This window comes from Gymnodraco acuticeps, unplaced genomic scaffold (genome assembly GCF_902827175.1).
Source record: "Gymnodraco acuticeps unplaced genomic scaffold, fGymAcu1.1, whole genome shotgun sequence".
Taxonomy (NCBI): Eukaryota; Metazoa; Chordata; class Actinopteri; order Perciformes; family Bathydraconidae; genus Gymnodraco; species Gymnodraco acuticeps.
The window spans coordinates 126746-198834 of NW_022990055.1; the positions used below are offsets into that span (position 1 = coordinate 126746).

Consider the following 72089-nt stretch of genomic DNA (forward strand, 5'->3'; position numbering starts at 1 on the left):
GTGGAAATGCGCCATAACTGTACGGAGGCTCAGTCACTGGTACATGTTCATCTACAAAGCCATGTTAGGTAAACTACCATGTTGCATCTGCTCTCTGATCACACGGCAAATTGAAAGTAGCTATTGCCTGAGATCTCATGCTGTGGTTTTGTTAAATGTGCCAAGTGCTAAGACTGTTTTAGGGGTGAAAGCTTTTAGGTATATATATATTGTAGATAGGTACTTTATGGATGTTTGCGTTGCAGCAGCATAACAAACACAAGGTAATGTACATAAGAGAAACTAAGACACAGCAATAAACAGTCCAATATATTTCAGAAATAGAATAAAATGGCATCAACAAGTAAAAAAGATAACAAATATATGGAGCAGACAGTTATCTTCCATTGATTGTGCTGTATCGTTAGTCCTCACCTACTCTATGTTAAAAAACACTATACAATAGTTTGATCCTTTAGGTAAAACAACAACTGAAAGCAGCGTGATATAAATAGAAGACAGTGGTTAATCTCACCTGAAATGGAATAGGAAAAATGGCATGCAATGAATTGTAAATGTAGTGTAGTGACACGCCTCATCGACAGGGGGCAGGCTGCCGGAAAGATGCACCAAAACCTGCAGGAGGTAGTGTAGAACCGGAACTAAGATTAATATCAACAACCTGAGTTACCACAATTTAGGCAAAACTTTTCTCCAGGTAAAACTGACACACTTTTAAGTTATTATATTCGATACGATTCCGTATTATGGGGGAAGTATTTTCCTGCGCGTTAGATAAATGTTTTGTTTGTCAGTTTAGCATGTGTAGCAACTAAATTAGCTAACTTTGTGTCACCTGTCTAGCATACATTAATGTTAACAGTCTCGGTTAGCAGACAGTACTTTATTATGCCCAGGTGTCGCTCTGTTCTCAGCTTTAACAAGGTTGCGGGTGTAGCTGAATTGTGTGCGAGCTGTCGTTGACACGTCCTGGTAGTTTTATGTGGCGCTGACAGAACCCGGGTCGTTCGCAATGCTCCTGCAGCTGCTCCCACCTATCAACTAGCCGCCCGGCTGCTCTCCTGTCCGCCGCCTGCCCATGGCTCACTGCGGCCCCGCAGAGCCCAGCGCAAAGGCGCACGCACCGCGTCCCGACAGCAACAAGCCCGCGCAGGGCAGTTTCGACCAGGGTATGAAGCCGGTGCTTTTCGAGATCTTTGGGGAGTTGTGGACCGTCCAGTCCCGGCTCGGCCAAGGAGTCTCGGCCTCGGTATACCAGGTCAGCTCGGGCAGAGCCAGCACAACCGCCGCTGTCAAGGAGTTTCAGGCCGACACTCGGGGAGGAGACTACGGGTATCACAAGGAGAGGTCCGTGCTGGAAGATATCCAGGGACATAAAACATAGGTAACACCATTATTTTTACTAGAATATCGCAGGGGTTAGAATACTGCTACTGTTTTTAACCCTTATGTGTCTTTTACATAGAGCAAAAAGGCCACATTCTATTAAAACATCTATCAATTTAATAGAAACGTGCTTGTCATCTGTGGAATACACCTGGTAGAACATACAGCAAGACCATTCACTAATAGTTATGGTCTGGCTTTTTAATTCGGCACATGATATCACATGACAGGATCTGAACTCAGTGTAACATCAGGCTATTACATGTGTCACACTGTTGTTCTGCTTTGGCTGACAGTTGTAAGGTCTAAACTCTAAAGACCTATTGTTGAAACATTGAACTATCATTATCCTGTTGTAAATGGTCCTGTCCAGTAAGAGGGTTGTTTTACATGAAAACATGCATCAGGTCTATCTGTTTGCACTGACGGCTCTGTTCTCCTCTCAGTCACACTTTACGGGGTGTTCACCAACCACAGCTGTATGGGTGTTGCCACCCGCTGTCTGCTGCTGGAGCTCCTGGATGTCAGTGTGTCTGATCTGCTGACCAGTGGTACCCAGGGTGGAAGGTAAGTGAAGTCATGACTCTGCTTCTCATACAGTATTCATCTGACTGCAGCAGGTTGCCAGTTCATCAGATTGGCTCCACAATTTTGAGATCTGAGGGTTATAATTTGCACACTTATCTGTATTGATTAAAATGGATACATTCTGATTTGTTGAAGTGGAGTTGTTTGAGGTACTTCATAGTCAGTGTAGCACGTTGGCACACCCCCCAGTATGGAGATACAGACAGGAGTACTGCAGAAAGATAAGCAATGAACTGATTGGGGCAGTAGCAAAACGTATTTCAGACACACTTAAAAAACAATATCAGTCAAGTGTACGCTATATTTAGAAAACCTTTGCGGTCAGACGGCTCTTTCCGACAGGGAACTTAAGTACTTTTCAATGCTCTCTTCAAAGCCACCTGACTCCATTGACAAAAACAATAATTTTACCTGGCAGTACATGTATCAGCAGCTCTTAGTCAGTTGCAACTGAGTTAACACGAATACAAAAGTAAAATGAGTAACTTGATATAGTGTAGATTATATTTCTAGTTGCAATGACTATTAACTTATGACTGAGTTACTGCTGACATTGAACTCAGTTTTTTAAATGTGACAAGGGCATTCAGGTAATTGTAAAATGGCAATCACAAACAAAAAAAAGGTTCAGAAAGATTATGCTGGTGAGTGCAGTCACTGTGAAGCTTTCTTTAATTTAGCATGCTCTCTCGGTTTAACTTGATTTTTGATGTTTTTGTCAGACCCCAGCAGGGCCACTCCATGTGGCTGGTGCAGCACTGTGCCAGAGACATCCTGGAGGCTCTCGCCTTCCTCCACAGGGAAGGCTACGTCCACGCCGACCTCAAGCCACGCAACATCCTCTGGAGCGCCGATGACGAGTGCTTTAAGCTCATCGACTTCGGACTCAGCTTCAAAGAGGGAAACCAGGTGGGTGCCTGGGAGTCTGAGGCCAGTTTAAGGAGCAGCTAGGGTAATAAATGTTGGATTTCTTTTTTTGTCTTCTTTTTTTTATTAATAATAATAACTTGAATTGATATAGCGCCTTTCATAACCTCAAGGTCGCTTTACAAAGAAACATATAAGGACAAGACATCAAAACATAAACATAAAACAGGGCAGAAATGGAGGCAAGTTTATTTATATAGCACCTTTCAACACAAGGCAATTCAAAGTGCTGAGGTGTAACATTGCAGTAGGGGGGGGAGAGAGTGAGTTATTGTTGGAAGGCTTTGTTGAACAGATTAGTTTTCAAGGTTGATTTGAACTTTGGCTTAGTTTCTTCATACATGTACTTTGTTTTACAAATCAACACATGTTTTTACATGCAATATGAATAAAACAAGAAACATTCCTTAATGTATGCCCTAAAGCCAAAAGCATGATGAAAAAAACAAATAATAAAAAAATATTTAGAGCTAGATTAAAGATGATTGAAAGATAGTGATATATATGAATTTCTAACTCACCTCTTGCTTCACTTCTTCCTTCAGGATGTCAAGTACATCCAGACAGACGGGTACCGGGCCCCGGAGGCGGAGCTTCAGAACAGCCTCGCTCAGGCAGGGGTGGAGGTGGAGGGGGACTCGGGCTGCACCTCCGCTGTGGACATGTGGGGCCTGGGCATCATCCTGTTGGAGATGTTCTCAGGAATGAAACTCAAAGAGACCGTCCGCTCACAGAAGTGGAAGGTACTGTATGACAAAACTCTTCTCCATACAAATCTTTGTGTTATTAAAGGAAGTTTGCCAAAGCTCCATATGTTTTGAATTGAAGTCAGAGCATATAAATAACTAAATACAAATATGAACCTGAAAATGAATATAATAGGGCCCCTTTAAATCCTCTTTAAATGTATACATATTATTTGTTATGTTGAACCTTTGATCATTGGGGTTAAGTGACCCCCCCCATCCCCAACCAGCACTTACTCTCTGCCATTATCTGAGCAAGCAGAAGCCTTGGTTCCTTCAACCTGTTTTCCTCTTCTTCAGGAAAACAGTGCTTCCATTGTCGACCATCTTTTTGCCAGCAACAGTGTGGTGTGCCCCGCCATCCCTGTCTATCACCTCAGAGACCTTATCAAAAGGTACGCTCTACACATACAGCCGTGAATTCACACTGCTTTCACATGTGAACTGTGCTGTTAACTATACTGTGTATTGACCTGCTTTCCTGTGTAAGCAGTCTAATAGACGCTTTCACACCAAGTACTTTTCCCAGGAATAGTTCCCCGGAAATCTTTAGTTCCGGAACTATCTAGTAGATCGCGTTCACACCGGAATAAGTTCCTGAGGGAGGATTAGGCAAATGAAGCCGCTGACGTCACCTCTTCTTCTTCTGCTTTGGGTTTACTGGCAGGCCGCAAACAACTTCACAGCGTATACTGCCGCCCGAAGTCTCCGGCCGGAAGTCCCCGGAGTTGGGGACTGGCTTCAGTAGAAGCTGCTGGGACTCCCAGTAGCTTCTACTGAAGCCATCCAAGTAAATCGCCAGAACGCCGACACCTCCTTATCTCCACCGCTCCCATGTTTTCTTTTGTGTTGCCATAAGTTAGTCTCTCTCCTTTGGTGCGCAGGGCTAATGCTAATGCTAATGCCAGCAAATAGAATGGCGGCTTCACAAAACTTTTCAGAGTTTTACGGGGCGTGGTTTGCAATTCGCCCAGCCAATCAGAAATTGGAACCTTTTTCTCCCCAGGAAAGTCCCTGCTCTCTATGAACTATCGGAACTATTTCTGGGAAAAGTACTCCGGTGTGAAAGCGCCTTTTGTCTATATTAATTTTGTAACAATTTTAGAAAACTACCACAGACTTCCCCTTGAACTAAGGACTTAACCAAAAGAAAAAGGGGAATAAAAGAAAGGCGGATAAAAAACAGACATCATTTAGAATACAAGAACAGAAAAGAGCACAAAAATAAGCAGAAAACTCAACAAGACACTCAAAATTAATATTTAATAAACACTACAGGGGAAACAAGCTCTTGACAACATTTACATTGGCATTTCTTTCAGGCATATTTAGTTTTGTAAAAGAAACAAGGTAAAAAGGATCATCCTGTCTTATATGAACACATTTGGAAATCACAATTGAAGAAGGTGCTAAACAATGATCATATGTAAAACCTAGCATATCTGACAAATATAAAAGTCACAAAGAATGTACAGTTACCTGAAAAGAGTTAAAGTTTGAAGAGTTGATAATGTTTGTTTCTGTCCGCAGCATGCTGCTCAACAACCCAAAACAAAGATGCTCTGCTGAAACTGCCCTGCTGAGCCCGCTCTTCAGTATTCCCTTCGGTATGTTGAAATATATAAACATCCTCCAAGAGTAACATGTGATATTTACCTGTGTGAATGTGTGTGTCAGCTCCTCACATTGAGGACCTGGTCCTGCTGCCCACTCCTGTCCTGCGCCTCCTCAACCTGATTGATGACAGCCATCTGCACAATGAAGAAGAGTATGAAGGTACACCATTTCTTTCCTAAACTTAATCTAACTAAATTCATTTTGACGTTGATTTCCCGATTCTTCCAGGTGAGCACGAGTGAAAGTATGTCCAATTATCTGTCATTGTTTCTCCCAGAAATCCTGGAGGACATGAAAGAGGAGTGCCAGAAGTACGGCTCCGTGGTGTCTCTGCTCATCCCCAAAGAGAACCCAGGAAAAGGACAGGTGAGACCGATCTGCCAACCCATAATCTTCAAAGATCATTAAATCAAACTGAAAATGGAGTTTGCTAAGAGGGAGAAAGAAAAAACATTTACTACAGCCTTATTTGTATCATCCATTTTTTCCATATCTACAGACTTCATGAGGTCCTAGTATACCAACTTTTATGAAAACCTTTTTTTAGGTCAAGTATGAGGAAAGGGGTGCAATATACCCCTTATTAGTAGTTGAGTATGATAAAGATGACTTTTAGCAGTTTACTTCTGTTTATTGACTTCAGTATTTGCAGTACCCTTACTACACTGACACAGTAGGTTCATCTCAATGTCCCTCCTCAACTCCTCTCTTCCCCTCCTCCGGGACTTGACCCGGAAATCGATCAAGACACGCCATGTTGAAGGACGTCCCAATAGCTGAAATGCAAACGGAGGAGTCGAGGAGGGGTGAGGGAGGAGGCTTCCAGAGGAGACGAAAGGGAGGATACACGAGAGCAGACTACGCGGAAGTGTTTTCACTACTCGCGCATCAGAGCTCCGCCCCCAGATGCACAGCCTCTGCTCACTGCAGCTGTTCTTACCGTTAAAGGAGGATCTTTCATTAAATGTTTAAAGTGCTTCATTAAGAGTAAAATATATGAAATCTCTTAAACGAATGAGGAGATCATACTCTATAAAAACATTAAAGTTTGTAATAATTGGAATAATGTTTTGATTATAAAATAATAACTTAGCCTACAGTTCTTACTTGTGGTTTTTGATGCATGTGTGGTAGACCCACAGAACGTCAGACATTTAGGATATATACAAATACGGGTAGCATAACTAATACATATTTGAGTGATTTGTGTCTCTCTTCTGTAGGACAAATGAAATAACATTCAATACAAAAGTTGATCTGAAACAAGCTCAAATACCATAATGAAATGAATCCATCAATTATTATTATGATTATAATTATAACTTAAATGAAATATTATACCTGGAAAAACCAATACAGGACCGAAAATAATACATAGAAAACTATAATAAAAGAAATGAATGGAAGAGATGGAAGAGATGGACGAAATCATTTCAATGTGAAACTAAACCAACCCCAGGTTTGAAGGGATTGATGTGGAGTGAGTCCAGTGACGGGGGATAAAACTGCGCGCACCAGAAGTAAAGGGCGTTGTTTATGGTGACGCTGGAGGACATCCCAATTAATACCTGAGGACTCCTCTGTTTTCCTTGTGTCTCTCGCTCGCGTCTTACGGAGGCGGAGCTAAGACAAAAGGAAGGGAAAGGAGGAGGTGAAATATTCAATTGAGACGAGCCTAGTGTTCTCTCCTGTGATCACTTAACTCTGTCCACTGGGTGCAACTGCATGTCACTGCACTTTGGTGCTGGAAATGATTTTCTCCAATTCACTGCTGATTGTTAAGAAATGCTTGCAGTTATGGATGCTTTACTTGAAAGTGATACTTAATGACACAATTTGTTAGTCGTTTTCTCAAAATACAGGGAAACAAATGATTCTTGTTTGTGTGAAGAGAGAAAGATAAAGACGAATATATTCAGTTGTATGGGGTTATTTTCTATAGCCAAATGGATGTATTTTAGACACGTACAAACATTAATATTAGTTTAGCTGTACGTTTTATTTAGAATATAAAAACTTCTCTTCCAAGCCTCTAGATTTCTTTAAACAAAAGATTACACATTTTCACCTAAAAGAACAAGCAAGTTAACGATCTACCACAATAACACAAACAAAGTAACAAATCAAAGGTGTCTAAAATACATTTGCTGATGCCTACATCAGTACATTGATGTCCTTCTAATATTCCTGTCTGTTTCTCCAAACGGTACGTACATCTACTGTATGTAATACAGTAACTAAGAACAAGTACACGATACAACCCAAGAACAAAAATCCAAACTATACATTGTATAACAAATAACACCATATAAAATGCAGCTTTGGCTCGAAATGACTCTGCCTCTGATACTCTTCCAGTGGACTTTAATGTGAAACAAAGCCAGGACAGCGGTCAGAAAGTGATTCAGTCTCATCACCTAGTCATTCACCTACTATTCTGTGTCTCTCTATCAGGTGTTCGTGGAATACGCCAACTCATCTGACTCCAAGGAGGCTCAGAGGCTGCTGACGGGCCGCACCTTTGATGGGAAGCTGGTGGTGGCCACCTTCTACCCTCTCAGCGCCTATAAAAGAGGTTACTTATACCAGACTGTGCAGTGAAGCCCTAAAGCTCATTCCCCACCTCTGCACTCTTAGCATGAAAACACAGGGGAGTCTTTGAAAACATCTACAGCCTACACAAAGTCCTGAGGGTTTAACCTGCAGTTTGACTTTATATTATTCAGTTATTAATGAGTGTAGTTCAAAGTTCTGCATGTCATTCATGTGGTTTGAATCTGTGTTACATGCAGAGGGTTGATTGAACTGAGCTGATACTTATTATTTGAGCTTCCTCCAGTCTGCACATTGCACATCCATCTTCAAGGTGAGCTGCAGCTACATCTTTAACTGACTCACTGAGTACAGCACTTCCTGTTCTAGCTTCCGTTTCACTCTCATGTGTAGTGAGAGACACATTAAATCTTCTCTGATGTGGGTGGACAAAGCAAAAGCCTTTATCAAATGAAATGTAACGTTTGAGAATATGTACTCTACATTATATCTGAAAGTGAACACTTATCTCATCAGTTGAGTCAGGGATGTGTTAAGAAATATGTAGCAGGATAACATGATCTCCAAGTGGTCTAGAGCTTTATGTCAGACAAACCTTAGAGAGGCCCTATAATGCATTTGGGGGTTTTCCTCTCCTGTAGTGTGTTCTATAGGTATGTGTGCGTGTAAATGGTCTGCAAAGGCTAAAAACCATGTGTTCTCTCCCACACCCCCCCCCCCCCCCCCTCTCTGAAACGCCTCCATTGGACTCTTTTGTTTACTTCAGTAACATAGTGACATCACAATTTGCAACATGGGACATCCTGCGATCACCTGGCCTTTAAAAAAAAAAAAAAAGTGGTCGTCGATCGTGACTGCAATTTTGTCTTTTCATTTAGTCAATTGTCAGGCCTTCCATTGTACACTGATGGGGTACAATATAATGTACTGCAACAAATAGACAAAAGCACTTGGTACCAAAAGCAAGTTGATTAAGGCCTCTGCAGTATAAATTATAAATAACTTAAACAAAATACACTTTCATTTGTTCATAGGACCTCCTACTCATGGTCTAGTTAATTATAGTCTAGAAAAACACGGTAGCCAGTACATGTAAGGAGTAGTTTAAAGCTACTGTGTGTAACATGTGTAGCATCTTTCAGATTTTTGCTAATGGCTTAGGTCGTGCCCTGGTGGAAATTGGAGGAGTTTGTGTTTCGCCAAAGTTGGACAATTTCAAAGATACACATAGTAGCTTTAAGGGTTGTGTAGAACTATGCATATGAAATGTGAAGAGAGAGTGGCTATAATAAACAGACTTTCTATCTCTAGTTTGTGCAAGGACTAGTGGACTGATGATGGACTGCAAGCCCTGTGATAATACATTTTACCGAAGAGTCACATAGAGGTGTTTCCTACTTCTGTTAGTTTCAAGAATTGTGGCTAGTCACGCAAAAAAGTATAGAGGTTTATGAGTAAATAATGTGGCAAATATCCCTGTTCAAAGAACGTGTTATTGTTAGAAACAAAGTCATATAATTGTGTCACATTATATTTGTTATACCAGGGTAGTGAGACCGTTTTAGTAATGAGAAAAAGAGTCAGCAAGCTTGGACTTTTTTGCAGTGGAATGTTACTTTTGTTTTTTGTAGAACCAGAAATTAGTATTTTATCTTGGGTTTTGATTCCCTTGCTTCCACTTTGTGATAACAGTGGGTCTGCAGTACCCATTCATCCCACATTTTGTCACACTGATTTATATATATACACAAGTGCCCTGTGACATTCAAGCTAGCCAAATAACCAAAATGCTGCTATAATGCTATGTTCACACTAAACAAGAAGATAATATTTTCCTTGCCTTACTTCATATGGCTGTATCTAGTTTGCTACAATTTATTGTGATAGACAGATCAAAAGTTTGGTTTATATAAACCAACTGGCTATTTTTATTATTGATGAAAGGTGCCCACACTACAACCAAGGATGTCTTTCACAGGCACAAACACACATCTTAGCGTTTGATGTGAACACACGCTAACAATGCTTTCATTTCTTGAGTAGCCAGAGCCTAAGCAGATGCCTTAGAAAATCATTCCCTTCCCGTACAAAAAGTTCAACTCAGTAACATTACATGTTACTTGTTAGATGCTTTTATCCAAAGCGACTTACATACTCAATACTGTGGACAACCCCCACAGGAGCAATTTGGGGTGAAGTGTCTTGCCCAGGGATTTGAACCTGTGACCCCCTGATCCCAACACCAAGGCTCTATCCACTGCGCCACACGCCTCCATCTGAGTGAGACAACAAGATGGGGCCCCATCTTTCTATGCTTCCTTATAAAGCTGTTGATCTTTTTCACTGTGTTCTTGTTAAAGTCAGACTATGTAATTGAACTGTGGCCAATGCCACTACAATTGACAGTGACGGTATATTGCTAATGCTAGTATTACCTACTGTGAATGCTAAACGGATGGAATTAGCTAAATTATACAAATACTATTAAAGAGGTTCTATAACTAAAGATAGCGCATTATATTTAGTGCCAATGGTATGACATGTACACTTCCTGTCTCCTAAATAGATGTGGTCTAATATATATTTATTTTATTTTGATATTTACCTATCAAACAAACTATTTAGAATTACGAATATTAGTTAGCTAGGGTGTTAGCGAGAGTCAGTTAGCTTAAAATGTTGACACCGTTTCACTGATGATAAATGCTCAGTGTTGCTGAGATAAAAAAATCTGTTTGTCTCAAACTAAGTTTAATTTCATCTAATTTGGCATGCATAAAAACGCCACCTAAGTGTCAGAATGCTCTGAATATATGTGGCTTGTGAAAAATGCGCCCTATATTTACGTTGACTCTGGGAAAACAATCAGTTATAATCTGTGCTCTCGTTCACCTGCTGTTAGTCCACTGCAAATGTGTTGAAACCCAAGTGACACAGGTAGAGGAAATAGTCTCTCTTTGCTGTCTCTGATGCTATATTATGGTTTCACATAATATACTTTTCATTTAGTAGTTCCATTTTGCTCAAATGCTAAGCAATTGTGACAGTAACACATTCATGAAGTCTCGAAACTGACTCCGTAACATAAAACAATAACAATCCATCTCTCTGTGAGACCTATATTTCATTTAATAATGTGTTCCTTTCACTCAAAGAAAGTATGTCCAAGTTCATAAACGTTTCAAAACATAAAACGACTACGGTAGTTGTAGTTTTGTCTGTCGTAGTACTACAACAAATATATATTTTTCAACGAAATGTTAATTAATGTGCCTGTAATGTGAATTTCAAAGTTTCCACTAGAGAGCGTCACTGGCCGTTTGTTTACTGACAGAACAAAATCAGCATAGGTTTACTGTACGTTATCAAATTACAAGCATGTGCCTTTGGAAGGATTGGAAGTTGTCAAGAGAACTTTCTTTCTGCTTTTGTTGAATAATGCATGGAAAATGTATGTGCAATATTCATGAAATAATCGCTTGTTTTTTAAACTATTTGAAAAATGGCCATACCAGTCGTAGAATCCAAGTAAGAGTGAGTTTCTGTCACAACCTGATGATTTTTTGTGTGGCTTTTTTTTTGCCCGTCTTTGACAGTGTAGAAACAGAGACGAGTGGGGAGACGAGGAGGGGTACGACATGCCACAAATGGCCCAAGGCTGGAATGGAACCTGGGACGTTGTGGTCGTCTGTTGGTTTCCCAGGTGGCCTAAGTGGGCTGTCTCATATACTTAATATAGTTTTATAGTTGGTATAAATCCCTTTTTGGGACATGACCACTAGGTTACAAACGGCTAATAAAAACAAAATCACAAAGGAAAAGTTAAGAGATGACAGTTAAAAGACAGCAGATGACTTTATTCCGTTGCCATTGGCAGGAATCCGCTGTTAGAGCCACACTGCCATAGTTAAATGCACTGCAACATAATCAGTTTATAAATGAGTAATTAGTTTATTTGTCGTCTTGTATCACATACTGGACAATGCTACTGATTCTGTTAACGGAAAACCTATGTTTGGTGTGCATTAATGTTAGTTTAAGTTGTGAAATTCCTTTGGATGTAAGTAGTTCACATACTAAACGGCACTGCAGGTTTCCCAATATTAGCTCACACCTCAGAATTATAATACTAATAATAATACATGTTATTTATATAGCGCTTTTCCTGGTGCTCTAAGCACTTCACAAACAAGTAAATAAAAAAAGTGAATAATGTGACCGCCCTGCCTTTATGGAAAAATAAGAATGCTTAATAATCAGTACTGCGTTTGCCAAAAGTAGGTTATTTCTCAATTAAGTAAAAAAAAAAAAAATGAATATTCTAAAAAAATGAGAATGTGAGAAAAACACTTTGTTTGCTGTATCCTGTAGCTCACTTCAGTCAAATCCTGAACAAATGTTTCTTGCTAGCTTTTCTTTCTAGTTTGTTTACACAATGATTGTTACTTTTATGATTTTATGGTTGTGTGCTTATATAACCATAAAATGTGTTCAATCACTCTTGCCGTAGAGGGTGCAGTGTTTTGTTGCTACATTCACATGAAAAGTGGTAAAACAGCTCTGCTACGATGTGTCGGTTTCCTATGGAGAGAGCCTGACTAGGGGGGAAGCGCTACCCTCGGTGCTGCGCACTGGTAGAAGTTATTACAAATAATTTCCACTTTGACCTTGATTGCCACTGACCTTTTCGACTCGCAAACAATCAGATGACAGCTGCAGTAGCTAACTAGCTGTTTTCACCGCAATGCTCTGCACCCAACTTCGCGTTGAGTAAAGAGCAAATCGGGTATCATGTGAATGCAGCTCCTACTCTTGATAGATTGCACTCACTTTCTGTTGATTGACTTATCACTAATGCAACATATTTACTTGCTCACCATAATCAATCACATCAACATGAGTAAGAAAGAAGCACAGTATTGTCTTGATTTTATTGTTAGCGTATATGATATTATGTTAAACTTTGTTGATATTACACTCCAGCTGATTGATAATAGTCTGTAGTGAGGCACCACCTGGCACATGATTCAGCCCATGCATTTTTTGTCAGCATCCTGGCATCCAAGAGTGTTGTAGTACTAGGGTTGCCAACCGTCCCGTATTAGCCTGGACGCCCCGTATTTGAGCCAAAAGGGGCGTGTCCCGTACGGGACTTTGTTTGTCCCGGACTCCCGTGTAAAGGGAAAAAATATATATTTTTCTGTTTGCGCGCAATGCAGTGTGTCTGGCTGCGTGCCTGTGTGTTTGTGTGCTGTATGCGAAGGGCGCTAGGACCGCTCAGTTGACAGGGCAGGCACAATGCTCGCACGTGTGTGTGAGAGAGTCAGTCAGCTGATGCTGGGAAAATGGTTGGTTGAAGGATAACATTAAGTCTAATAATGATGTACCGTGCATGTTCACATCATGTATACTTTGCATTACTTAATACCATTTTTCAAATATTTATTTTTTAACATTTTGGACAAAATAGCCAATTGTACATCGAGGTGCCCAGATGTCCCTAGTGCCCACCTATCCGATTTGAACATGCTGATGTACAATGTGATGTAGTAGCCTAATGCAGGTGTAAGACCATTGTGTTTGTATTGTGTTATAGGTATGCATAGTTTTCTATGCATTTTGAGGGTTTTGGGGGGTTTGACCCCCAAAAACATTTTCAAACCCTAGGGGCTGGCTTCCCCAAAAGAATTAAATAACATAACCCTAACCTAACCCTAAAACCAAAATAAAGTAACAAAATAAAGTAACTAAATCCGCCAGAAACCCGAAAATCTTCGCGCGCGCGGGGGACACATGCATCTGTCCCGTTCCTCCATTTCTGGAAGTTGGCAACCCTATGTAGTACTTTTCAAACACTTCCTTCTCTTTGCACATTTGGGTCTACCAATAGGCGCATTCACACCGCAGTACTTTTCCCACAAAGGTTCATGAGAACAGATTGCGTTCACATCGGAATAAGTCCCTGGGGGTGGATTAGGCAAATGAAGCCGCTGACGTCACTTCTTCTTCTTCTGCTTTGGCAGGCCGCAAACCACTTCACGGCGTATGCTGCCGCCCAAAGTCCCCGGCCGGAGTTGGGGACTGGCTTCAGTAGAAGCTGCTGGGACTCCCAGCAGCTTCTACTGAAGCCTTCCGAGTAAATAGCCAGAACGCCGACACCTCCTCATCTCCACCGCTCCCATGTTTTATTTTGTGTTGCCATAAGTTAGTCTCTCTGCGTTTCTGCGCTGGGCTAATGCTAATGCTAATAATGCTAATGCGAGGATAATAAAATGGTGGCTTCACAAAACTTTTTGGGAGTTTTACGGGGCGTGGTTTGCAATCCGCCCAGCCAATCAGAAATAGGAACCTTTTCCGTCCCTGCTAGAACGGGGACGGAAAAGGGGGTGAAAAGGTTCTGATGAACTCATTTTAGTAACGGCTCTTTTTGGTGAACGCGACAAAAGAGTTCTCATGAACTAAGTTCTCATGATCCTTTGTGGGAAAAGTACTGCGGTGTGAATACGCCTAATGAGCTTAAGTGCAGTGTATAAGTCATAATATTATTTTTAGGGGTGCACCGAATGGGAAATTCTTGGCCGATACCGAAAATAGGAAACAGTTGGCCGAAAACCCTTTCGGCCAAAAGCCGAAAGGGCCTTTCTAACCATTTTCGGCCGATAATTTTCGGTGCATCACTAATTATTTTTCTATCATCTACGGAGACATTTTTATTTTGTGTCTTTGTCATTGCAGCTCGGCTGACAGACTCAGGGTTGTGCTTGAATTTCATGGCACCTGACCTCTCAGCCAAACTTTACTAAGCGCTCAGCACATTTGTGCATTAGTGTGTGTCTATAACGTGGACAGCTTGCGTCTCTGTGTGTGCACGTGTAGAAAATGAAGTAGCAGTTAATGTTAATATCATTTTTGGGGGCAGCGTTAATAGGTTTCAAGAGCTGTCTACCTGTAAGCATGGTACATCTGTCTGAGATAAATAGTGTGTGTGTGTGTGTGTGTGTGTGTGTGTGTGTGTGTGTGTGTGTGTGTGTGTGTGTGTGTGTGTGTGTGTGTGTGTGTGTGTGTGTGTGTGTGTGTGTGTGTGTGTGTGTGTGTGTGTGTGTGTGTGTGTGTGTGTGTGTGTGTGTGTGTGTGTGTGTGTGTGTGATCCATGGTATCCATTCCTCTGAATAAAGCACACATTATTTAAGGCTAATCTTACAGTTCTTAACCGCACAAAAGATGAAAGGATCAGATATTAAGACAATTTATCAACTGCTTCGTTCTGTTCAACACACTCTGCTCAAATTGTACTAATTGAAGTCCGAAAGCGTCCCGCTGCAGAGCTCCAGGCCCACCTTCAACGCTAGGACCCATGGTGGGAAATCATGTGTGATAAGATTAAACATGCTTCCCTATGAATACATAATGTTTAAATTCCACTGTATTAGAATGAGCAATGTTTGGTTTTCTCACACTTATCATTTATAAATAGAGTAGCATTTTGAGTGTTTATTTAATATATATCACATCCACGCAGCACAACCCTCACCTGTAACCGAAGGATATCAATACAACCTCAAGTCTATAGAACTATTACTTATGAAGTCAGGTAACATTAATATTAAATATTAAATACATTAAACATTAAATAACTTGTACTAGCCTTATAAGTTTGCTTACGCTATCTAGCTATGTTATTGATGTTAGCAAACTGATTGAAACATTAGCACAACAGGAAAAAGAAGCAAAAAGTGTATTATAATGATGTCGGCTAAAATAAGCTAGCTAGTGTTGTAAGCAAACTAATGTTAACATTAGCACAATGATAATATAAACTGCAACATGCGTATTGTAATGATTTCACTAACGTAAGCTAGCTAGGCTCAGGTCATTAGCAAACTAATGTCAACTTTAGCACAACGATAAAAACTGCAATAAGCTTATTGTTATGATTTCAGCTAATCTTAGTTTATGAAGGTAATGCAGGCTAAAGCTAACATGAACAAACTCGTAATGTTAGCACAGGTAATATGCTGATTAACGTTACTTGACGTTGAAATATTAAGGTTGCACTGTTTACACGTGTGTTTTTGGTGGCTTATTCAATCTGCATCTGGTCTGAAGAACGAGGTGGGCGGGGCCTTGAGCTATGCAGCTTGACCATATACGACCAATCAGACCACAGCAGTGATTATGCATTCAATTTCAATTCAATTTTGAAGCGTGGTGAATGTGATGCATATTCAATTCAAAATTCAAAACCTTTATTTATCCAGGTAAAATCCCATTGAGATCAATGATCTCTTTTTCAAGGGAGACCTGCAATAAAAAGTATATAAAAAGTGTTTACTAGTGGAATAAACAAGCTGTGATTTTCTATCAATACCAAATGAACGACTCTGATATAAAGCTGCATTTATTGATAGATGCATTTAGCAAAGAAAACTAAACAGACTAAAAAGCTCTGTAAAATTGAGCATGCAAAATTGGGTTATAACTCTGTGTGGGTTTGGCTCTACCAATAACCCTCTCCTCAATATACTCTGATCCATCGCTAATGTAAAAATATGAATAAGTGCAGCTTTGTCATGCTTCAAGATTGGCATTTTCCTAAAAATGGGTCCGATAAGCCCCAAGCGGAATAACATTAAATGAAACTATATCTGTTGAGCTGTAACACGCCTATACATACCAAATCAGTCAGGCAACCGAAACCAAAATTATTTGATTTTGCAACGTTACTGTCGCCATCAAATGTCCGACAGGTCAAATGGAATATAAGCAAATGATTATATAATTTCTGTTTCAAAATGTCTGATGAAGGGACGGACAATGTGAGAAGATCTCTGTATGCAGGAAACATATAACGTGTAAAACTGCGAGTTAATCCGTGTTTTACAGCCTTCCAATGGAGAGTGAATCATGACACTTGTGCTGTTATATTTGAAAACCTCATAATAAAAATTACGATTGACCTGAACTGATGTTTGTCTGCTGTTTGTGGCTCAAAAAGTGACTGATTGATGGACAGAATAATGAAACGGGTCTCATATAGTACATGTATTCTCTGTGCGACCCTTTGGTTGTTCAACGATGCTCTTCGGGGTTGCATGCTACCATTTCAGACTTCAATCCCTTCAGGAAAGCCATTTAGATGTGTGGCTATTCCACTACTGATAATGCACTCAGCTAGCCCTAACTGAATGCAGGGCTAGCCAGGATAGATGAAAATATTGTATTAACGGGTACCTCTGTCTAACCCCACCACACTAATTAACTCGGCACCCAATAAGGTATGCAAAAGTTTTTGTTTTTTTTCAAACATTTTCTTCACATTTTTTTATTATCAGGATATTTGTAGTATTCTGACATAATCTGACAATAACTGAAAAAAGGCGTCAGTTATCATGTTAGAGGAGTGAAACAAATGTGAGTGTCTTAACAAATGTAAGGTTGCAAGTCACTCCAGTATGTTTAAGTGTCATTGACAGTTGTAATCGTATTTGAATGATTATCAGGAATCACATAATTGCATACAGGATAATTGTGACATGCCTACTTAAAAAGTAAGCTCTGTACTGAAACACTCACTTTTTGACTTGATGAATGAATGAATGATTGGAACAAGTGAACATGCATGCTCTCGGAGGTTTTATTTCTAACATACTTATTCAAATCATACATGAACATGAGTTGAATGTCTAAATAACAATCTAAGATAATTTAATAATGAATTCTCTCTTTTTCTGTTAAATGCTGATTCTCTCCTTTGATGGGGACATCATGGAGATGTGAAAGGAGATGGTAAATCTTTGGTTGGGTGCTCCTGTAATACAATAGAGACACATTTAGTGCAGATATTCAAACACAAACTAAAGGCATACGTTTGCTTCAGATGCACAAATGAATGCTAACCTAAATCACCATGATGTGAAATACTGCTGACTCTCACGTTTACTTACACTCACTTCTATGAATCCAGGCATGTCCTGGATGATCACCACCCCGTCGCTCTCCTGCTGTCTCCTCCTCCAGGCTCTCCCTACGATCGCCATGGAAACCACCATCATGGCTGCTGCCACGCACCCTGCCACCGCTGCCACCAGCGTGTGCTTAGCGGGCCCCTCAGGAGCACCTGGGTCTGCAGCCTTCACCAGCCTGGGGTCAGCATGGACTGCAGAGCGGGGAAGAGGCTGTGACACCAGCAGGTCCGATATATCTGAGGACAAGGAGACAACAACCATGGTGTTTCAGAGATCTTAGGTGGACAGTACAGATGTTTGTCATTGGCATGGGGTGCGGTTATTGCTGCTTGTGGAGAGACAGGAGTGACTCAGCTGGAGATGAGACAGCTGGCAGAATCAGGTGATCAGTCAGGCGATAAAAGCATGATGGGAGCTTGGTTCTCGTCTCCTTCTGGAAGCTGATTCCTGAGAGGAGGGACGTATTTGGAGTAGTAACATCTGGACTTGGGGAGTGTTGTGTTTGAGTTTTTATGTTGAGTCCAAAGGCTAGTTTTTGGATAGAAACCCGGTTTGTCTTTGTCAAATCCTCTTCTCCTTCAATCATAATCAGTTTTAACTGCAGTGTAAGCAGGGATTCTCACAGTGGCTCCTCAACAGGAACACGATGAAAGGACAAGAGGATTTGACAAAAACAATCAGGTTTGTATTCCAAAATCTTTCCTTACAAAGAGACTGCCATGCCGAACACGTCCCTCCCATCAGGACCCAGCCTGTTGCAAGAGACGATAACCCAAGACCCCTGGAAGTGCGCTGGCCATTGATGCAAATGTTCCATTGTGGGCAAAAGTTGATACCACACTTACGTTTGAGTTTGTGACTGCATATAGGCCCACAATACTTCTCCCTATTGATTATATTGATACAAAGAGGTCTGGTAGATCAACTACCAAGTATGAACACTTTTATAGCCCTTATTAAAATATTTAGGGTTAAAAGCTTAAAATGCACTCAAAGCCAAATCCAGAGTTATTTTTCTTTCTCTTTGCTTGGGCCAGGATCCGAGGCAGGGGTTTTTCGGAAAACGTAAGTGCACATGCTCTATGAGCCCGAGTCCCTGGATAATCCAGGTCCTTTTTGTACCTACAGTCAGTCAATTTTTGGCTTTATGCAGCACTGAGCACATTTTTTAAAGATGACACTGTATCCAGTTATCTTTATACATCCATGCAAGAACCAGGTTACCATCATGTTGTGATTGTCTAACTGATCACCTGATTAAATCCAGCTGTCTGATCACCGACCGAGTCATGCAGGTCTCTCCGCCACCAGACAGCTCCATAACCACACCCTACCGCCATAATGTTATATACTGGGGTCATCTGACTCCACACCTTCCAGACTGAATAGGAAGTAGGCATCGTCTCCTTTGATGAAGTTCCTGCTCTTGAGTCTACTGTGGGTGATGAATGAACTTGTTCCGGTGCCTGGGCCTCGATAGTAATAGCTGCCATCGGACGCTATCACCTTCGAGCCCACCTTCCGGGGATCGTCCCAGTAGAACTCAGTGCCTGGGAGAAACAGACCCACTGTCATTCTCTGACAAAGAAACAATTCACTGTGTAAGGAGTTTCCATCCTTCTCTTACCATCAGAGGACATCTTGTCTGGCTCGGTGGTGACCATTCTGTGCATGTTCATTTGCTGTCTGATGTCAGACTGTTGGTCCATAAGGGCCATAGTTGCCTGTTGCCATGGACACGGCCACTTGAGTTTGTGGTCGTTGGGGCCGGAGGTCAGGTAGAAGTATGTGCCCATGTTATCCGGACTGCTGCTTTTTCCGTTTAGGTACACACCGACCTACAAATCACAGAACAGAATGAAGTAATTTTAAAGTACTTTTTTTTTTACTTTAACTTCATGATTAGATGATTCGAAAACATTGTTGCAGCAGACATCAGTGCAAGAATGCTACGGAAATGTGAGTTAAAGAAGTATTGTGTGGTATTAGTGGCATCTCAAAGTGAGGTTTCAGATTGCAACCCTCACTTACTAAGGGTGTCAGAGAACTTTGGTGTCCTTCGGGTAACTACAAATCTCAAAGGCCCTCTGTAGAACCAGATTTTGGTTTGTCCATTCTGGGCTACTGTAGGAACATAGCCAAGAAACATACAGTGGTGAACTCCATGCAAGAGGACCTCCCCCTATGAAGATATGAACGACTTAAGCTAACAAAAAAACCAACAAGGTTTCAGGTGATCATAGACTGATGAAGTTATAGTTATACATGTTATTGTGTTCCGTTAATAAAATCCACTAAATCCTGAACTAGGGGTATCTCTAAGTGTAAATGACTTGGTGCTTCAGGACTTGTGATTTTGAGGTAATACAAAGTCATCCACTTCTACTAAGCAGTCACGCAAAAAGTCTCCATCAGGGAGAGCTAATAAGCGAATTATGCTTACCAATTTTGTGAGATACCATAGCTTGCTTGTGTTACACCGTACTTTTTTATGTAGACTCACTGTTGGCCATATCAATTCAAGTCAAATTAGATGATAGATTATCATACCAAATATATATTTTATATTTGGTACCTATTTGATATGAATAAAATATGATGCCCTACACCCTGGTGCTTTATTCGACCACTCCACAACTGTAACTTAACTCAACGGTTGAGCTCTTGATTGTTCCAAGATTACATATTTCATAGGCGTTTACCTGGAAGGAGTAACCTGCATTGGACAGAAAGCGCGGGCTGTACACTTTCTCTCCTACAGGGGTGGTGTCCAGCAGGTGGGTGATGTTGCGGATGTGCCAGATGTGCTGAGGGCACTTTGTGGAGGACAGGTTGATGTCATCCAGAGAGAAACCTCCCTTGGTTGGACTACTCCCCCTCACGCCCTCAAACACCACACGCGCCTTCTTCGTCACATTCACATTGATGGTATGCAGTTCCCAGGAGCCCATGACTCCTGTAAGAAAAATAATGTAGATTTTATAATGGACTGGTAAATGGACTGTACTTATATAGCGCTTTATCCAGTCTTTAAGACCCCTCAAAGCGCTTTTACATACTACAGTACATGTCATTCACCCATTCACACCCATTCATACAGAGCAGTGTACCTTACTCTAGGACCTAACATTCACACACATTCACACACCGTTGGCCATCGGCAGCAACTCAGGGTTAAGTATCTTGCCCAAGGATACATCGACATGTTGGCTGCATGGCCTGGGATCGAACCCACAACCTTCTGGTTGAAAGACGACCGCACTCCCTCGCAGCCACAATCACCCTATAACAAAACTATTTCCTATGGTTGAGGTTGTTGGTGCATTTGGAAGCTTATTTTTGATTGATCTGATTGCATGGTAAGCCGGTGAAAATATGTGCAGTCACAAACTTCAAAATTGTGCAGACAGAAGCTTCAATTGTAATTAAACCATGTACCATAATATGTCATTTTTCGTTTGTTACCTAAAATACTCTTGAAGAGCCTCAGTTTGCCACCGGGGTTGGCCTCGTCATACTCTCTCACCCAGATGTTGAGAACATCATCGACCGCCCCGCTATTATGGAGGAAGAAGGTCAGACACTGGGCTCCGGGTTTGGGGTAAAGCCAACGACTCTCCAGGAAGGCACGGTCACCAGGTTCAGCAGAGGCTGTGCTGAAGTGCATGAAGTAACCTTTTCCTGAGGGCAGCGGGAGACAACGCTGGTTCAGTTGGCTCTTTAGAAGTTTGTCATATTACATTTTTATGGTTGCCTATTTAAAAACCTCAAGGTTCAATGTTCTTTATTTGTCAAACGAACATAGCTACAGTGTAGTTATGTCGATGAAAATCTTGTGTCACAGGCTTCTCAAACAGTGCAACACAAAACACAGATAAACAGAAAAATATAGTGCAAGTAAATAGTAAGAAAATAGTTTAAAAAAGTGAAATAGTGCAATAAGAGTCTATATGCAAGTCATTGAAATAATATATTAGGTAAATAGATAAATAATTTTTAAGTAGCAGCCAGATGAATGTTATGGATGTTGTTTCAACAGTTCAGGTGTTTTACAGTCTTATTGCCTGTGTGAGTCTGGTGGTTTTAGTCCGGATGCTGCGGTAACGCCTGCCAGACGGCAGCAGACTGAACAGTTTGTGGCTGGGGTGATGGGGGTCTTTTATAATCCTGAGGGATTTCTTCCTGAGCCGCTGGGAGTAAAGGTCCTCCATGGATGGCAGCTCATCATTGACAATTCAGTAGGCTTAAAGTCTCCTCCAAATCATACTGCCTGGACTATGAGAGGTTCAAGTTATTAGCTACCGTAAGGGGTGGATTACTAAAGCTCTAAGAGGCAAAAATAGAGAATACTAGGGATCTATTTTCTAAGTGTGGTTTAACATAGATTGTCATTGGAAAATAATCCTTACAAATTAAAAACAACAACAACAACAACAACTGTGAAACAGATTCAGTCAGAATAATATTTCTGAATGAAAAGTCTTCGTCTGGGAAACAGGTGGAGAAATACAACTTTTTGTCTGGACAATCTTTCAGTATTTGTTGTTGTAATAGTCATTTTGGCCACTAGAGGCTGAAGTGCTCCACAACACTATGGCCCTTTCTCATTTCATCAAATCCCCCTTCTCGACTCCTCGGTCCTCCGTTAGTGACCCGGAAATGAATTTCAGCGCGCCATGTTGAAGGACATCTCATTTCTCTAAATGCACTTCGAGGATCGAGCGTCAAGGAGGCTCTCTGGAGGAGCTATAACCGAGGATACACTGATGGGTCCTCCACGGCTCCTTCGTGGATGCATTTCCGGGAACAGAGATGTTTCAAAGAGTCGTGACGCACGGCCAAATGTATCTCAGCCAATGACAGCTCTGCATGCATCCCCTGGATATTATTTTATTAACTGCTCTCATCGCGACACGATGTTTACAGTGAGAACAGCTGTGAGGTCCGTGCAGAAAGCAGAGCAGTGTGTATAATATATATATATATATCACTCAGTATAACAGGCCTACTCTCTTTATTTGATTTAGTTTAGTAGATATCTACAAACAAAGAGTCGATTTAAAAAAAAAAAAACCATTTAGTGCTTCACATAATAAAATACACAACGGCTGTAGCCTGATTATATGCTTTAGGAGCTGTAGGTGTGTGTTATACAGTGTGCAGATGCAGCGGACAGACAGGTCTCAGTTGGTTTGGTGTCCTCTGCTTACTTTTAATACTTGTAAATAAAACTTTTGGCCCGTAATTTATTTTCCTCATTGTAGCGACCATTCTCTGATAGTGTTACGTTACTATGAGAGTGCTCTGTTTGATTCTAAAATTGTATATATTTATATAAATATATACATATATGCTATTCTTTCACACACACATACGGGTTTTGGGCCGAGGGCGACACCGTACTTCCGGTATCCGCCATTTCACACGAGGTGCAACCAGAATATCATAGTCTATTGCCTTAATCAATATAGTCAACTTTAAAATACCACATATATACATTGGCATGATAATATTATTGTGACAAGTGGGGTATTCACCTGGGGGGTATACCACGAAGCAGGATTTTCACTTAGCCAGCTAAATTCAGGGAAAACTCCGGCTTTCCGGTCCTACGAAGCTGGTTCTCTTTTTAGCAGGCTAGATCTCCATGGTAACTTATGCTTAGCGGCTAACCTGGTCGGGACCAGGTTAGGTTGCAGGCTAAGAGCTTAACTCAGTGAAAGCACTGCCTGCTGACCAATCAGAGAGCAGTGTGCGGAGTTTAAAGCGATCAAGTCATATTACAGGAGAAAGGAAATACAGAAAAGCTGCCGTCGCAGGAAAGACGGCCGGCAAAAATCACCGACTGTGTGAACGTGAACATTAATAGAATATCACCTCCCATCTTCAGAGCAATCTGACTATTATAACATTAGCGTTAAGAAAGCTTACTTAAATATCTGCCACAACATAAGTAACCGGATCAGAGTAACATTAAGTAGAGTCCGCGGCATATCACATCATAATGTATCATATTTCCTTATCTGAGTCAGCTGAGCCGTATCTGGCCGTGCAACACTCACAGTGTCACATGCAGAAGTATTATTTTAAGGAATACATTAAGTTGACGAAACACTCGAGACAAATGTAATTAAAGTCAGATCGTGTTTTAGACGGGGCAGTGATATCATAAACCTGTTAATGTACGCATTCAAACACTTTTTCTTTTGCCAGCTGTATTCACCTTGCAGGTGCAGCTATGTGGCTTTTATCCTGGATAAAGTGTTTAAGTCATGGATGTTTAAAGTTTAACTTCTTCATTTTTGACTAGTATTAAAGTTGACTTTTCATTCAGGAAGTATGACGCTGCGCTGTCAGTACGCTTCTCCATGTTTGTGATTGGTCGAATGCTCCAAATACCACCCCTTTCATGTGAACGCGCACCTAACTAGATAGGACACGGCTGGCTTGAGCGATCTACTTGATAACCAGCATCGTAGTACAGTTTAGCGAGAGCGCGTATGTTTTGGATTAGGCCAACCGGCTAACTCAAACATATCCAGGTTAGGTTGAGCCAGCTTCGTAGTATAGGCCCCTGGTGTTTCCAGAAGATAGACGTAGATGCTGCCAAAATCGACCGAAGGCCACTTTCGAGAGTCGTTTTTCCATACATCTGCAGGCAGTCTGTAAGGGCAATCGGACAACCCACACAGCTCTAGACTACGCTGGTAACGACCTAGAGCACACCCCTCAAGTCCAGAGATGTAATCCGAAGACATGCAGCGATTTCTTCGGTCGTTAATTCAGAAAAAAAACCTAGTGCGCTCTGCCTGGCTACGTTAGCTAGCTGTTTATATTAGCACCTCCAGGATATTAGCACCTCCAGGAAAATGGCGTATTTATATATATATGGCGCGCGTTGCATTGTGGGTAGCTCGTGACGTCACTGTGTGTGAAAGAATATGTGTGTGTGTGTGTGTGTCCGCATCTGTAGCCTGTTATTGTCTCATTATACCGCACTGTGAATGAATTAAAGTAAATATATAAGTCGTCATGAACACATCTGTCCATCAGACAGAGGGCTGCTGTGCCTCCTGTCATCATTAATGGACGTCTCTTTAAAATGACCGCTCAGAGGAGAGGAGTTCTCATTTCTCTAACCGCCTGCTGCTTCCCCTCCTCTCTACTCGGCTCCCCTCCTCGGCTCCTCCGCTCGCATCTCCTGTGGGCGGGACTAAGTCTCGAGGATAGGAGTCGAGGAGGGGAGTCGAGGAGGGGAGTTAGAGAAATGAGAAAGGGCCCAGGTTCTCAATAGAGTGGTGCAGGGATTATGTATTTAGACGGAAGTAAACTGCGCACGGATTCCCTCGACAAAAAAGGGGGACATTTCTCCATAGGATTTTGGAAAATAGCTCGATTAAGGTCTGTGGAAAATGAACCTGTTTGATAAATGCACGTTTTGTTCAGCCGGACAATATCCACATGTCTACCCTACTTTTATAAAAAAAAAATCTAATCGCCAGAAGCAAAATGCTAACGTTATGCTATAAGTACAGCAGGGTCGCACGACTTCAACGTCACGCCAATTTAAGATTAAAAACTACAGATTAAAAATTGTACAAGTTGAAGCAGGAGGCAGATACTTGCTTTCAAGCAGAACAGAGGCAAACTAATTTAGCGGGAGTGTTTACGTGTTCGGTGTAATGACGTACAACGTCCTCGACAACTTCTGTAGTCCTATTCAGCCACTTGTTAACAACCATTGTAAAGTCTTCAAAAATCACCACTGCTGATGTATTTAATGTCGTAGAACAAAACGTGATCCGTCTCTTAAATTTGTGTCAACCTCACCCCTAGTTTCCACCGGGTCCACAGCCCCACCTAGTGTCAGCAGAAAGTATTAAAATAATGATTACAACAAAATGCAAAAAATTAATTAAAATATAAAATATATTTTAAGATCATGTTTAATTATCTGATTCGTCTGTACATTGCTGTTTTAGTCTGTGTTCTTCTAATTAGTGTCTACAGTGTGTGCCTATTGAGCTGTTTGTTTAGAGCCATGCGGGACAAAACCTGATCCTGCCCCTCCCTCTCACTGTCTAAGTGAACGGTGACTGTAAAAACTACACTGTGCATGCTCAGAGTATTTTCCTATTTAATGTGTGTGGCAAAAAATAATGACCATAGGGGCATAGAGCTGCCATCCCCACCATACGTAATCTCACATCATTCAGAGCTGATTGGCTGTAAGTACGTGTGCCGCGAAAAGTGTGGTGTGTGAAGAGCAGGTGAAGAGGAGGAGAGAGACGCGTCCTAAAACCCGGAAGTAAGCTGCGCATGGCTTCCCTCCACAAAAAAGCAATGAGATTTCTCCATAGGATTTTAGAAAATAGCTCCAAATAAGATCTGTGGGAAACGTAGCTGTTAGATAAATGTACGTTTTGTTCAGCTGGATAATATCCACATGTCTACCCTACTTTTATAATTTTCTAATCATAAATCCATTGATTAGATTAGATTTATGATAGACTTTTGAAACTACAAGAAGATAAGGAGGACTTTTACAAAAAAGTAATAGAGATTTTTGTCCAGAAGGATAGGCAAATGGACTTCATCTTCAAGTCAAGGTAAGACCACAATTTGATTGAAAATGGGATCTTACTAAGAGAGAACAATTCAATATTTAAATGATAAAATTACATTTTTTGAGTATCCTTCTGTTGAACTGTCTGTTTACAATTAATTGAAGCATCAGACTAAAGAGGCTTTTGAAAATAATATTATATTTTGATTTAGGTCAAAATATAATATTTGTAAACCTGAAGAGTCAGTGCCAGTGCCTCGCCAGCCATGAACCTCACTGCAGAAGCTTATATATAGACATCTACGTTTTTTGTGCCCCACCACTTTTGTACATATAGAAACGCCACTGGTAAATTATATAGAATAATTATGATGATGAATGCATTTTTTTTACCACTAAAATACAGCAACCCATCTTTGATTCATGTTGTTTTTAACTGGACTATTACAATTATTATTAATTATGTCTGTAGTCTACAACACAACAAAATAGGAAATAACAACAATAAACACGATTTGAACAGACACAAAAATAAACCATTTAACTACGTAGCCTACTTACTTTCTTGTAGAAGTACAAATGTCCAGGAAATATGCCCAAATCAACAAGAACTGCGAGCCGGCATGCACGACGCTCCGCTTCCGTAATGCTTCTGAAACGCTCGTGAAACGCGCCCGGTAGGGTATGACGCCGGAGGAGGCCGGACCAAAACCGCGGCGCAGCCGTAACACGCCGCAGACGGACCCGGTGGAAACTAGGGGTGAGACCTTATTTGGAGCTATTTTCCCAAATCCTATGGAGAAATCCCGTTGACTCTGAGACGAGGGAACCGGTAGTGGTAAAATGCTAACTCACTTCAGGGTTTTAGGACTCGTCACTGCACCACTCTATTGTTATAGCAACTAAATAGTAATGTGACAGTCATTTTACATTTTCATGTAGAAATATTAACACCTGTTGTTATTGAATAAACACAGTAGAAAAAAACCCCATTTAGATCAGAATTCAAACATTTCATTTCCAGAGCTCTCTGAGCTTAAATCCAAGAACATTTCTTTTTTTTCTTTTTTGAAAGTCATTACAAAAGCCACACTTGATTGCATCTAATAAAACCTCAATATATTGCTATATAGCTTAACAATATAAAAACTAATCATAATAACAATCCTAATAAAAAATAATCAATGTGTTTTTCACTGCCAGCCCGTACTTTGTACAGCTTATGTTATAAATCAGTCAACACCAAGGCCAGCACACTATGAGGCTAGATAAGAAAAAAAGAAGTGATTAGCTTTCTTTGTCATAACTGCTACCTGTACAACAACACAGATAATTGTTTAGTTTTAAATAAACGGATTCTTTATCTGCATTTTCCAGGGTTTCACTTCCAAATAATCTGTTTAAACTGAAGAGGCCATTTTTGTGAATGCATTATTTCCCTGAAATTGAGACTTTTAGATATTTTGTGACATATTTGGTTCCTTTAAAAGCGTTCTGATTCCAAAGTAGATTTTAAAAGCAAAATCTACGACTTTTCACCATCACTTTTGATTGACAGTCACCTTTACATTGACCCAGGTTGGAGAAGTCAGTCTGAGGCCCTCCGCTCACAGAACTGCGGTGCTCCCACTTTGCATTACCAGGACCAAGAATCATGCCACATATGTTCTCCTCCTCAAAGTTACAGCTGTCCACAAAGGTTGAGGACTTCCCTGTGGAGAGGAAACAGTAATATTTGAATGAAAATGGAAATGCAGCAGCCTTGAATAACCAAGACTTAATCTTGTTTGACTGATCAGAAGTGCTGTCATAATCCTGGAATGCTACCAAAATGTACATAGTATTGCAAAGATAAATACAGTATACATAGATATAAAATAACACAGGCAATCACATCCATCCTTCCACTTACTGTAGGCAACAAACATATTCCTTAGAATAAGCAAAATCAGCAAAACAAAGTCTTTTTTTATTACTGTCAGTTATTTTACATTCTCTGACCATTTATAATTAAACCAAATAATAACAGAAGCAGCCTCATTCCTCAACTCCAAGAATCACAGACTTTTGAAATATATTTAAACCCTAACAAACTCGTCTAACAAATGAATTGCCATAGCCATTCCTTTGCAATACATTAGATCAATTCTCTCCAAAAGATGCACAGGTTGTAACATTTAAAAAAATCTCCCAAGTATAGTATAATGCACAACTTAATACTTCCAATGTTAAGATTTCATTGTTGCGATAGTTGCTGTTTGATCCATTCAGAGGAATACACTTATAACATTTAGTATGCATCGCAGCACATACTCAGACCCTATTTACATGCAAACGCATACGAAACGCAAACTAATACGATATAAAAAAGTCTTCCGTTCACACGAGACCGCTCGGGAGCGCTGGTACATATGCCGGGCCTGTAAGTGGCGCTGTACTTTCGCCACAAAATACACCAAAAGCAGCGAAGAAGACCCCCGAGCATGGTTGCCATGGTTGTCCTGTTTATGCCCCGCGGTGGATTTAGCAACATGTAGTTCATGTAGTTCTCCATGTCCACTTGTTGCTGATGGTTGTGGTAGAGGAGCTGTAGATTTTTGCACTAACATCTGTAGCATGGTCAGTAGCAGTAGCAGTAGCTACTGACAGTAGCTACTGACCATGCTACAGCAGTGAGCAGCAGAGGTGGGAAGAGGCGGGGCTATGGCTTCATCGTTATCAAGAAATTATCGTATAGGGCGTACACACAGAGCCGTTTGGCCTCCCAGAGCGTTCCGTTTGCAGATCTATCCACGTTGTGAACGTTTGCGGGGTCCGTTTCCGCGTTTCCGTTACGGCCTCGTGTGAACGAACGGGCTATACGAAAGAGAAAAGTACAACCCGTTTGCGTTCTCGTGTAAATGGCACTTCATTCATTATTAGTTGGAAACCTCTTATGTAACAGTTTTGAGTCAGGACACCTTTGATCAATGTTATCACAGAGCCAGCTTTTATTTACCCTGCATGAAAGGAGTGATATCATCAGTGCATCAGCCAGCTTGATAACTGAGGGCTGATATGCTGGTAGAGAACAAAAGTTCCCTGACACAATGTTGTTACATCATCTCCCAACATAGGTTCACCTGGACTGAAAAACACATTGAACCGAAAAGAGCTTCAAGAGTTCAGAGCGACTCTGTTCTGATCTGACCCTTGAAAACTTTCTGCATAAATAAGGCCATGAGTGAAAGATTTAAAAAACACCACCAATGCCCTTTCAAAAAGGGAAATCGATTGCATGTTAGCCAGTGCTGCATAATTTCAACAAGTTAAATTAAAATAGGGCCAGTAGTTTTCAAAATTAGAGTCAGATTACTGCATTTATCCCGGGGAATATTTGGTTGATTAATCCCTCAATACTGCTGACGAGCAAATCATAACAAATGGCTTTAGTACTAAGGGCTAATAATTAGAGATGACTGCCTACAATTATTTATTTACAGTATATACAGTATATACTGTAAGCATCAGTGTACACCAGATAAGTCTGACCTTACTTGTACCTCACACAAATAATATTTCATGACCTAATTTGGGTTATTGATTGTTGAACTCTCAAAGTTCAGGTTTTATGCTTCATTTAAACTTTGATGGCCAAATGGACTCACTGCAGTTGTAGAGGTGGTTGAGCTTGGTGAGGTCACTAGCACTGAAGCCCATCCTCTGACCAATCACGTCCATGAAGTGCGGGATCTTGGTGACGATGGTGGGCTCGGAGGCGATGTTGAAGGAAGTCTTGCTGTAGTGCATTACAGAGCCGTAGTCATAGGCAACGCCCAGAGCACTGGACACTGTGTCGTCGTATGTTTTAAAGTTGTGCTCTTTACCTGGGAAATTTAAGAAGATGAGGCTGAATTCAGAACTTTGTTGTATTCAGGTAGCATACATGTTTAAGGAGAAAATAACAGCCGGCAGTGATGACGTATTTTTGTAGACCGACCCGGAAGTTAGCATCACAAGGGTTCCCTCGACAAAAAGCAATTCTGGCAATTTGGTTTTTCCATTGGATTTCAGAAGATCACAGAAAATAAGAAAAGCAGAATATTCTCTAGATATTATCTGATGTTTTAAGCGTAAATACATGTGTCAAATGTCGTGGACGTGAAACCAAAAACAGGACTCATATCTGCACCACTTTATAGTTTGTGTACTCATATTGTATAAAGTCCCTGCATGAGTATCCACCATTTTAAGCGAGCTGTAGTTAAAGGTGTTGCAGATGAATGTTACCAGGTTCGATGCGATCCCACATGATGTCAACGTAATCATCGCGGTCAGCTCTGGACTGCTCGTGCCAGAAGCCAAGAGCGTGCAGGAACTCGTGCTCAACGGTTCCTAGGCGATCACAGTTTCTACCTATGGACAGCCGCTGCTTCCCCACTCGCTGGTTCCCTACAGAGGAGTAGCATCTACGGAAAACACAACGTGCACATTTCACTTTATAGTCTTTTAAGCAAAGGGAGACATCTGACATTAGGAGGATGACAAAACATGGGAAGCTCTCCTGGATCTAGCTTAGAAGATACTGTGTTACTTTAATGTATATGCTCTTTTGTTTGTCAAGAGAGGTTATTTGTCATGTTTATGTATATTTAATATTCAATAAGACATGCAGTGATCCAGTATCAGAAGACTGACATAAACCTGAAATAATAGCACATTATCCTGGAAATTATTCTGCACTTTGATTAGGTTTTTGTTGAAATTCTATGTGGCCTAAAGCAGATATCAAAATGTTTGCCACTTGGGGAAAGCAGATCAAACTGTGAACAAAACACTGAAGGACCAACACATTCTCATACCTACTGGACAACATTTGACAAGTTGACTTTTGGTTTCACAAATGAGAGAAACAGTGGTCTCCTGGCTGAAAGTCCTGTTTGTTAGACCTGCCTATCCGGCAGCGGCTCAGTCGGTAGGGGCTTGGACTGTGAGCTGTAGGGTCGCCGGGTTAAGTCCCCGACCAGACTAAGACACCAAATATGGAGTGTGGACTTCACCTCCTGCCCTGCCGTGGTGCCCTTGAGCAAGGCACCGGACACCCCCCCCCCACTCCAATTGCTCCCTGGGCGCTGTACAATAGCTGCCCACTGCTCCTAGTACTAGACTCCTGGTACTAGGATGGGTTAAAAGCAGAGAACACATGTCACTGTGTGTGCTGTGTGCTCTGCATGTGTGACCATTAAAAGAGGGTTTCATCCCACCCATTCTATCTATCTGTGCGTTCTCGCTATACCAAATGAGTTACTTTTTCATAATAATAATAAAAAATTCTAGATCCTTTTCGATATTATTTGGTTTCAATCAATCCCAGAGAAGGATCTTGTGGCCAAAATGTTCATCTTAGGTGCTGGATAGTTAGCGTATAGTTGGTTTATTTGAGCTATTTCACTGTAAACTGTTTAGGTTGTGCACCAAAAACCCAAACGGAGCGGAAAGATCCTAAAAGGTTCTGTAGAGCTAAGGGGTGTAATTCTCTCTGGGTTTGTCACAAGAAACCTCCTTCACATTCATTTTTGTTTGGCCTATAGCATTTCTAAAAGTATTAGGGTATCTCAAACATTTGTTGGGAATGTAGTGTTTGCCTTGACATATGTTGGGACACATTTCCCCAGCAAGCATGGAATCAGCACTGAGATAGTTCTGGTTTGTTTAAATGGACCAAACACAGCGCTCACCCGCTCCCTTTGAACACAGAGATGTAGTTCTCCTCTCCTTTCCATGGAGAGAAGTCAATGCAGGTCTTCAGTCTGTACTGGTCAAATGCCTTCAGGATGACTCCCTTTGCATTCATATCTGCAGAGTATAAGACAAAGATTAAAAAACATTCCAATTTGTTGTATATCCATAATGACATGACAGGGTTATGTGTGTGTCTTACCCAGACTATCCTCCAGGTAATAGGGGAGTGTTGTTGGCCAGCGGTACTTGTCTCCTATAATGGAGTTTCTGTTGACTGACTGATATCAATGAAGAGAACAACATGTAAACAATAGAAATAGATAAAGAAAAAGCACCAACAAGAACATTCTCACTTTAAAGGATGTTCTTAAATTGTTAGCTTTGCTAGATTGCATGCAAATTAGATTCCCTTGGAGGGTATTCTGTTACATTAAAGCCTTATGATCTTCATTATAACAGAATCACAGAATTGTTTTTGTGTCTTTATTAATAATATACAAATGATTAATAATAAACGAAATATAAATAATTCTAAACAAATATAGTCGAATGAATTGCCGAAAAAAGAGGGAAAATGCACAATCAACATTTGTGCAGTTTTTGCCTGATATCATTATTATTTCTGTTTTAAATGATCTATAAATATCACAATAATATCAATATTCCTTTATTATTTTGGCAATGATAATCATGGAGTGCAAATCTGATATGGTGACAGCCATATGTGAATGAATATAATATGAAAATAAATCTATTTACATTTGTTCTGATTGCTATCGGTGATAAGCTGAGTATGGATGCTCTCTTTTCAGTATATCATTTTGTGTGTGCAGATATGAAGTCATACTCAGACGGGCTCACCTCCTCCAGATCGATGTCTCCCTCCAGCAGATCCAGCCCCCCCGCTGCACAGATAAATGGTATTGGTATATTAAAATCCTCAGAGACATGGACAAATAAAGCAAAACAAATAAATGTGTCCACAAACCTTTATTGATGTTAAAGATGTCCCAGTCATGGCCTTCATCCACATCAGTTTCTGTAGAGTCAATAATATGAAGCTCAAATATGGGATTACAGTACGATATTATTAACGCAATTATGAATGTACTGGTGCAGTTAGCATAGACCTGAGGCATGTTAACCTAAACATGTCACATATATTTTCATACTCAGAAACAACAGCACATTAAAGCATTTGGTTGAATATAAATGTGGTGTGTGTGTATGTGTGTGGGTGTGTGTGTGTGTGTGTCTCTTTGTGTTTTGTCATCTTAACCCCACCTGACTAAAACACTTTAAATCCAAAAACATCATAATATGTGCCTCACCTGTATCTCCTGTTAGCTTAGCTGCTGCCTAAAAACAACATGCATACATTAGAAAATAAATTAATCAAGATTATTCATGACATGATTGAAGAAATGTACTGTTTTTCATGTTTTTATATGCACTGGTCCATTTTAAGAGTTTTTTCTTCTTTCAGACTAGTTTGAAAACATCCAACATACACATTTAGGTGATTACTAACTATTTTTGGTCTGTAGATTTCTCCTAAATTCACCCACAGTCAGCATTACATAATGGTTTATTTGCATATAAAAACACAACATGTAAGAAAACGTTTCATACTAATAATGACATTGTCAATCACAACAAACAGGTGTCCTACAGTGGCTAAGTGAAAGTCCAGATCTCTATCCCATTGAGAGACCGTGGTGCTGTTTGAAAGCTGCAATCCACAAGAGTCATGCAACCAATGTGAAGAACCTGGAGCAAATCTGCCAAGAAGTCAGAAATCCCCCCAACAGTGTGCCGAGTTGGTAGATACTTACCCCATTGGCTAACAGATCATTCATTTTGGCGTTGAAAATGTACTGCTGGATCATATGAGTTTCTTTAAAAAAAAACGGACTGGATACATTTCTAAGAATACTTTGTAATCCAGACATCTCTGATACATTTCAAGGGGGTAAAATACTTTTGCAAACCACTGCATCCATGTATCTGAACGTTTCACAGAGGGGTTTCTTCATACATTGTTCATAACCTGATTTATAGAACATTTTTTACCCCAAAAATAATTAGCTGTTCCTGGCAGCATATTGTGATTTATAGAGCAAGCAAAAGACATATCCAAAAGTCCCATTGTAAAAGCTATTTGATTTCATATGCCAACAAAATAAAACAAATAAATTGAACATGGCTTGTTCAACGTTTCCATTTATATCGGACATTTGTGCAAATTAGCACAAATGCATAATTTGCATATTGAATTTTTTTTCTCTTAAAGTAAGTAATTAAATGGGAAAGTTTTATGATTGATATACTATTTAATTAAATGTTTTATTTAATTAAAATTATATTTAATATAAATTATTATATTACATATAAATTACATTTAATATTTTAAATGTTTTCCTATATAACTGTAGTGACTCTAATTGAAGCCCTGGAGATCATTTATATATAATTATTCACACTTACCAGTCCGAGCCCAAAGAACAGAACGATCCACCGGAGTGCCATGGCTGCAGCTCACACTCACACACACACACACACACACACACACACACACACACACACCCACACACACACACACACACACACACACACACACACACACACACACCACACACACCACACACACACACACACACACACCACACACACACACACACACACACACACACACACACACACACAACACCACACACACACACACACACACACACACAACACACACACAACACACACACACACACAGCCACACACAACACACACACACACACACACACACACACACACACACACACACACACACACACACACACACACACACACACACACTGTGCTGGTGTGACCTGCCTCAGACCTGCTGTCTGAACAAATGTTGCTGCTTTTGTTTAGCACAGATAATCAGTGCAGAGCACGGAACTTTCACATGATCGGATTTTACAACGAGGATGATCACAGCGGCTGTCAAAATTAATTATTAATTCAATAAGCATGATTATCTTATCTTGTATTTAGAGCCACTCTTATACAAATATACTGGTGCAGAGGGTTAGATTACAAAGACAGACAGACAGACAATAATAATATTAGTAATAACATTAATGATGATATTGTTAATTTATTATTAAGGATAAACATATAACTACGTGCTAGATCCATAGAAAGTAATGCATTATGTGACATTTGTGTCACTGACAGAGGATGGTTGTGTTATTAAGTTATTGGGTTAATGTTGCATATGTATTCTTGCAAACATGCCAGATGGATGTTATTTGAAATCACAATCTGAGGCCCCCCAGTGGAATCTATTTGAACTCTCACATTAGAATTGGGCAGGTTATCATGATGAATACATTTTTCACCTGAAAAAAGTACGGTGGCCCTGAAGTGCAAGACACAACTGCATTTCAGAAAGCACAACAGCATTTCACAAATCAAGGGAGTATTGTTGTGTATAGAAAGTATTGAGTTACCTAACATCCATGAAGGCAACATGACAGAGGGAGGCCTGTCACTCAGGATGCCAAACTACTCTTTGCTAAGCCCCGCCCCCTCAAGTAACACCAGGGCCAAAAGTCTGAAAGCGAAAAAAAACAATCTGAAAGCGAAAAACGATCTGAAGGTGAAAAACGATCTGAAGGTGAAAAACGATCTGAAGGTGAAAAACGATCTGAAGGTGAAAAACGATCTGAAGGTGAAAAACGATCTGAAGGTGAAAAGCAATGTGAAACCTGAAAAAACAAGATTAGAAACTGAACAAATTATTGTTTTGAATCTGAAAACGAAAAATCTGCAACTGAAAAAAATAAGGATTCAAATATCAAAATATGTATAAAAGTGAAATCTGAAAATAAATATTTTATTCCAAAAAATTGCTGAACTGAATCAAAATAATATTCAACCTGAAAAATTATTTCAAATACTTATTTTTATTTGGAATACATCATTGTATTTTTCAAAGTTCAGGATAAAAACTTGAACTTTCAAATAAATTGTATTTTTTTTAATGATCAAAACTTATGACCCTGAAATAGCTCCATATTAGCTGGTTTAAAACACTGATATTCAAAATGCCTCACACATGGACCAATGATCAAGAAACACGTTCCACCTGACCAAACACCTGATAGCATAATTGTTGGCTCATCAATCAGGATGTTAGCACTATGAAAAGACCACAGGTGAGTACTTTCTTACAGCAACAATGGAAGCCAACATGGAAGCAAGAGGAAGAGGAAGAGCTGGGCTGAGAGTGAGAGGAAGAGGAAGAGCTGGGTGAGAGTGAGAGGAGGAAGAATGAGAGGTAGAGGTAGAGCTGGAGGGAGAGGACGTGGACAAAGAAGAATACTCTCTAATTAAATGAAATGTTATCAACCATGGTTTGACGATGAGAGAGGCTGGACAGAGGGTTCAGCCTAATCTAAGCCGATGTACTGTCGCCTCTGTAATCCGGACATTTAGACTTGATAACAGGTTAGTTACCAGTTTATAGCTCAGCATAGTTCATGATATCTCAGAGCTTATATCTGTTGTGTGAAACGTATTCACTTCATTACTGTAATTGAATTGTTGGCATGTTGCATACTATAACTGTACAACTATCCTGCACAATGTACTGTGGTAAACTCACTTTGATGCAACACAGACACTGACCGACCACTATATCTTTGTTGTTTATCTGAAGGACTGAGGAACAAAGAGGTGGAAGGCTTAGGATTTCCAATGAGGCACAGGAAGCAGCAGTTACAAACTGGGTTTGGGCAAACAATGCCATCACACTTAGAGAGATCCGAAGCAGAGTAGCTATGTGCTGAGATGCATGTTGCTCAATGTTGTTTTTGAATAAAATGTGATTTTTTTCAACAACTCATTTGTATTTCTTCATTTACTGTATTTCTGTAAACTCAAGCAATCTCTCTCTGCAGAACCCTCTATGTACAGAGCATAGCCCAGAACAGATGGAAGTGCTTTAGAATATGCTCAGCAGTGTGTAGTTGGGTGGTCAAACAATCTAGGCAATCTTCGTAATATCTATCAAACTATAGATCCTACATATCGACTGGATGTGGATTCTAAAAGTACAATCTACACTTCTTGCTAGAAATCTAATCAAAAAGCGTTTTAATGGCCAAACTATCCATTTAGGATTTTCCAGAGAGGGTTATTTGTGAATAAACGACCATCTGTAACGTTTGCATTCAACGGGAGCACTAGAGGGCGAAAACTTTAAAACGTAATTATAGGACGTATTAAGCGCTTGAACAAACAACATATTTGGTCGTAATAAGGGCCTGGACAATCGGCCCATTTGGTCGTATGAGTTGGAGGACTTGTTGGTCAGCTAATGATTTTGCTAACAAGAAAATCCGTCAGTGGGCATTTATGAGTGACAGCATCAGTTCCATAAGATACATTAAAGTTTGATGTTAGACATTCTTCATATTTTTTCAATAACGGCAAGATCAATCATATTATCCAAAGCATAACTTGTAACGTTCTTTCAGCTTTCTAAAGGTTTAGTTATAGCTTTTGGCCTTTATGCTTTCTGTTTTTGTGTGTGTTATTGTTTATGCGAATAAACATGACTAGTGAAGTATTGTTCAGTTGTCTTTTAATAGTATAGTAAGCACTTTCTCAATGTAGCGGTTAGGAAAATAAGATGGTGTTTTTTTTTAGCTTTGTCTTATACCATGGGAATGATAAATACTTAAACAAACATGAATAATGTTCTCTTTTTTTTTCATACATAACATCAATAGAACATACATTACATTACATTACATTGCATTTAGCTGACGCTTTTATCCAAAGCGACTTACAATAAGTACATTCGACCAGGAAGACACAACCTTGAAGAAAACAGAATCATATAAGTACATCAGGTTTCATAGAGCCAAACATTTCAAGTGCTACTCAACTGGCTTTAGGTAAGCCAGTCCTTTATTAGTATAAAAGTGCTTCGTTAATAGTTCTAACGCTCGAAGTGGAGTCGAAAGAGATGAGTTTTCAGTTTGCGCCGGAAGATGTGCAAGCTATCTGCTGTCCTGATGTCAATGGGGAGCTCATTCCACCATCTTGGAGCCAGGATAGCAAACCCATGTGTTTTTGCCGATGGGAACTTGGGTCCCCCTCGCAGCGAGGGCGCAGCGAGTCGTTTGGCTGATGCAGAGCGTAGTGCACGCGCTGGGGTGTACGGTTTAACCATGTCCTGGATGTAGGAAGGGCCAGATCCATTCGCAGCATGGTAAGCAAGTACCAGTGTCTTGAAGTGGATTCTAGCAGTTACCGGAAGCCAGTGAAGGGAGCGGAGGAGCGGCGTGGTATGGGAGAATTTAGGAAGGTTGAAGACCAGACGAGCCGCTGCATTCTGGATGAGCTGCAGAGGTCGGATGGCACATGCAGGTAGACCAGCCAGGAGGGAGTTGCAGTAGTCTAGGCGTGAGATGACGAGAGCCTGGACCAGAACCTGAACCAGAACATACATGGAGATGCTTACATAACTGCAGCTATTGTACACCAGGATTAATCATACATACCCTCCTTGGGCACCAAAAGGACATACAGTTTCTTAGTGTTATCAATTTCTATATTGTGCAAACATTATCAACATATTACAGATATTATCACTCCCCCTCATCGGAAACATGATCGCACAATACCTGAACCCTTATGATAGTAAGAGCCAGTGCTTTACCATCCAGATGAAACAAGTACAAGTGCAGTGAATACAATAAATGAAAAAGAAAGAAATACAAATAAATAAGTAAAGAGGTGCTGCTAGAGATCTGGTGTTGCTTGTATTAATGGGGACCATTTTTCTTTGAATTTGTCAGTTTTCAGCTGTAGTCTTGCTGTGATTTTCACCATTAAATAAACATGTTGTACCCTGTTTCTCCAGTGGACTATATTGGGGGGCTGCGGGTTCAGCCACGAGACCGTTATCACTTTTTTCGCAATTAGAAGAATAATTCTTAGTAAGAAAGCTACATTTCTGTCCATATCACTGGGCAGTATACCCAGTATATAAAGTGCTGGGTCCAAAGTAAAGGTAGGCCCAGCACCCGTTTAATCTCCTTTTGAACATCCTTCCAGAAGCCCTGAATGGTTGGACAGTCCCAAAATATATGTGTGAAGTCTCCCACCCGTCCACAGCCCCTCCAGCACAAATTAGAGGTATTGCTATATTTTGAAGTGATAGATGGGGTGTTAAAATATCTCATTTTCACCTTCCAATCAAATTCCCTCCATGTTGGACTGTTTGTTATTGTATGTCCCACCTTGAATGATTCTTCCCAATCCTCGTCGAATATTATAATATTCGCTTCCAACTCCCATTTTTCTTTGACATCCTTATTGTTGCTGTAACATTCATAATGTAGTACCTTGTAAAGTTTTGATATAGCCCCTTTTTTTGTCTCGTCCCCTGTATATGTCAGTTCCTCTAGTTTAGATGGGGCTTTGCGAATGTTTTCCCATTCCTTATGCTTCTGAAGGTAATGTCTCAGTTGCAGGAATCTATAAAAGTCACAGGATGGTAGGTTAAATTCCTGTTTCAGTTGTTCAAATGATTTAATGGTTTGTCCAGTAAAGAGTTGTGTAATATATATTAACCCCTTATTTCCCCATGTTTTAAATCCTGAGTCCATAATAGATGTTAAAAAGTCTGGGTTTGTAGCTATTTTAGTGGCCCTGCTAATAGAGTTTGACAGCTTTAATTCCTTTCGTACCTCTGACCATATCTTCATCGTAGCCCTGATCCACTCATTGCAAGTCCCCAACCCTTTCCGTGCCTTTTCTGTCAAAAATGGAAGTGCTCCCACAGGTACATTATTACATGACTTTTGTTCCATATCAACCCAAATTGTTTCCGTGTCTTCAGTTATCCACATAATTATTGCTCTAATTTGTGCTGCCTAATAGTAATATTTTAAATTAGGTAGATTCAACCCTCCATTCTCTTTTGTACATAGAAGTGTCTTATATTTCATTCTCGGTTTTTTATTTTGCCACAGGAATTTTGTTATTATTTTGTCCAGTAATTTAAAAATAGATTTAGGGATCACAATAGGCAATGACTGGAACAGGAATAAAAGTCTTGGCAGTATATTCATCCTAACCGTTTCTATTCTTCCCGTTAGATTAAGAGGTAGAATTCCCCACCTGTCAACATCTTCTTTTATCTCATTTATCAGTTTCCCATAGTTTGCCTCAAATAGCTGAGATGTGACAGGAGTAATATTAATACCCAAATATTTGAATCCTTTTGTGGCCCATTTAAATGTAACCTGACCCTCCAACCCTCCTGGACGGTCACCTGAGATGATCATAGCTACAGATGTTGCTTCATTGGTCAAATAACCTGATATCTCCCCGTATTCATTAAGATTGTTCAACAAAGCTGGAATAGATGAGGAAGGCTCACTTATATATGTTAATATATCGTCCGCGAATAATGACATTTTGTGTTCTTCTCCCCCCTTGTCTCTTATTCCTTTTATGTCTTTATTTTGTCTAATTAATTCAGCCAACGGTTCGATACTTGTGGCAAATAGTAACGGACTTAAACAATCTCCTTGCCTAACTCCTCTTTTAAGATTAAAAAAATCTGAGCAACAACCATTTACTCTAACACAATTTGTATCCAATCTATGAAGGTCGATTGAAACCCAAAAGCATCCAGTGTGTTGTACAAAAAGCTCCACTTGACCCGATCAAAAGCTTTTTGTGCATCTAAGCTTAGTAACATGGTTGGCTGAGGATTGTTTTTAGTACATGATATGAGATTTAATGTTCTCCTAATATTATTAGCCCCTTGCCTACATGGGATAAAACCTGTTTGATCTGGTTTGATAAGTTTGGTTATACATCTTTGCATTCTCCAAGCCAATATGTTCGTCAATATTTTTAGATCGTTACAAAGCAAGCTAATTGGCCTATATCCCTCACATGAAGTCGGATCTTTGCCCTCCTTATGTAGGACAGATATAATGGCTTCAGACCAAGTTTTGGGTGGATTACCTGAAGATAGAGCATAATTAAAAACTTTAAATAATATTGGTGTAATCTCTTCTTTTAGACATTTATAAAATTCACCTGGAAACCCGTCTGTACCAGGGGATTTGTTATTTTTCAAAGTTTTTATAGTGTCAGATATTTCCTGCAATGAAATTGGCTGTATCATTTGAGATGCCTCCTCCTTTGTTAATGATGGTAAATGTAATCTATGAAGAAATTGTTGTGTTTTGGATTCTGTAAACTTAGAGTCTGAGTCATCATATAGCTTTTCATAATAATCTGCAAATGCTCCTGCTATCTCTGATGGGTTTGCCAACATTTGTTTAGAATTAGGGTGTCTTATTTTAGAGATGATCCTATTTGTCTGGGCCTTTCTGAGTTGGAATGCGAGAAGGCGACTTGCTCTGTTGCCCATTTCATAGTATCTCTGTTTTGTAAAACGTAGAGCTCCTTCTGCTTTGTATGTCAGAAGTTCATCCAATTTACATCTGTTTCTTTTTAGTTCAAGTAAGGTGCTATTGTTGGATGCTCTTTTATGTTCTCCCTCCAATTCTCTAATTTTACTCTCCAAACTTTTTTGCTGTTCCAGACGAGCCTTTCTCAACCTAGATGTTATTTCAATTATTTCCCCTCTAATAACTGCTTTTCCAGCCTCCCATAAAGTTGATGGTGATACCTCTCCATTATCATTCATTTGAAAGTATTCCATTAGATTTTGTTTTATCTCCTTCACTACTTTCTGGTCCGATAGAATTAACACATTAAGCCGCCAATATTTGAAGAAAGATTCTCGTCCCATGTCTATAGTCAATGTTATAGGAGCATGGTCACTTATGGTTATAGTCTCTATGTCACAATTCAAGACTTTGTGTATATGTTGTTGTGACACACACAAAAAGTCTATCCTTGAATAGCTACCATGTGGGTTAGAATAGAAAGTAAAATCCTTCCCTCTGGGGTTGTTGTTTCTCCATGGATCTATGAGACCCAGCTCTTTAACAACATTGTTCAACACCTTAGATTTTTTGGAAGTTGGTCCTTGTTCTGGTGGCAACCTGTCTAATTTGCCGCTCTGTACAGTATTCAAATCCCCTCCAACTATTATCATGCCTTTTCCATTAGTAGTAATAATCTTAGCTATGTTTAAAAATAAATCCTCGTTCTCTTCATTTGGGGCGTACACGTTCAGTATGGAAATAGCCATGTCTCCAATAGACCCAATTACCATTACAAATCTTCCCATGTGATCTTTTATCACTTTCTCTGCTGAAAATGGCAAAGATCTATTCATTAGTATGGCCACGCCCCTTCTCTTGCCATATGAAGCATGAAATACTTGGTTTACCCATTCTCTTTTTAGCTTTTGGCTTTCAACCTCGACAAGATGGGTTTCTTGAAGCAACGCAATTGAACATTTTAGTTTCTTTAGTTGGCTCATTATCTTTTTCCTTTTTATGGGGTGATTTAAACCGTGGACATTATAGGATACCATATTAAACTATACTCATATTGAATTATGTTGAAACCCCTCAGTTTTGCACCTCATGTAAATCAAAACAACTGTGCAAAACGACACACAGCGAAAAAGGTAAACAATAAACATCTCCATCAGAACACATAAACAATGACAAAACAACATGACTCCCAAAAGTCCCCTAACCAGAGAGGTGTGGCGAATTCTCCCTGGGGAAATAGCACTATGTGCACTTGCAACTTCCAGCTGTTATGTCAAGTTGCTACTTACTCTAAGTGAGTTGTGAATTTGCTCTAATTACCAACATTTTCAGTAGTTTGCACAGGTTACTCTAAAAAGCTCTGCTTGTGTTATACGTACATTATGTTAGGCATATCTCTAATTGTCTCACTATGTTTCAGGACCTTCTCCTGGTTTTGTATATATTTGTTTTAGTCCTTTTTCTCGTCCTTACCATAGTGATCATGACCGTGAGTTTATTCTGTGACGGCCTGTAGGTCTGGCCCTGTGGTGTGAGGCTGACTCCTCTTCTCCTTCTGTCTCATCACCATTGTCCAACTGCTTTGCGTTCTCAGCCTCTGTAGTTCATCCCTCTCCTCCTCCTGTACATGGATCCCCATGTCCCTCAGCATAGGCGCAGCCTCCGTTAATGTAGGCTAGTGAATATCTTAGTCCCTGATGCCAGGAACACTTTTAGCTGTGCAGGATATGGGGACTGTGCCTTGACGTTCTTGTCCTTTCACTTTTTTATTACGTCCCGCACCTGCTTTCTCTTTTCTGAACCTCATTCATGTAGTCTTGATTGAAGTAGATGGTCCGTCCCTCATATGTGGTCTTTTGTTTCCATGCCTGCTGTATGACCTGCTCTTTCACCCTGTAGTCTAGAAAGCGAACAATTATCGCCCTCGGAGGAGCTGTGTTCTCCTTCGGTTTGGCGAGCAGCGAGCGGTGCGCTCTTTCGATGCGAATATCCACCTCCGCCGGGATTTGCAGTGATGAACGAATAAAGCCAGATATAAACCCTATTGTGTCATTTTTCTCAGAGCCCTCGGGTATGCCATGTATCCGCACATTGTTGCGTCTCGACCTTGATTCCAAATCGTCACACTTGGCAGCTAACTTTGCCTCTTGGTGAAGCAGGAAGGCAACCGAACGTTCCAGCCGCGCCATCCTGTCTTCCGTGTCCCCTAGCCTCTCTTCAGTATTCACAATTTGCTGCTCTAACAAGGCTGTTCTTTCCACCATATCTTTAAGGGCATTGTCTAGTCGAGTCAGAGCCTCTTTCGTGTCGTTAGCCGCTTCTGTGTGTTCGTTTCTCAGCTTGCGTATCTCCGCCAGTATCACGCTTCATCTCCGACCTCGTTGTTTCGGTGTGTCGGTCACTCGCAATATTTTTCTTACCAGGTTTCAGTTTTTTATCCATCCTTTCAAAAATTACTTGTACCCGTCAGGTTTTGTCTTAGGTTAAGTTACTGCCTTAAATATTGTTTTAAAGAGCTTGTTTTCGTTGGTTTTTGGACGAGCTAGTTTCCACCCTGTCTCCTACCTCATGGCGCCACCGGAAGTCCCATGAATAATGTTCTCTTAAGCATGATACTCCAAGCAAACCTAATTTAACCGTAAAGTAATTGTAAGCTACAATATGTTGAGGAAAGAGGGTTGAAATGTGCACAGATTATTATTATTTCAATTATTACCACTGTTATTACTACTTATACTTTAGTTTAGTTCATTAGTGACTACCCTCATAACCGCTAATGATTCATGTGTACAGTTCTTGGCTCAATCATTTGTAAATACATTTCAAAATATGCATGAGAGACATGGATCAAGAGAGGAAGGGGGCCCACAGAGACAGTTTATGTATAGGGCCCAGAGTTTTGTGCTACGCCCTGGCCCATTACACACATAGTTTTTTCACAATGTTTTATTTTGTTGTTGAACAGAGATGCTTCTGGCTGTCTATATTGTGTCTTTGTATCTCAAACTGTCAATTCATCACATATGAAATTATGTGGAACTTTATCCCCACCAGGACCCATGTGAAAGAGATAACAGGCAGAATAGGATTTTACAGGAGTTAAAATGAGACTTTTGAATAACATTGGATCACTTCATTTCTCATATGTATAGCATGTCACCCTACACTGCCAATCAAACCCAAGCTTGCTCATTGATAAACCCCCATTAATGTACTTTTATATTTCCGTTTTTCTGTTAGTTTATACAAATGATAAAGATTCCAATAACTCCGATTATTAAAGGGATAGTGGAAATGGAACCTCAAATAGTTTCGTTTTAACTTATATACAAGCATAATTACGTACCAAAACAATCACACCTGATTAAAAAAATATAATAATTGCCTTACGCATGTTAGAAGCACTTTATTGCAGCTTCCCGGAAGTTTTTTAGAAACGAAATGTTCGACTCAGCCAAACCGGAAGTGACGAAAACTTAGGAAGACGATACGATAACAAACCATGGCGTCTATGCAGAATGAACGTGGAAGGGCAAATATACCAGACAAAGAAGAAGGATTGTACGAGGTATCCAGTGATGATAGCGAGTCAGAAACATCCTCTCGGCTTTCCTACGAAAATGTCGTTTTAGGAACTGAATCTGAATCCGGTTCAGTAAGCGACGATGGTGACAATATTGAGCCAGACGATGGACCATTACGTCCTTATTTGTTCGAGCCCGAGCCCGAGGTGATGGTTCACGGCATGGGCAATGGCGAGGATGACCAGGACCAGGCGCCAGATGATGCACCCCTACGCACAAATAATCTTGACTGGTAGGTCCCTAAGCATAGCTCACGCATCTTAAGATCACCTGTAGCCTTTACAAATATTAATCATTGTTAACCAGTTAAGCCCGAAGGTCCCCCCAGTGGACCCCTCCCAGTTTTTTTTCTCTCACATGTCTCAGGACTTCTTAACATTTATGAAACTATTAATGTTTCATACCCTTTTAAAGGTAAGAAACTCCGCTAACTGACAATAAGAACAATTGTTAGCTAGAAAAAACACAAGAGTAATACCAAGCCTTTGAATTAGCATTGAGCGAAACAATGCTAACTAATGCTAACGCTTTTTTACACACAACACACGGTAGAAATGCCCTTATTACTATCTTAACTGCACAAACAAGATATACGATTTAAAGCTGAGACTCCACAGGTGTAATGTCAGCACTGTAAGACCTCGAATTCCTGGAGCTATCAGCCAGAAAAGAGAAAGTAAACAACATCCGGTTCCAAAAATATTACAATAATTACGTCTTACCTTTTTTGATTTGTGATCAAAAGTTGTGTTCAACGGAATAAAAACGCATCTCAAGGTTAATCCAATGTCGTTGTGTCACGTAGAATTATTTACTGATAATCAATCATCATATTCTCGAAACAATCGTCAGTGACGGGAGCACACGACTGCCGAATTACTCGTCAGCTTCGGCTCCGTGAAGTTTGCCCGTGTTATCTGAACAAATTTCACCCACTGACGACGAATGGCTGGGTTTCTTGGAAACGCATGCGTCGATACGCCATTCTCTGCATTTGCTGTCGCACTACAGCTATACAAAACACATCTATTCACCATAATAAAGGTCGGCTATTCACATGCAAATGCTATTGAATGTCCGCCATTGTTTGTGCCCGTCTTCCTCTGCTCTCGTCATCATCCGAAGATTCCCGAAGTATTTCGTTTCATTGAGAGGGCGCAGTAAAATTGAAAATAAAATGAAACTAGGCGCATGAAATTAAAAATAATTGTTTATTATGCTTATTTTTAATAAAAATACATAAGTTAAACCCAAAATTCGCGGATTTCCACTATCCCTTTAATATTAGATATTATCAACTGTTCAAATAAAAAAATATCACATGTATAAACATGTATTTAATTATACAAGATACCCAGCTGTTAAAGTATAACAATAATAATAGTACTAACACGACAACCACTACTACTACTACTATTACTAGCAAGTTCGAGTCCCACTGCAGTCAGCATGTCGTTGTGTCCCTGGGCAAGACACTTCACCCCAAATTGCTCCTGTGGGGATTGTCCACAGTATTGAGTATGTAAGTCGCTTTGGATAAAAGCGTCTAACAAATGACATGTAATAATAATGTAATACTACTGCTGCTGCTGCTGCTACTACTACTAATGCTGCTGCTGCTGCTGCTGCTACTACTACTACTACCACTACTACTACCACTACTACTACTACTACTACTAATAATAATAATGATAAAGTAACAATGAATATTCAATCAGTCATTTTATTGATTAATGGTCTTTTCCGATGAAGTTGTATAAACTGTTTGGTAGGTACATTTGTAACAAAACATGATATTCTATACACTTTTCAAATGCTTTGCGTATGCACAACTATATATTTGAAAACAGAAGATATCAGATGAATGTATTGAGGAAGAACCAGGAAAGGACATGAAAATTAAAAGCTCAAGCAAAGTTGCATTTATACTTTGGTGTAGTACTTAATCATATTATACACCATGACTGCTGAATAAGATATGAGTGTGAAGTCTTTGAAAGCAAAACATACTTATGATAGTGTTACTGTTCATGCTCAAATCAGATGAGAAATGTTTCCTTTTGGAATCACTTTACTTGTTTTGTGATCTTTTGTTGTCTTGTTTCAAATTCAGGATATTGTCCATTTTAGAAGCAGAACATTTCCAAACAGCACTTTTATGCAGGTGATTGTATCTGAAATACTTTCACTTAATTAATTACTACTCTTTTAAAAGGAAATATAGACCTGAGAAGTGTGTATCTCCTCACATTTTGTGTGAAGGAAAAAAGAAAATGTGAAAATGTGTAGCCATATTAAAAGAACAAAAGCAAAAGCATTAGAGGTTTTGATGATTGTTACGCCCAGGCCTAGGGAAACCAGGCGCAACACAAAGTGTGCACTCTCTCCTCTTTTCCCACTCCCAAGAACATAGACAATGAGAGAGTGAATGCCGAAAATGTAATTACTAAAGTTTTCTTTTTAACAAATAAGTGCAACAACCCACAAAACAAACACATCTCTGAACACAAAAATCTTGCCTAACAAATAAGAAAATAAACATACAAAACTCTTTCCTACACTGACGTAAAAACAGGAGAAAACGAGAACCAACCAAAAGAAAAAGGGTTTTACACTTTCACGTAGACTTACGGCATGTCCAACAAGGACAGGTTCAAGTTATGTCTATCCTTTCAAGTTTTACAAAATATTCAAGGACAGAAATACAAAAGGACAGATACAAATACGCAACGGTTGGGAGCAGGAGAAGCTGAGTCAGAGAGAGGGCAGAGTGACGGCATGGCTGCAGCTTAAATGCTCCCCTCTTCTTCAGGTGGACCAATCAGCCTGTTGAAGGTAACTAATCAGCTAATGGGCACCACCTGCTTTCTCACACACACACACACACACACACACACACACACACACACACACACACACACACACACACACACACACACACACACACACACACACACACACACACACACACACACACACACACACACACACACACACACACACACACACACACACACACACACACACACACACACACACACACCAAATTCTTCCTCTGAAGAAGCCCCCACATCGCCCGCTTCTGAAATGGAAGAAGGTTTTGAAATGGAGGAAAATGAATATGAGGAGGTAGAATCAGAAATGGAAGAAGTGTCAGAAGTGGAGGACCGCACTTATTTTGAGGAAGTGGAAGAATACACAGATGAGGAAGAATCTGAGGAAGAGGACCCAGCTGAGATGGAAGAATATTTCCAATCTAAGAATGAAAAAATGATCTGGTCTTCCATCCCTCCCTGTGACGGACGTCGCATGGTAACAGCAGAGAAAGCAGAGAGAGAGACAAGCTGCCAGGGTCCAACCCTGTATGCAAGGTCTCGTATTGAGGACATAAAGTCCGCTTTTTATCTGTTTCTGCCATCGAAGAGTCAGTGCTGAACATGACTAACAAGGAGGGGCAGCGTGTTTATGGGAAACAATGGAGAAAGATGGATCAAATGGACCTGCAGGCATACATGGGTTTGTTGGTTCTAGCTGGAGTGTACCGATCCAGCAAAGAGGCTACAGCAAGTCTATGGAATACAGAGTCTGGTAGGGCAATTTTCCGTGCTACCATGACACTTAAATTGTTTCATAAAATCTCCAGAGTCATAAGATTTGATGACAAAGACACAAGAAAAGATCGCCGGCATGAGACAAACTTGCTCCAATTCGAGACGTTTGGGACACGTGGGTGTCTCTCTTGCCAATGATGTACAATCCAGGCACTAATGTGACTGTCGATGAGCGCCTGGTCCCATTCAGAGGTCGCTGTCCATTCAAACAGTATATCCCAAGCAAACCAGGGAAATATGGGATAAAAATATGGGCAGCATGCGATGCCAGGTCAAGCTACGCATGGAATATGCAGATATACACTGGCAAACCTGCTGGTGGGACGTCAGAAAAAAATCAGGGCATGCGAGTTGTCCTTGACATGACAGAAGGCCTCCAGGGAAAAACGATAACCTGTGACAACTTCTTTACTTCACATGCCCTTGGCCTGGCGCTGCTGAAAAGAAAGCTGTTCATGGTGGGAACAGTAAGGAGAAATAAACCTGAGCTTCCCCCTGCACTGGTGTCAAAAGCGGACAGGGCTCGTTTCTCATCAAAGTTTGCTTTCACCGAGACCCATGCTCTCTCTGGTGTCCTATCTCCCCAAGAAACAGAGAAATGTTCTTCTGATGAGCACTCTGCATCGGGATGCAGCTGTGAGCGACAGCGATGACAAAAAGCCCCAAATCATCGAAGATTACAATCACAACAAAGGGGGTGTCGATAACCTTGACAAGGTATTTCACATTTATTATTCATAATGTTAATACTATTATTTATGGAATGGATAATGCATTGAATTTGTGTGTAGGAAATAAACATATATTTCTGAATATGTTTTGGTTTGTTCATTTTGTTTCAAGGTTACCAGTGTGTACACGTGCAAAAGAATGACAGCCCGTTGGCCCCTAGTTGTCTTCTTCAACATTCTCGACGTGTCTGCATACAATTCCTTTGTCCTGTGGTCTGAGATCAACCCAGCCTGGAATCAGGAGAAGTGCAACAAGAGGAGGCTGTTCATGGAGGAGCTTGGACGACAACTTGTGATACCTCACATCCAGCGACGCAAGGTCAGCATTAAGCTTCATTTCTGTTGCTCTTCCTTCTGTAGTGTCCTCACAATTTGAACTTTTTGTATTTGCACTGTGATTTATTATAATAAAGTTTGACTTGACTTGACAGGTTCTTCCCCGCACGCCAGCCGCTGCCAGTTTGGTTATGGAGGTCCAGCAGTTCTGCTCTAGCTCTACCTCTGCAGCAGCTACCCGTCACCCAGCTCCCACTCGCCCAGCTCCCGCTCGCCAAGCTCCCCCTCCTGACCCATCACCCAAAAGGAGCAGGTGCAAATTCTGCCCTCGCCAGTTTGATGTCAAAACCAAGAAAATGTGCCAAAGATGCAATGCATACATCTGCAAAGATCACACCATTGTTACCTGCCCTGCATGCAACTAAGGGCACATTACATGTGTAACACAGAAATGCGTGAGGTTTCCACTTTAAATTCTTGAAATAACAGTCAAGCAAGACGGGGTCAAAAATGACCCCAGAGGGCACAAGGTGTGATTATGTGTTGTCATTAAAAAATATAAATTATTCAAAAAGGGCATCCTTACTAAACTTTGACATTATCCAGTCTCTGATAAGACAAATAGTCACAATACAATATGGTCAAATTAATTCATTGTTATAATTTCATATAAATTAGGGTCCATCGGCCGTAAATTCCAAAACTGAGGGAAAAATGTGTGGTAATGGGTTGTACTGAAGTAGAACTAAAGGTGTAACACATGGTCACGGTTATGATGTTTACATGAGCACAGAGAGATCGGGTTATTCATGTTCCATGTTTACATGATAAATACTAGTGTAACGTCCGAGGTGTTAAGGCTTCAATGATAATTCTGTGAAACAAAAACTCAGGAACTTAGTACTTTTTGGAGCGTCCCAGATAGCGCCTCCATTTATTATTGTACAGTCACACCACACTCTCCTTAACCACACCAGGACAGACTGTGCATGCTCACAACACATGACCTCTCAACCCAATGCTTACACTAGTAACCTGGCATTTCGATGCCTTTTCTCATCTAAACTATTCAGTATTTGTATCTCTCTATCATGACATAAAGACGAAACTCCTCTCCAGAAGTGAGGCGTTTTTGCCGGCATCACTGTTAACTGATTAACTGCTACCAGCTGATGACTTACTTTCCTCTTGTTACATTTTTTTTTCTTATGTCCATGTTGTCTGGGGGAGAAAACATATCAAACCAAGAGATCGTCAGCTTTGATTTTCGCTGTATTAACCATTTCCTGAACACTTGGTGTGTGTGCCTTACCTCTGCTACCGGCATCGCTTCATACAACAGATCTGAGCTGTCCAACTATGACAACACTCCTTGAACATGCGCGCGCTATGTGAGAATCTGCCTTGGTACATGTGAAGCTGACAATTGAGCAGCACAGACCAAGCAAGGAGGCAGAGGCAGCACGTCCCCAATATAACCCGGTGTGGGCATTTATTACAGCATGAACACAATCCTGCTGCTGCTGTTCACGTGGGCACAGCCTGCAGCCACCAGGATCTCACACACACTACCACCCAAACAGCAAAACCCCAAAGCCTAAATGCCCAACCCAATCAACCCAACAGGACACAGGTGAGGGGGGAGGAGACAACACAGGGCACCAGGTGCACACAATCAACGACAGACATGGGGAAAGGGGAACACTTTTCAACAACAAAAAACAAAACAACCCGTAACGGAGGCCGAGATCTATTAGCCCAGAGATCACCTCCGTGATAGTACAAAGTAGCAGTGAAAACATGGTACGGAGTTTCATTGACTTGGGCATTCTCTCAGTAAGCAAGTGGAATGGATTTGATAGTGAAGCTCTGACACAGCGCTCTACAAAGTGCGGCGAGTGGATAGTCCGATTCACGGACTTTCCACATGGTAAAAGTGGGGGGGTCTAAACTAATCATTTCAAAAAGTTGGGGGGACTTGTCCCACCCTCATATAATGGCTGCGACGCCCATGCATTCACCACACCTTTCCTGAACATTAATATTATACCAGGGTTGCCAACTTTGGGTACCTGGCTGGAGTGAGATTTTGATATCATGGGTTTAATTACACATACTGTATGCGCACTAAATGACTGCTATAGTGTCAGTAGCGGGACCTTAGCATATATATAGGATATATACGAATACACAATATTGGACACAGACTATAAAGGGCACAAAGTTTCATTCACTAATGAAAGTCAAACACATGTTTGTTTCCACTGTTGTATTGTGTGCATAGGCCTGTCGCGATAAGCAATTAATTGACTTATCGCAGGATAAATAAAAATGAACTCCATTTCATTTACATGAGGCTAGCAGTTTGAAAAGGATGTACTTGAATTATTATTATATATTATCATTATGTCAGTGCTCTAAAATGGTCATACAACGGTGCCGACAATATTATCGTTTATCGCAATAATTTCCGGGAAAATATATCCAACAAAATTAAGTATCGTGAGAGGCCTATACATGAAACACACACACAAAAACAAATCTACAGACTTACTATAAACTGCCAAATATATTAATTAACGAACTCTCACTCTCATATACTCTTTGACTCTATTTTGGCCTAGTAGAACAATAAGCAGCAGACTTTTACTTGTTATAATTTCTACTGGATCTTAGATCTGCGCATGCGCAATACGGGTCGGGGATTGACCAACCGTCTCCCACTGTCTGTTAACGTTAAGAGTGGTGGGGGCGGGGAGGGAGCGGATCGACAGCTTGAGCAGCTGTCAACTCAACATTGTAAATAACCAAGCAAAAACGATCGCCGGTTCATCTTGTTTTTGGCGTGAGAATAGTTTGGGCAGCGTGAGAGCGTGAGATTGAGAGTGAAAGCGTGTGTCACACGCCAGATGCGTGAGAGTTGGCAACCCTGTTATACTTGTGTGTTTATTGTTAATCTAGGGCCAAGCTAAAGGCCCTGACACACCAAGCAGTCACCAGAGAACTCGCCGAAGCCGACGCCGACTGTTGCGTCGCCGTGTCCTCCTGCGTCTTGGCCATCTGTCGCACGGGAACACACCGCAAAGACTTCAGTGCATGAGTGGCAATAACTCTCCTTACCAGCAGGTGGCGGTAGTGTGTATTCGTCATTCAAAAGAGGCAACAACCGGAAGACAGAGAAGAAGAACAGACTGCATGATATAAACAAACAACAAATAGCGTGTGCGTTCCATTTTCACTCTCGTCCATCGAAAACATGTTTCGTGCGGCACTGGAGCTATCAGCCATAAGAGGGGTTAGCGATAAGAAACAATAACAATGTGCCTACATAACTGTCAGTTGCAGCCCTAGCATTAGTATTGGTTATAGTAACAGCTACAACATTAAAATACTTATAGGCAGATTGAGGAGGATAATGAGAGAATGAACAGAGGGGCAGAAACATCCATCTGAATAATAATAATAACTTTATTTGTATCGCACCTTTCATACAGGGGATTGCAGTTCAAAGTGCTTTACATCAGTAAGAAATAAGATATAAAATCAGTGTAAAATAAGCAGTAGGATAAAATAATGCAGATATATATATATTAGGGCCGGGACTCGATTAAAAAAATTAATCTAATTAATTAGAGGCTTTGTAATTAATTAATCGAAATTAATCGCATTTTTAATCACATATACATATTTGACCTAAGAACAGTGAGAAGCAATTTTTTTCACATGGATTTTAGTATACCATTAGGAGCATTCACACCGCAGTACTTTTCCCACAAAGGTTCATGAGAATTTAGTTCATGAGAACTCTTTGAACCTGGGGGAGGATTAGGCAAATGAAGCCGCTGACGTCACTTCTTCTTCTTCTGCTTTGGGTTTACTGGCAGGCCGCAAACCACTTCACGGCGTATACTGCCGCCCAAAGTCCCCGGCCGGAAGTCCCCGGAGTTGGGGACTGGCTTCAGTAGAAGCTGCTGGGAGTCCCAGCAGCCTTCCGAGTAAATCGCCAGAACGCCGACACCTCTTCATCTCCACCGCTCCCATGTTTTATTTTGTGTTGCCATAAGTTAGTCTCTCTGCGTTTCTGCGCTGGGCTAATGCTAATAATGCTAATGCGAGGATAATAAAATGGCGGCTTCACAACACTTTTTGGGAGTTTTACGGGGCGTGGTTTGCAATCCGCCCAGCCAATCAGAATATAGCTATTTTCTCACAAGAGAGCCGTACGAAAGTCCCTGCTCTCTAGCAGCTCTCTAGCAGGGACTTTCGTGGGGGTAAAAAGGTTCTCATGAACTCATTTTAGTACCGGCTCTTTTTGGTGTGAACGCGATAAAAGAGGCTAACGTCCACGCTAGCTTCCACGCTAGCTGCTATATGTTTTGCATTGAGGTGATACTTGAGGCTTGATGTGCTGCGGTGATATGCGAATTCCTTTTTGCATAATTTGCACACAACCGTGCTCTTATCGACGCTTCCATCCGTCCGTTTTTAAAACAACATTTCCCACTGTTGTTCACTGTGGTTTGTTGTTGTCTGAAGTCATGAACGTTAGTTGGTGCTCCAGTATAATCGGTACGCCTGAAACTCATCCAGTGAGAAACGTTCCGCGGTGCAAAAATAAGTGCGATTAAAATGCGTTAATTTTTTTAACGCGTTAATTTTTGTGTAATTAATTAATCTTAATTAACGCGTTAAAGTCCCGGCCCTAATATATATATATAGTAATCCCAACAGGCCACCTTGTTTATGGTTTGATTCAGTTTTACATTACATTTATTTGATAACTTCAGTTAACTTTGAAGATTCCGAACACTACAAAATATAATCAAGACATATTTTATCATGTATTATAGTAGAAATATCCCTTACAATAAAGGCAGTATAGTATGCCCGTGTGTCATCTCCAATAAATGGCTTCAATCATCCTTTAAACTCAGGGTTTGATTCCCACTCCTTTCTGTACTTTTGTGAATACAGTTTAGACTGTGACATGATGACCTACGTGAATGTTTAGGTTGTCACAGAGAGGCACACACACAGTGGACGAGGTGATTAAGTGACTGAAGCTGTCTCGACGCGGGAGAGTGTGGCTGTCTCCTCTCTGCTCTGACTGCAGCTGAGCTGCTGCGGGAGGCAACTGTGAGTCTGCGCGCCTGTCAGTAGACTACTATGGGAGGGCTGAGGGGCTCACGGCAGCTCGTTAACTGCAGAACAATATGTGAGTCTCCAAACACCAGAAAAGTCCCTAATAACACCATTCCAAGTCGTTAGATTAGTCGTTAGTCGCTTTTGACAAAAATAAGTAGCCGGAGGGTTTGAAAAGCCGCAGAATTTAACGACAAAGTCGCCAAGTTGGCAACACTGGTCTGTGTGTGACTTCTTAAATCGTTTGTTTACGTCCCTCACTTCCGTTTCGCTTCTGATTCGCTAACTGAACAGCCAATCAGAATGATTGCTTGGTCCGACTGCCTGACCCGATGCATGGCCGATTCAACATGTTGAATCGGCCATGCATCGGGTCAGGCAGTCCAAATAAGGCGTGTCACGGCAGACGGTGCGGGACACACCAACCTGACTACGGCGCCGCGAATGCCCGACAGCCTCTGACGGCCTCTGACTCCCAAAATCGGGTTGGTGTGTCAGGGCCTTAAGGCTTTAAAGTGACTGGACTGCTGGGCTAACTCCTTCTGTTTAGTTATTCTTTCCTTCACCAATTTAAACTATTTTGTTTACTTTGTTATTTTTCATTAATAGTTTATTTTTGTTTATTCCTATTTTATTTTGTTGTTTTCTTTCTTTTCTTTTGGCTTTTTTTATACTTAATTAGTGTCGATATATCTTTGGTCAATTCATTGTTTGTTTATATGATAACGATTTTGGTTTAGGTTTTCTTTCTTTGCTTTTTGCATAGTTTGGTTTATGCCGCATAATTGCCCGTATGGCTGCGGCTAATTTTGGTTTATTTCATTTTGAGTCATTCTGTGTTTTTGTCCCCCACTTATTGTGTTTTCCCTTGTTTTCCTGTTTTAGTTACTGAGAGCTGAAGGTGGTGGTGTTGGTGTCCGAGGTGGTGGCTTCCCCCTTTCCGTGTGCTGTGCTTCCCCCGGGTTTTTTGGATCTTTTCTCTGTGTGATTGTGTGAGTGTGGAACACGTGTGACCGGGGTGACTTAAGTTTGTTTTTTTGTGGGATCCCTCTACTCATTCGTTGACCCTTTCCCCCACTGGTAAGCCTCAGCCCCCCTTGTTCGTTCTCCCTTTTGGATATAGCCCTGTGTGACTGTTTTTATAAATTGTATTTTTACTATTGTATACAAATAAACTGTTCTATTTTTGATAATTGGAACACGTCTCTTGTTCCAACCGAACATGTGTGTCCTAGTGACCCTGGGTGAAATTCCAGGGGTGGCGTTGTCGGACTTAGTGGTTTAACCAAACTGTTAAATTAATATATTTATTCTGCGGCCACTGCTACAAACTGGCGTTGTCGGCAGGATCTACTCTTTGCTTGAACAGAGATGTGTGTTTCAATTGTTCTTTATTTTTGTGGTTGTAAGAAACAATTGTTTTACGCCTTTAAATAATTGTTTTATATTGTGTTCCAATGCAAAACAGCAGCTGGTTTCTTGTGGACCTGTGGTAAGTCACAGTGTTTATTATCGTGTATTTCCTGTCCATTTTGTCGCCCTATCTCCCCATTTAAATTGGGAACGGTGTAGCTATGGAGGAAGAGTTACAAGAATTGAGGGATTTAGTTGCCCAGTTAAAAGCAGACAATGAGAGGCTGTGGCAGGAACAGGCTGTGGCGGTGCTTGGTCCTAGTGTTGCACCTCTCCTTGCTGCTCCGCCACCTTCTGCTCTTTCCCATGCTAGTGCCCCTTCAGCGGAGAGACTGGTTTTTGTGCCCCGAGACAGGAAATGTCCCATGTTTAGGGGAAGATCAGGGATAGGTTTGAGTGAATGGATTGAGGAAATACAGGCTTGTATGAGAGCGCGCCGTTTGGCTATATCCGATCAGGCATTTTTCCTGTTTGACCATCTCGAAGGAGAGGCCCGTGATGAGATAAAATACCGTTCAAGTGCAGAGCGGGAAGACCCTGTTAAAGTCCTTGCTGTGTTTGCAAGAGCTGTATGGTTGTTCTGATTCTTACGTAGCTTTACAAGAGGCTTTCTTCTCCCGACGACAGCAAGAAGGGGAGACTTTGCAGGAATTCTCCCTTGCGTTGCTTAGTCTTATGTCATCTGTAAAGCAGCGGGCGCCTGACAACATGCCTAACAGTGTGTCCACACAGCAGCTTTGACCAAATCTTGAAAATCCTGGAGCTGGGCGTGTCTGACAGCTTGGGGATTTCGCGACCAACAACCAATCACATGAATATCCCGCCCCCGACATACAAAGCAAAAAAACCCGGTTTCTTCTACACTATTGTCAATAGGAAGGCTATGATGAACATTTATTTTTTTAACATTTTGAACATTTATGAGATTAATGTTTATGGTGCTATTTTATGCTACATTCCATGCTGGCTAATGATACTGTCTATGCTTGCTAGCAACGAAGTAAACTAGCAACAAAGTAAACTGGATATAAAATCCCCAAACAAGCGAAAACCTACCAGTTTCACCCACTGCCTCTGCCACCTCCCTCCATGCCTGGTTCCTCCGGTTTGTATCCCGGTAAGTAAATAGGGACTGGTCATAAAGAACCGGGTGATTTGCTACCGCAATAACTAAGTTCTCCTCCATTTTTGTGGAATATAGAAATTAACTGCGGGTCTGGCTCTCCCAGCTTGCACGCGGTTTGATTGGCTAGCGCTTGAACTGTCAGATTTGCATACACGGATCTGATTGGCTGTCGCTTCCAGCTCAGCCTCAAAAGTTGAACATTGTTCAACTTTGGAATCCTGAACATCCTGGAAATCCTGGAAATCTTCGCCTCGCCCCCCCACAATGCAGTTCGGCGACAAGCGAGGGAAAGTGACGTCATCCCCATTCAAAGTCAATGGGCGGAGACGCGCTGGAAGCGGTGGACAAATCGCCAAAAGCTGCTGTGTGTACGGGCCGTAATGCAGAGGTTTTGCTGCGCGACTAATTTGTAGAGCATTTCATTGACGGTGCATTGCGACGTGAGTTAAAACAGTTTGTACATCGGCAACCTACTGCAGCATTACTTGATGCCAGGGCGGAAGCAATCAGGTGGGAGCGGGAGGGTTTGTCTGGTGCTAATAGGGGCCGAAGTCACTCTGTCCCTTTAGTTCTTGGTCTACAGTATGGAGTTCAAGGTGGTCCTCAGGTGGTGACTGGCTCCCAGGTGTCTGAACTGAGTGAGATGAGAGAGATGCTAAAACTCCAGCAAGAGCAGCTTAACACACTTACTCAAAACATTTCTCGTTTCCAGGACTCTCAGCTGAGCAGTCACCCCCCCTATAGGGGCCCCATCATTTGCAGACGTTGCCAGCTATCCGGTCATTTAGCCAGAGAGTGCGATCGGGTACGTGCTGCTCCTCGTGCTCGGCCGTCCTCACCTGCTCAACAGTCTAGCGGGCAGCACCATTTCACTCAGCCATCAGAAAACTAGCGCCCGCCGAATTACAGAGCCACAGTTCGGGGGGTGGAGTCACAGGCTCAGGAGAAACTTCTAAGCTCATGTCGTCTTGTCCACATTTAGATGTCAGCATGGGGGGAGTTATGGTTCCTTGCTTGGTGGATACTGGGTCCATGGTGTCTACCGTCACAGAGAGCTTTTTCCTTCAGCACTTTGAGCCCTGGGGCCAAGAGAAGCTTCAATCTTGTCACTGGCTGCAGCTCAGGGCAGCCAATGGGTTAGCCATCCTGTTACGATTATTGTGTTATGTCACGTTTTCTATGTCTTGTTTTGGGTGTTTTGCTGTTCTCCCTGTCATGTTTTCCTCTGGGTATATTGTCTGGTCCTTTTCCCTGTGTTTTTCCTCCCGTCGTTAGTTTCCCTGGTGTGTCTAGTTGTCTGATTGTTTTCACCTGTGGCCCTTGTGTTTCTCCTCCCCTGCCCGGCTGTTTTTCGTCTTGTGATTACCCCTCCCTGTATTTAGTCTTGTCTCTTCCTGTGTTCAGTGTTGGTTCGTCTTGTGTCATGACTAGTTCGTCGGTGAGTGTTCTATTTTGTCTTTGTTTATCACCTAGCCTTGAAATAAAGGAATTTTCACTTTAATCTGCATTTGGGTCCTGCCTGCTTCACACACCGTAACATTACGAACCGACCACGATATGGGCCCAGCAGATCCGTTTGAGCAGGAACTAGTGGATTATACCTTTTCTTTGTCTGACTGTGCTCATCGATGGATAGGAGCGGTCAGGGTTCAGCAGCGAGATGCTGCTATGGCAGATGCAGTCCACCTTACGCTGAGGAATCAAGATTTGGTTAAATTCTTACCAGCCTGGCTTTTGGATTACCTCACGGTTTGTTTTCCCGATCCTGATAGACCCAGGTCTCCAGATTCCCTTTTTGATACCACACGCATCGGTGTGGTCCGTCTGGCGTCAGCCCCTGCTTCTCACCCAGTGTTTGCTACAGTCCAGGAGCCATTCGCTGGTACTCGTCTGGCTTTTGGAGGTCCACGGAGCCTCCAAACGGCTCCTAAGAGGAGTCGCAAGGCCAGGTTAGCAGCACGAGCCCAAAAGGCCATGGTTCCAGAACCAGTTCAGCCCCCAGCAGCCATGGTTACAGACCCAGTTCTGGCCCCAGCAGCCATGGTCCTTGCTCCAGAACCGGTCCCGGCAGCCATGGATTTGGCTCCAGAGCCGGCCCATACAGCCATGTTTCCGGCTCCAGAACCGGACCTTACAGGCATGTTTCCGGCTCCAGAACCGGACCTTACAGCCATGTTTCCGGCTTCAGAACCGGACCTTACAGCCATGATTCTGGCTTCAATTCCGGCTCCAGAGCCGGCCCATTCAGCCATGTTTCCGGCTCCAGAACCGGACCTTACAGCCATGTTTCCGGCTCCAGAACCGGACCTTACAGCCATGATTCTGGCTTCAACTCCGGCCCCCGCAGCCATGGTTCCAGACCCAGCTCTGGCCCCAGCTGCCACAGTCCCATCTCAAGTTTCCTCTCGAGTCCCCTCTCAAGTTCCTTCTCAAGTCCCCTCTCCAGTTTCCTCTCAAGTTCCTTCTCGAGTCCCCTCTCGAGTCACCTCTCAAGTCCCCTCTCGAGTCACCTCTCGAGTTCCATCTCTAGTCCCTTCTCGAGTCCCCTCTCGAGTTCCATCTCTAGTCCCTTCTCAAGTCCCTCCTCTAGTCACTTCTCTAGTCCCCTCTCTGGTCCCTTCCTGAGTCCCTCCTCTAGTCAATTCCCTAGTCCCATCTCTAGTCCCTCCTCTAGTCACTTCTCGAGTCCCCTCTCCAGTCCCCTCTCGAGTCCCCTCTCCAGTCCCCTCTTGAGTCCCCTCTCGAGTCCCCTCTCCAGTTCCCTCTCGAGTTCCCTCCTCTAGTCCCTCCTTTGGTCCCTCCTCTAGTCCCTCCTTTAGTCCCTTCTCTAGTACCCTCTCTAGTCCCCTCTCTAGTCCCTCCTCGAGTCCCCTCTCTAGTTCCCCTCTCGAGTCCCCTCTCGAGTTCCCTTCTCTAGTCCCTCCTCTAGTCTCTCCTCTAGTCCCCTCTCGAGTTCCCCTCTCGAGTCTCCTCTCGAGTCTCCTCTCGAGTCCCCTCTCGAGTTCCCCCTTGGTTCCCCTCTGGAGTCTCCTCTGGAGTCCCCTCTCGAGTCACGTCTCATTCCCTACCCAATGTCCTGGTCCATTTGGAGGTTCCGCTGGGGGTCCTGCCAACTCCATGTCCTGTCCCGTTGGAGGCCCCGTTGTCTACTCTCCTGCCGGGGGTCCTACCAGCTCCTTGTCCTGTCTCGTTGGAGGTCCCGCCGACTACTCTCCTGCCGGGGGTCCTGCCAACCCTTTGTGCTGTGCCGTTGGAGGCCCCGCCGACTACTCTCCTGCCGGGGGTCCTGCCAACCCTTTGTCCTGTCCCGTTGGAGGTCCCGCCGTCTACTCTCCTGCCGGGGGTCCTGCCAGCTCCTTGTCCTGTCTCGTTGGAGGTCCCGCCGACTACTCTCCTGCCGGGGGTCCTGCCAACCCTTTGTCCTGTGCCGTTGGAGGCCCCGCCGTCTACTCTCCTGCCGGTGGTCCTGCCAGCTCCTTGTCCTGTCTCGTTGGAGGTCCCGCCGACTACTCTCCTGCCGGGGGTCCTGCCAACCCTTTGTCCTGTGCCGTTGGAGGCCCCGCCGACTACTCTCCTGCCGGGGGTCCTGCCAACCCTTTGTCATGTCTCGTTGGAGGCCCCGCCGACTACTCTCCTGCCGGGGGTCCTGCCAACCCTTTGTCCTGTCTCGTTGGAGGCCCCGCCGACTACTCTCCTGCCGGGGGTCCTGCCAACCCTTTGTCCTGTCTCGTTGGAGGTCCCGCCGTCTACTCTCCTGCCGGGGGTCCTGCCAACCCTTTGTCCTGTCCCGTTGGAGGTCCCGCCGTCTACTCTCCTGCCGGTGGTCCTGCCAATCCTATGTCCTGTGCCGTTGGAGGCCCCGCCGACTACTCTCCTGCCGGGGGTCCTGCCAACCCTATGTCCTGGCCCGTTGGAGGTCCCGCCGACTGCTCTCCTGCCGGGGGTCCTGCCAATCCCGTGTCCTGGTCCTCTTCCGTGGGGGATCCTGCCGAGGCCTGTCCCACCAGCTCCGACACCGGGTCCCGCCCGGCCTCCGGCGCTGTCCCGTCAGCGCCTTCCTGCCCGGCCTCCGGAGCTGGCTGGTCTTCGCCCTCGAGCCCGGCCCTCTGAGAGCCCGGCCCTCTGAGAGCCCGGCCCTCTGAGAGCCCGGCCCTCTGAGAGCCCCAGTCTTCACCCTCGATCCCGGCCCCCTGAGAGCCACGGCCTTCGCCCTCGAGCCCGGCCCCCTGACTTTCCCGGCCGCGGCCCTCGCCCTCATGCTTGGTCCCCTGAGTTCGCCCGCGGTGGCCTTCGCCCCTCCATAACCCCCACCTTGGACTCTGTCTTGCCCCCGGGCCGTCCACCCGAGTCCCCCTTCTCGGCTTCTGCCTTGCCCCCGGGCCGCCCGCCCGAGATCCCTTCCGGGTCCTCCGTGGTGCTCCTGGGTTGTCAGCCCAAACAATTCCTCCTGACCCCCTCCACCCACCCTGGTGGCCCTAGTTTTGTGTCCCTCCTCCGGTCCCCCCTCCACCCACCCTGCTGGACATTGTTTTTTTGGACGTTTATGGGACTGTTTTGGTGTTTTAGGGACGTCTGGAATCCGTCCCTTGGGGGGGGGGGGTTCTGTTACGATTATTGTGTTATGTCACGTTTTCTATGTCTTGTTTTGGGTGTTTTGCTGTTCTCCCTGTCATGTTTTCCTCTGGGTATATTGTCTGGTCCTTTTCCCTGTGTTTTTCCTCCCGTCGTTAGTTTCCCTGGTGTGTCTAGTTGTCTGATTGTTTTCACCTGTGGCCCTTGTGTTTCTCCTCCCCTGCCCGGCTGTTTCTCGTCTTGTGATTACCCTTCCCTGTGTTTAGTCTTGTCTCTTCCTGTGTTCATTGTCGGTTCGTCTTGTGTCATGACTAGTTCGTCGGTGAGTGTTCTGTTTTGTCTTTGTTTATCACCTAGCCTTGAAATAAAGGAATTTTCACTTTAATCTGCATTTGGGTCCTGCCTGCTTCACACACCGTAACACATCCCTTAAATCGGCTACTTGGAGCTGGACGTTGAGCTATGTGGAAAGGTAATGGCAAGCTGTGGCGTGTTGTTGGTCAAGGGCCCCCCCGGTGGTGTCTCTTCTGCAGTCCCTGGTATCTTGGGGATGAACATCATTCGCAGATGTTATCAAGAGCTCTTTGGACAGCATGGGTTGGCCTTGTTTTCCTTACCTCCTGTATCTGAGGCCCCCCAGTCATTCATTCAGGCTTTGCTAAAATGCCATCAGTCCAGTGTGCAGCCCCCCCTGGCATCTCAAGAGGGGTAAAAGTGCGTGGAAGGAAGGCTTGTCGTATCCCTGGTGGCTGATGATGATGAAGATTGTTGCAGCCACATGCTCAGAGCAGTACTCAAGTGGCACTGTGTTATTTGAGCCCTTGGATTCGGGTCTTCCGGCTGGATTGCTGGCCTCTCCAGCTCTGGTTCGGGTGGAAAGGGGCACCGCCTACATCCCTATTGTGAACGTAGGCTCCGCAGACGTGTTGCTCTATCCCCGCATACTGGTAGGCACACTCGACGAAGTTAACTTAACTTGGTTAACTTGCCTGTTGGTGTCACCGAAGTACCATGTAGTGTGGCCAGAGTGGCATCCCAGGCTGCCTTTCCCTCGGTGCCTGACCAGCTGGATGCTCTAGACCTGTCTTCCTTGCCTGCTGAAGAACAGGATAACGTACGGTCTCTTTTGACGAAGCACACATCTGTCTTTTCTGCTCACGAAGGGGACTTGGGTTGCACCACCTTGACATGTCATGACATCCCTCTTCTTGATGACGTCCCCGTGAAGCAACGCTATAGGCGCATTCCCCCGTCTGAGTAGTGAAGGAGCACATCAACCAATTTCTTGAGTCACAGATCATAAGAGAGAGTTGCAGCCCCTACGCATCCCCCATCGTGCTAGTGAAAAAGAAAGATGGCAGCCTGCGCATGTGCGTAGACTACAGCTGAACAGCAAAACCAGGAAAGATGCTTTTCCTCTCCCTCGAATCGAAGAGTCCCTTGATGCACTGACCGGTGCCCGCTGGTTTTCCACTATGGATTTAGCCAATGGGTATAACCAGGTACCAGTTGCAGAAGCAGACCGGCCAAAAAACGGTGTTTTGTACCCCGTTTGGCCTCTTTGAGTGGAATCGGATGCCCTTTGGCCTCTGCAATGCTCCTGGCACCTTCCAAAGATTGATGCAGCGGATCTTTGGGGACCAACAATGCCAATCTTTGCTTTTATACCTTGATGACATCGTGGTATTCTCTTCCACCGTGGATCAACATCTTGAGAGGTTGGAGGTCGTGCTGAGAAGGCTACAGCATGAGGGCTTAAAGCTCTCAAAGTGTGCTTTCTTCCAGCGAGAGGTGCGTTACCTGGGCCATGTGATTTCTAACCAGGGTGTCTCTACTGATCCCAGCAAACAGGAGGTGGTAGCCAGTTGGCAGCCCCCCACTACCATCTCTGGACTGCGGTCGTTCCTTGGTTTTGCCAGTTACTACCGTAGGTTTGTGGAGGGCTTTGCCAAATTGGCGGCCCCTCTACATACGTTGGTGGCTGAGTTGGGAGGCACCAAGTCCAAAAGGAGATCAGAGCGTGAAATCGCTGGGAACTGGACTGAGGAGTGTCATTGGAGCTTTGAGGCTCTCAAGACAAAGCTCACCATGGCACCTGTGATTGCCTATGCCGACTTCTCCCTCCCATTCATTCTGTAGGTCGACGCAAGCTTTGGTGGCCTCGGAGCTGTGTTATCACAGGCGCAAGGTGGTAAGGTCATGCCCATAGCTTATGCCAGCAGAGGTCTGAGGCCCACTGAACGCAACTCTGCCAACTACAGCTCTATGAGGCTGGAGTTCTTGGGGCTCAAGTGGGCCATGACTGAGACATTTAGGGAATATCTGCTTGGTCATAAATGTGTTGTCTTTACTGACAACAATCCCCTTAGCCACCTGTCCACGGCAAAGCTTGGAGCCACTGAACAACGTTGGGCAGCCCAATTTACGTCTTTCGACTTTGAGATTAAGTACCGCTCGGGTAGAAGTAATGGAAATGCTGATGCCCTGTCCCGTCAGCACCCACCAGGGTTGCAAGATTTTGAAGCTATGCTCCCTAGCACCTCGCTCCCCTTGCCTTTACGGCAAGCCTTGCCAGTAGCACAGGCAACCCAAGCAGCTGTCATAGCCTTGCCTCATCATACACAGTCTGATATGGAGGCACTTCAGCAAGCCGACCCCGTCCTTCAGGAACTCTTGGTGTTCTGGAGAAGGAGGCAGCGTCCAAGCAATGATGAGAGGAAGCAGTTGTCCCGGCAAGCATTGGCACTGCTCCGTCAATGGGACCGGTTAGTTGAGAGGAGTGGGGTCCTCTATCGTCAGATCTTTTGCTCTGATGGGGCTGAAGCAGTTCTGCAGCTGCTTTTGCCAGCTGCTTTGAGAGAGCAGGTGCTCACCGAAGTCCACCAGAGGCATGGCCACCAAGGTATTGAAAGAACCTTGGAGCTACTTAGGCAGCGGTGTTACTGGCCAGGTATGTCCTCCGAGGTGATACATGCATACTTGCCAGCCTTGAGACCTCAGAAATCGGGAGCATTTCAAAACCACCGCGGGGGGGTGCTAGTGGATCATCGCCGGAGCTGTATTAGATTAACATTAACATGCTTATTGTAGTGGGAAGTGCACTGCCTTGCGGCCTGTAGCACCATCCTTGATGGAGCATATGTGTGGGCTGGACCTGTATTTTACAGGAATGGAGCGAGGGTCGTGTTGTCGATTCTTGTTCAGTTTTCTGTGACAATCTTCCTCACCCTCTCAGACTTTGAATTGCGCGCGCTGCTAAAGGACATGCTACCATGGAAACCAAACAATGGTGTAGCTGTATTAAACAGTCCTGAGTAAATCTGATTTTCTCAGAAATCGGGAGAAATGCGGGAGAAATATGACCCCGGGAGGAAACCGGGAGAGGGCAATGAAATCGGGAGTCCCCCCGCGAAAATCGGGAGGGTTGGCAAGTATGGCTACATTGGTGCAGCAGTTGTGAGAGGTGTCAAATTGCCAAGGACACTCGACCAGCGGCTCGTGCTCCCATGGGACACTTGCTGTCTTGGAGCCCACCTATAGTAGGTTAGGGAATGCTCCGGTATTGGGACAAAATTAACATGGGATCACTCCGGTCATTGTACGTACTTCGTCTCACTGGAATATTAACGGTCATATTGAATACAACATCGACCCAATTTCTCCGGTCAATGACGGGACAGTTTTGAAAGTGACAAAACACTGTTTTCACACATTTAAAAACACTTAAACAATTAAACAATGTTTACCCAGGATTCAGGCACCTTCCCTGGCTTGTAAAATGTGGTGATGCGCCCTGGAGGTATTACATTACATTACATTAAGCTGACGCTTTTATCCAAAGCGACTTACAATAAGTACATCCGACCAGGAAGACACAACCTTGAAGAAAACAGAATCATATAAGTACATCAGGTTTCATAGAGCCAAACATTTCAAGTGCTACTCAACTGGCTTTAGATAAGCCAGTCCTCTATTAGTATATAAGTGCTTTGTTAATAATTCTATCGCTCGAAGTGGAGTCGGAGGTATCATACTATTTAAAACATGTATACCCAGGATTCAATCACTTGTCCTGGCTTGCAAAGTGCTGTGAAGCAGCCTGTTCTCTGGGTGCAGTCTGGGTGCAAGAGCCATGCGCTGCAAGGAGATCTCTGGGTGTGCTCTGGGGCTCTCACAGGCAGCTTCTCTCTGGCTGCTCTCTCCCTGTATTCACAGCACTGTTCCCCAGCTTTCACACACTTATTCCTGCGTAAGAAAACCATGTGCATCACCCTGGATCTCTGCTTATGTGCCTGTGAAATGCACATTTGAATTAAACCAGTTTAAGGCAGTTTTAACACTGACATACCCAGGATTGAAGCTGCTTTCCTGGGTTACATAGTGCTGTGAAGCAGCCTGTCCTCTGGGTGGGAGAGCGAGGTGCTGGAAGGAGCTCTCTGGGTGCGCTCTCTGGGTCACAGCCCGCTGCTGCTGTCTCCCTGTATTCACAGCACTGTTCCCCAGCTTTCACACACTTATTCCTGGGTAAGAAAGCCATGTGCATCACCCTGCATCTCTGCCAGGGTCTCTGATCTCTGATTTTTATTCACTATCATGGGGCTATATAAATCAAATTCCGGGTAATTAAGAGCACAATTGTACCTTTTACTATTTAAATGTATTTGTATTATATATTTTTGGGCTATTAAAGTGACATTTCTGGGTGACTTTGTCAGTTTATGGAGCTTAGCCCACAATTCCCGGAGGTTCCAGGCCGAATTTGGGAGCTCATAGGCGGCCTGCCATGCGCCCCCACCCGTGGAAAGACGAAAAAAGTAAAGAAAACGGTCAATTATATTTTAAAATAATCAAAAATGAAGTTTAAAAAAATTCTCGAAAAACAGAGGAGGGGCTCAAAAAAGCGCAAGTCTTCGGCGCTTCCGGCGGAAGCCCCGGACACTTTTTCACTCCCCTGCTGCATTGTACAACAGAGAGGGGAATCGAGACCTCCCTTCCTCCGTCAAATAAATTCATTCATCTTTTCCAAGCTACCATCTGCACGAAATCGGAAACCCGGTTTTTGAGAGCACTTAGAAAAAAACCGGCTGTTTCACATCATGGAGGAATGTGTCCGCTACATGAGTGCTTTGGCTCGGATACAATTGTTGCCTGGAGGACCCCCAATCATGGTTCTTACCAAACTTTAAGTTTTTGAACTGGTCTCTGGAAGAATGCAAGGGGAGTTGTCAGGGAATTATGAGACACTATTTTGGGATACAATTTCTCCATTTTCACCCCTTTCATCTGGTTCTCCCAAAAGATAACTTAGAGTTTTTCTGACTCTGGAGGAATGCAAGGAGAGTTGTCAGGGGACTCTACCCGCCTAAGAGACACTATTTTGGGATACATTTTTATCCATTTTCACCCCTTTTTCTCTGGTTCTCCCAAAAGTTAACTTAGAGTTTTTTCCTGATTTCTCACTGATCGAATGGCAAACGCGACCCACCACCGGAGGGCCTCTGCCGGCCCGGCCTCGTGCCGGTGCTCTGGCGGTCGGTTCCTCCGAACTGCGGGTTCGACTCTGATGGCCAGGAGGGTGTGCTGCGTGGGGGAATTGACGGAAGCGCACCACCAGGAGTGGAGCCTGAGGCTTAATTTGACTCAATACGGGCAACCTCAACCAGCCCGGACACGGAAAGGATTGACAGACCATTTTCTAGCTGACACTGCTTCTAATAATACTTTATGATGTGCTGACAGCCAGTCTACCACACAATAAACAAAAACGGCTGTCTGATACCCTGGATGAAAGTACCCTCTCTAAGTGCACTATGTCTCGGATATATCTGATGCCTGGAGACCCCCCAGCCTGGTTCTTAACTTTAAGTCCAAACTGGTCTCTGGAGGAATGCAAGGGGAGTCGAAAGGGGACTCTTCTTGCTGTTTGTCTTGTCAAAATTAGGAGTGTGTTTGAGGGGAGGGCCCTGGCTGTTTCGGCAGCCTCCGCTCCTCTCTTCTCTCCCTCCCCGAGACCAGCTCGTGCTCCCGCTGTAAAAGGCAGGTGCGCGGGCACCCACTGCCACTCACTCTGAGCCTGGCTCCCGAGCAGCGCGTTCTCCCCGGCAGTCCGCCAGCAGATGAAAACACCCACCTCTCCGCCTCTTCCGAGGGACGAGGGAACCGCACGGGGGGGTCTGCTGGAGGATCCTGCCGGGTGCTCCGTTCTGCGTTTCACCGGGACCCGGCTCGAACACTCGGAACTCTGACTCCAGCGCGGTGTGGCGGCCTCGCCCTGGCCGTCCACCGTGCGCCCTCCGGGTACCTGACTCCCCTGCCTCCTCCGGGGGCAGGTGTGAGGGGTTCAATGACTCCTCCTCCCGCTGCGGCGAATGCCAGAGCGGGATGGAGCGCCCGGAGATACTGTTGTCCCCACGTTACCATGTTGTCTGGAGGATAGGACCGAGAGATGACATACTCTCTACCTGGGTTACAAGTCACTATTTTCGGACCCTTTCTTTGCTTTACCCCCGGTATGGATCAACTCTCCTCAACTCAATCTTCTTTCCCAGCCCCCCGGTTCTCCCTACTGACGCCCGGTTACGGGTCAGTTTGTGACTCTCGCTGGGTGAGAAACATGAATTGATGCCTCGGATATGAGTGTCGGCCTGGTACTTCGGGGCACTCTGACTCCAGCGCGATGTGGCGGCCTCGCCCTGGCCGTCCACCGTGCGCCCTCCGGGTACCTGACTCCCCTGCCTCCTCCGGGGGCAGGTGTGAGGGGTTCAATGCCTCCTCCCCCCCGCTGCGGCAAATGCCGGAGCGGGTCTGAGCGCCCGGAGGTACTGTTGTCCCCACGTTACCATGTTGTCTGGAGGATAGGACCGAGAGATGACATACTCTCTGGCCGCCTCACAAGTCACTATTGTCGGACACTTTATTTGCTTTACCCCGGTTCTATCACTCTTTCCTCCTTTGACCATAAAACGTGTTTCCTGCTGGGGTACTGCCTGGTTCCGGGGCACCCCAAACCCTCTCATGGTCGGGGCACCATGAATTGATGCATCGGACCCAATGTTGCCATCACCAGCCCCGCGTTGGTGCGGAGGTGGGACCATTTAACCCGGTGTTAACCCAAGTCCTCCCTTGGTCCGTGTACCAGGCATTGAAGCATCAATTGCATCATTGCAATCACCGGTTACGCTAATGCATATAAACGGAGAAACATAAAAGAATGTAAATACAATTCACTGTGTCTGTTTCAGTAAGGATGTCGTCCGAATGCCCGGTGTGCAGACTCTTCTATCTGGCTTTGAACAAGCACCTTAAGCACAAACATGCAGTGCGGAACTTGGAGGAAAGAGGCATCATTCTTAAAATGGCCAGTGGCAGAATACATGTTCGGACCAAACCCTGTCCCATCACAGGGTGTTCGTATGCAGGGAAGAAACTAGACCGTCATGTAACTCATGGCCACCCTGAGTTCTCCCGAGATGAGGCACATCAGGTCCTGGCAAGGCTGAAGCATAGTGTGGCCCTGCAGTTGCTCCATGACCTCAGAGAGACTAATCCCATCATTGGAATGGCTACATCATTGGATATAGACAATGAGGAATACCCGGTGCACCCTCCACCCTTCTCCCCACATACTGAGTGTGACGAAGAGGACTGCAGGCAGGTGATGCTGGAAAATGTGGCATTGAGAGCTCAGAAGGATGCCCTCATTGATGAGGTGAAGACCCTGCGCTCCAGGCTGAAAAAGGGGCTAAAACCCAGGAAGCAGATTGCCACTGCTGCTGTTATGGTTGAGGAAGAGGAAAAATGTATACGATTTAAGGGTCTGGCAATCTCAAGTACCTCCGGCATAAACACAGTAGCCTCCGGTAATGAGACCCCTCTCAAAACCCCGGTCAAGACTCTCATGCGCTCCCCATCAGCCTCCGGTAATGAGACCCCTCTCAAAACCCCGGTCAAGACTCTCATGCGCTCCCCAGCAGCCTCCGGTAATGAGACCCCTCTCAAAACCCCGGTCAAGACTCTCATGCGCTCCCCAGCAGCCTCCGGTAATGAGACCCCTCTCAAAACCCCGGTCAAGACTCTCATGCGCTCCCCAGCAGCCTCCGGTAGTGAGACCCCTGTATGCCAGAAGACCCGTGCGTCCGTCTACAATAAGCTGAAAGCTAATCTGGCTAAGGACTGGCCCTCTCCTCACTGGTCCACTGGGAAGGGACGGGGGAATACCATGCGTGAAATCACGTTGCCTCAAAGCATGGAGACGTACATTCAGACATACAGGCATCATTGTGAGGGTGTCGCACCGACAGTAAAACGGAAAGAAAATTGTCTGTCCAATGTCAGCCGGATAAAGAACTTCCTCGTATTCATGGCCCATGGTGTTAACCGGCTGTCAGATTGGCTGTTCCTAAAAGACACGGAGAGGGTCCGTGGCTGGAGCGAGTATATTGTAAAGTCGGGCCGGGCAGTCACAACATCACTGTTGTTCCTGAAGAATGTGAACCATTTCCTGAAGTACTTGTCTGAGTCAAAGCTCCGGGGGTGCAGGCTCACCCAGTCTGATATGACCCACATCATCAGAGAGGTGAAAGCCAACATGAGCGACTTGAAAAAGTCTGTCACTGTTCACCAGTTCAAGATGAAGAGGAACAAGCTGGATCGTCTGCCTAGCCAGGCGGAGCTTCTCGCCGCCATGGCGGCCGCTGAGAAGCGCATCCCTGATTTACTTGACCTGATGGCTTGCAACCTCAATCACCCAGTACCTGCTATATGGCTATCTAACCCTCCATTGGAGCCTCCTGTATGGCCACCGTCCGGGTGTGTTCGCAAACATGACCAACACTGAGGTGTTAGAGGCGGACAGAAGGGGCACTGCTGAGGGCTACATCATCCATGTGCAGGATCACAAGACTGCCAAGACATTTGGCGAAGCACAGCTGGTGCTTACAGTAAAGGAGTTTAGCTAGGTCATGCGGTGGATGGGGATAAAAGAGGGCTTGTCGGGTCCTCAGAATGAATTCTTCCTTTTCACAACGGGGAAGCATGCCTCCAGGAACCTGAACGCTCACTTGAAGAGGGCTTGGGCTGATGCTGGGCTAGAAACAGCATCTTATCACCAAGATCCAGAAAGCAGGTCGATTCTCGCCAGGTTTATGTGTCACGACGTAAGCACTGCAGACCGGTTCTACGCGAATACGCCTGGAATAAAGGAGGGATTGAAGATCCGCTCCATGTTCAGGGCGGCAGCAGCAGCAGCAGCAGCATCATCGGAAGGAGTTCTACCGCCGTCAGATACCTCCGAAGAGGACTCAGAGGCGGAGACCAGCGATACCTCTTCTTCAGGGCCGGTTGATACTCCTGATGTGGGGGTAGGGGCCGTGGACTCAGCCTTTTTCCCTCGGTGCACCGTACAAGTTAGACGGCTAATATGGCCCCCGGGCCCCCGCTAATCATGTTTTTATTATGTTTATTATGCATATTGTGTATACTGTTTTTGTAAAAATCGTGTGATAATTAAATAAATAAAAAAACATTTTAATAACGTTGAAGATTCCCAGGGGTTGATACAGTGCCAGGTATCAGACTATTTAAACAAAGTTTACCCAGGATTCAGACACCTTCCCTGGCTTGTAAAATGCGGTGATGCGCCCTGGAGGTATCAGACTATTTTAAACAACTTTTCCCTGCCTTTGAAACACTTATTCCTGGGTTTTAGCCTGTCATTTTGCAAGATATGATTTAACATTGAAGCTCTCCTGGAAATGGACATATTCTGTCCATCTCCAGGAGAGCTTCAATGTTAAATGATATCTTGCAAAATGACAGGCTAAAAATCTCTTCCAGACGTTTAAAAACACTTTTCCCGACAATTTAAACATTATTTCTGGCTTGTAAAGTGCAGTGGTAGTATCAGACTATTTAAAGGGTTACCAGGAGCATGAGAACATCCTCCACAAGAGGGTGGGTGGTGCTGTGAATAAGGCAGAATATGGATGCTGGTGGGCGGACAGTAAAGCACCACAAAATCCATCACCTTTAAGTGTTACCAGGGCCATGAGAACATCCTCCACAGTGCATAAAGTGCTC

At 43.2% G+C, this 72089-nt stretch overlaps 3 protein-coding genes across 3 annotated transcripts; 2 read left to right on the forward strand and 1 right to left on the reverse strand.

Annotated features, from left to right (window-relative positions):
• Positions 1 to 630: 630 nt before the first annotated feature.
• Positions 631 to 33980, forward strand: uhmk1 (U2AF homology motif (UHM) kinase 1). The gene is made up of 11 exons (XM_034215990.1): positions 631 to 1384; positions 1833 to 1953; positions 2697 to 2883; positions 3447 to 3644; positions 3948 to 4042; positions 5178 to 5254; positions 5325 to 5423; positions 5542 to 5630; positions 7719 to 7839; positions 32903 to 32989; positions 33733 to 33980. The coding sequence occupies exons 2-11, from the start codon at positions 1868 to 1870 to the stop codon at positions 33894 to 33896; spliced, it is 1203 nt and encodes a 400-aa protein (XP_034071881.1). The 5' UTR covers positions 631 to 1384; positions 1833 to 1867; the 3' UTR covers positions 33897 to 33980.
• On the reverse strand, positions 17273 to 33102 carry mep1b (meprin A, beta). Its single transcript, XM_034215989.1, has 13 exons — positions 33058 to 33102; positions 32931 to 32974; positions 32269 to 32347; positions 32066 to 32183; positions 30618 to 30796; positions 29996 to 30214; positions 27911 to 28060; positions 21248 to 21463; positions 20485 to 20738; positions 19410 to 19620; positions 19156 to 19332; positions 17762 to 18018; positions 17273 to 17625 (listed from the first exon to the last, which is right to left on the reverse strand). Exons 4-13 carry the CDS (start codon positions 32179 to 32181, stop codon positions 17581 to 17583), a joined length of 1824 nt encoding a protein of 607 aa, XP_034071880.1. The 5' UTR covers positions 32182 to 32183; positions 32269 to 32347; positions 32931 to 32974; positions 33058 to 33102; the 3' UTR covers positions 17273 to 17580.
• A 15090-nt stretch (positions 33981 to 49070) lies between the features above and the next one.
• On the forward strand, positions 49071 to 50184 carry LOC117545944 (piggyBac transposable element-derived protein 4-like). The gene is made up of 3 exons (XM_034215984.1): positions 49071 to 49469; positions 49596 to 49802; positions 49915 to 50184. Exons 1-3 carry the CDS (start codon positions 49311 to 49313, stop codon positions 50182 to 50184), a joined length of 636 nt encoding a protein of 211 aa, XP_034071875.1. The 5' UTR covers positions 49071 to 49310.
• Positions 50185 to 72089: the final 21905 nt, after the last annotated feature.

What these genes read in the sequence shown, in the direction of transcription:
- uhmk1 (XM_034215990.1), top strand. Translation starts at nt 1,868, where the DNA reads ATGGGTGTTGCCACCCGCTGTCTGCTGCTGGAGCTCCTGGATGTCAGT. An exon ending in TCTCAGCGCCTATAAAAGAG is followed by an intron (nt 7,840 to 32,902) that starts GTTACTTATACC and finishes TTGTGTGTGCAG; the next exon opens with ATATGAAGTCATACTCAGAC. An exon ending in CCCCGCTGCACAGATAAATG is followed by an intron (nt 32,990 to 33,732) that starts GTATTGGTATAT and finishes CACAACAAACAG; the next exon opens with GTGTCCTACAGTGGCTAAGT.
- mep1b (XM_034215989.1), bottom strand. Translation starts at nt 32,181, where the DNA reads ATGAATGCAAAGGGAGTCATCCTGAAGGCATTTGACCAGTACAGACTG. An exon ending in CAACCTGGGTCAATGTAAAG is followed by an intron (nt 21,464 to 27,910) that starts GTGACTGTCAAT and finishes CGCTGCCCTCAG; the next exon opens with GAAAAGGTTACTTCATGCAC. An exon ending in AGACAAGATGTCCTCTGATG is followed by an intron (nt 19,333 to 19,409) that starts GTAAGAGAAGGA and finishes TGTTTCTCCCAG; the next exon opens with GCACTGAGTTCTACTGGGAC.
- LOC117545944 (XM_034215984.1), top strand. Translation starts at nt 49,311, where the DNA reads ATGCTCTCTCTGGTGTCCTATCTCCCCAAGAAACAGAGAAATGTTCTT. An exon ending in GTGTCGATAACCTTGACAAG is followed by an intron (nt 49,470 to 49,595) that starts GTATTTCACATT and finishes TTTTGTTTCAAG; the next exon opens with GTTACCAGTGTGTACACGTG. An exon ending in CTCACATCCAGCGACGCAAG is followed by an intron (nt 49,803 to 49,914) that starts GTCAGCATTAAG and finishes TTGACTTGACAG; the next exon opens with GTTCTTCCCCGCACGCCAGC.